The sequence below is a fragment of the Triticum urartu genome, chromosome 3, assembly GCF_003073215.2.
Source record: "Triticum urartu cultivar G1812 chromosome 3, Tu2.1, whole genome shotgun sequence".
Classification (NCBI taxonomy): Eukaryota; Viridiplantae; Streptophyta; class Magnoliopsida; order Poales; family Poaceae; genus Triticum; species Triticum urartu.
In genome coordinates this window covers 128,904,243-128,975,885 of record NC_053024.1, presented here as the reverse complement: position 1 = coordinate 128,975,885, position 71,643 = coordinate 128,904,243, and the positions used below count along the sequence as shown (strand labels likewise).

The 71,643-nt window shown below is 45.1% G+C and overlaps 3 protein-coding genes across 5 annotated transcripts; 2 read left to right on the top strand and 1 right to left on the bottom strand.

Moving 5' to 3' along the window:
• The first annotated feature begins 20,171 nt into the window (after positions 1-20,171).
• On the top strand, positions 20,172-28,533 carry LOC125543270 (histone-lysine N-methyltransferase ATX4-like). 3 transcript variants are annotated; one of them, XM_048706568.1, is made up of 22 exons: positions 20,172-21,190; positions 21,324-21,593; positions 21,694-21,807; positions 21,916-21,984; positions 22,073-22,138; positions 22,308-22,402; positions 22,503-22,583; positions 23,130-23,265; positions 23,672-23,747; positions 23,836-23,938; positions 24,073-24,197; positions 24,823-24,968; positions 25,088-25,192; positions 25,665-25,729; positions 26,028-26,223; positions 26,546-26,632; positions 26,718-26,777; positions 26,853-26,942; positions 27,424-27,510; positions 27,701-27,775; positions 27,858-27,958; positions 28,097-28,533. In XM_048706568.1, exons 1-22 carry the CDS (start codon positions 20,450-20,452, stop codon positions 28,185-28,187), a joined length of 2,979 nt encoding a protein of 992 aa, XP_048562525.1. In that variant the 5' UTR covers positions 20,172-20,449; the 3' UTR covers positions 28,188-28,533. The 3 variants fall into 3 exon arrangements, with proteins under 3 accessions (XP_048562525.1, XP_048562523.1, XP_048562524.1); XM_048706566.1 differs by having other exon boundaries at positions 20,173-21,190; positions 22,494-22,583; XM_048706567.1 differs by having other exon boundaries at positions 20,174-21,190; positions 22,494-22,583; positions 26,721-26,777.
• A 147-nt stretch (positions 28,534-28,680) lies between these two features.
• Positions 28,681-36,461, top strand: LOC125543272 (ABC transporter D family member 2, chloroplastic). Its single transcript, XM_048706569.1, has 10 exons — positions 28,681-29,156; positions 29,884-30,070; positions 30,524-30,591; positions 31,181-31,507; positions 31,619-31,783; positions 33,165-33,393; positions 33,477-33,721; positions 33,814-34,135; positions 35,469-35,740; positions 35,896-36,461. Exons 1-10 carry the CDS (start codon positions 28,899-28,901, stop codon positions 36,088-36,090), a joined length of 2,268 nt encoding a protein of 755 aa, XP_048562526.1. The 5' UTR covers positions 28,681-28,898; the 3' UTR covers positions 36,091-36,461.
• Positions 36,462-38,973: 2,512 nt separating this feature from the next.
• On the bottom strand, positions 38,974-43,033 carry LOC125543269 (protein HEADING DATE 3A-like). Its single transcript, XM_048706565.1, has 4 exons — positions 42,354-43,033; positions 42,195-42,256; positions 39,677-39,717; positions 38,974-39,568 (listed from the first exon to the last, which is right to left on the bottom strand). The coding sequence occupies exons 1-4, from the start codon at positions 42,561-42,563 to the stop codon at positions 39,345-39,347; spliced, it is 537 nt and encodes a 178-aa protein (XP_048562522.1). The 5' UTR covers positions 42,564-43,033; the 3' UTR covers positions 38,974-39,344.
• Positions 43,034-71,643: the final 28,610 nt, after the last annotated feature.

The window sequence follows — 71,643 nt, the reverse complement described above, 5'->3', positions numbered from 1 at the left end:
AGCTCGGGACCTCATTTCTAACCGATCCCCTAAAAGGCCATAAGGGAGTAAAATTTCTGTTTTACTCCCTTACGGTGCACCTAGCTGATCCCTTAAAAAACTCAATGGAGTAAAAAAATTACTCCACCTCCCTATTCTCCCTAAAATGTCCCTAAATTTACTCCATCTGTCGTGGCCAATTAAAAGTGGCACCTCTCCCTCTCGTCCCTCCCGCGCCGCACTATCTCCCGCTGACGCAGCCGCCAGGCCCCGTCACCGCCACCGATGACTGCCGGGCCGCCCGGAATGGATAGCCCGGCCCCTTCCCTCACCCCACGGGCCATCGACGCCGGCTTTTCACCACCAAAAACCACCCACGCACCGTTGCCGCCGAAGAAAAGTTTGGGTATGAAGAAGACCCACCCACGCGTCCAAGATCCTCCTCCAATCGCTCCAATGGTCTCCGGGGTGGCCACCACCTCTCCAGCAGCGGCATGTCGCCCTCCTGCCGCACCTACCGAAGGCGAACGGGCTTGAAAGTCGACGGCGGCGGCGGTGGCGCTCGCAGAGGCGACCACAAAGGAGAAGATGAAGAAGGCCAGAGCGGTGCCTCATCCTAGGCAGATGCCTCATCCTACAACTCCGGAGCCCTACGACGACTGCTCCGGCGCGAACGGCGGCCGCAGCCGACAACAAGAATCGCTACCACCAAGTGCTCGATGAAATGCCAATAAGGTAAAAATAGAAACCTCGCGTTTGTTTCGGTATCCGATAGTGATTGTTGGTGATCGGTAATGATTGTTGATAGTGTTACTTTGATAATGCAGTGTGGAGATGAACATGGCCGAATTCCTCGCATCGTTGGATCCCTCGGCTGCCGTTGGCCTTGATGAGCTCAACTACGACTCGTTTTGCGATTCGGCCACCCAAGACGTGGAGGAGGAGGTCGAGGAGGAGGTGGCCAAGGAGAAGGCTGGGGAGGAGGAGGTTGTGGAGGTGACCGAAGCAAGCACCAAAGTCCCAAGGTGCCGCACCCAAAACTACACCCAAAAGGAGGACATTGCGCTTTGCGATGCTTGGTGCGCCATCTCCATGGATTCAACGATTGGAACGGATCAAACCAAGACCATGTTTTAGGAGAGGAATACTGACCACTACAACAACTCTGTGGACGTATCAAGCCGTACCCAAGGTTTTCTTGTGCGTTGTTGGAGCACCATTCATGACCAATGCAACCGATGGTCTGGTTGCATCGACCAAGTGAATCATGCTCCATCGAGTGGCGTGCAAGTGGCGGAGTATGTCCCCTACATCCAAAATCTATTCAAGCATGTGAACACCAAGTTCGGCCACAAGCCCTTCACTTTGCATCATTGCTACAAAGAGTTATGCAAGAACGAGAAGTGGATCCAAAGAATTGCGGAGACCACTCCAAAGAGGTCAATGTTGAGCATATCCGCTGAGGAGGATGACGAGGTTGATGAAGATGCCAACAATAGATTGGAGGATACAAGATTACAAAAGAAAGAAAGAAGAGAAATGCATTTGATGGCACTTACAAGGAAGAACTGTGGCAATGATCGAGACCAAGAAGACGTTGGTATCCAAATGCAAAGAGGAGAAGACAGCAAGGTGTAATGAGCTCAAGGCATTGGAGGATGAGAAATGGAAGACCAGGTCCATGGCCGAAGAGAGAAAGTTGAAGGTAGAGGAGCGTAGGCTTGCACTTGAGGAGGACATGATTTGTGATGCCAAGAAGGCGGAAGAACGTGCTATCATGTTCATGAATCCAAACACAAAGGATAAAAACGCAAGAAAGTATTGGGAGGTCACTCGTGGAGAGATCTTGGAAGCTGATGGCTCGAGAATTTGTGATGTTTTAGTAGTGATTTTTAATTGGTTTTATTGGAGTTCTTATTACTCTTCGGATATTGCTAACGCTAATCCCTCGAAAGAGAAGAAAATCCACTTTATCAATGTTTGGCAGGAAATATCAGCTATGGAAGGAAACTAAGGAGGGTTGCTGCAAATCAAGCCAAATGGAGCAACTTTCCTGAAGAAACTGAAGTCAATAGACAAACCAGACTAAAAGACGGTGTTCCATATGACCGCAAGCGCTCGTATGAGCGGTCATATGGACTGCCATCAGCTCTACCATGTTTTGTGAAGGGTCCGAGGGGAGAATAGAACCCTAGCCGCCGCCACACCTCCCAGAATAGGAGAAGGGGGGTCTGAAGAACTTTCGAAGATCTTCTTAGCCTTTGGTTCTTTCATCTACATCATCATCATTACCCCTTTCATTATTGTAAGAGGAATTTCAATTGGGAGAACAATTGTAACTTTACTCAATCTCATCTAGAGATCAAGACTATTTGAATTATCCATTCCATCTTATTGTGGATCTTCACGGTACTATCGATATGGTTTTCATGGGTTTTATCTTCATTTTGATTGATTCCTCTCTTATGACGTGTGAGTAATTCCCCTAGGTGTGGGAGATATAGGTAAGTGGCAAGATTAAATTGTGCCTATTCTATATGTCGTCATTCGCATTCATAGTAGTATGATCTATCTAGTATGTTGTTATGTCGTGGTGAACTCTATGCGTGCTATCCAATTTAAGGGCTCAGGCAACATGATCTCAAGATCTACACAGGTAACACATATTGTTTAGGAAATCGACAGCCTCTGACGTGATAGGTGGAGATATCTATGAGGACCGAAGACAATATGAGATAACGGTGATCCATTGATCTTAATGCTTTGTTCCGGTCTAAGGACCTTAATTGTTGGAACACCCACTTTGTGGCAACGAAGAAACAAGACCAGAGAATGAAATATAATCCCTACTGGAGGAGTTTCATAAGCCCAGGGAGAACCGCCTACAGAATACCTATATCAAATGCTATGAGTGTAATACAAGGTAACTGGTACTACCGTAGCAATGGCACACTTCTTACCATGAGCTGAAATCTCTCCGCACATAATCTCTTCATTGCAGGAAACCCAACCATAGTTTTATTCATGTTATTTACTTTTATTAGTTCTTTTAGTTGTTACTACTATTCCCTTTATATTTGTCAAACTGGTTTATTTGTGACTCATGACAGTAACGATATTTGTAGAAGCACAAGCAGTTACTTCGCATAAGAACTGTGACACCTTGTGTGTGACAGAGACGCTACCTATAAATAGTCTCCTTCGTCCTTCGTTGGGATGATTACTCATTGGGATACTTCTTTGAAAGTGCTACACTACCTTGTTTGGCTTGCATGCATCAGAAGCCTCTCTACGTAATGTTGGTGGTGGCCGAGGGGGCGGTGTTGATTTTGGTGGCCGAGGAGGTGGTGGCCAAGGGGGCGGTGTTGATTTTGGTGGTCGAGGAGGTGGTGTTGGTGGTGGTGGCCGAGGGGGTGGTGGAGGCGATGATGTTGGTGGTGGTGGCGCTGAGAGGATGGCGGTGTTGATGTTGGTGTTGGTGGCCAGAGGATAGCGGTGTTGATGGTGGTGGCCAAGGGGCGGTGGAGGCGATGATGTTGGTGGTGGTGGCAGCCGAGAGGATGGCGGTGTTGATGTTGGTGGTGGTGGCCGAGAGGATGGCGGTGTTGATGGTGGCCGAGAGGATGGTGAAGTTGATTTCTTCGCCAACGGCATCGTTTGAGTGGTGGTGGCCAAGGAGGTGGTGGTGCATGCAAAACGTTGGCTCGATCAACAACATATACATGTTATGTTTTTGGTGATTTTGATTCAAATATCGTGTTTGTGTAATGTAGGGTTAATTTCACATGTTTTACTTTGAAAGACGTGATGATGAAACATTATGTTATGATGGTTATGTTATCCATGTTTTAATTTGAATGTTTTTAAGATATGTATTGTGTAGTGTTTGAAGTTGGTGCGGCTAGAACACAAAATCTAGACAATTTTATTTTTACTCTACTAACTTTTAGGGGACCGGTTAGGTGCGGCCACCGTTAATTGAGTAAATTTTCACTCCACCATTTACTTCCTTAAGTTTAAGGAATCGGTTAAAATGCTCTCATACTCGAGAACTGCTGAATTTGACTGCATCATGGGGACATCGTTGTGTAAAATGAGTGCACAAGATGGGTCGGCTGGCTTCGCCACACGTACGTTAGCCTAGTCATGCAAATTTGGAGCCTTTTAAGGTTCCCTCCGATCCTAATTAGTTCAACCAAATGAACTCAAAGTCCAAAATTGAGGGTACCCTCAAGGAGGTTCTATATTTGCATCCTGCGTCAAATTGATTTTGTACCTCGCCTCAGGCACCAGTACTTTTTTTTCGAGAGTACGTCAATAGTGTACCATATTTTTATAGAAGACAGAGAGTATAATTACAAGAAGCCAACCACCAACTCGAACATTTTAGGTCGGCACCCACGCAACACCAGTAACCACTAGACCACTCTCTCACGAAAGGATCTAATCCTCCAGCTCCAATGCCAGCAAGCTTCCATTCTTTGATCTCGGCCAACACCATCTGAACTAACTCTGGTGGGGTTCTTTGTTGGTGGATTCTGTTGAAAACCCTCGCGTTTCTTTGTTTCCACAATGCCCATGCAGTAGCTATGATGAAGGAATCAAATCCACGAAGAACTTTTCTCGAAAATCTTCCTCTTTGCTGCAGCCACCACTCAGTGAACTTCTCTTCCGTGTTCGGCACCTGCACATTAACCTGTAGAGCATCGAAGCATCGGTGCCACACCTCTCTGGCATAGGCACAATGGGCAAGAATGTGGTCCACACAGTCAATCTCCTGAAGACAGGTGAAGTAGACGGAAGGCTCATCTTGGAGTCCATGACACGCACGCCTATCACTTGTCCACAGCCTATACTACACCATGAGCCAGGAAAAAATCTTGCAACGTAAGGGGGCCCAACTTTTCCAAATGCATCTTGCGGTGGAGGAAGCTAGGAGCCCTAGGCACAACCGGTTGTAAACAGATTTGGCAGTATAGCAACCGGAGACGTCCGCCGGCCAAATGAACTGGTCCGGTGCAGCCGCATTGTTCGGGACTGTGGCCAAAGCTTGGCAGAGGTTAGCCACCTGCATATGGGCCATGAAGGAGAGGTCGCCCTGAACGTCATGGATCCATGCATTATCCACAATAGCCTGTTGCAATGTCCTCACGTTCTTCTCTCAGGTCCGAACCATGGCGCTGATCAACGGAGCAATCTCGCTTATCGTAAATCCATGTATCCATCTATCCTTCCAGAAGTAGACATTTTCACCATTGCCCACAACTATTTTGATCATGTTGTTGAATACTAGACTGGCCTCATTGTCTTTTGTCATCCCAATACCTTGCCAGGGTCTCTCGCGATCGACGCGCCTCAGCCATTCCCATCTCACTCTCAAAGCTAGCGCTTGTTTCCTGATGTTCTTGATCCCGATGCCCCCAAAGTTCGTGGGGCGGCAAACCGTGTCCCAGGCAACTAAGCACTGACCACCATTTGATTTTTCTTTTCTGGCCCAGAAGAACGATCTCAAGCACTTATCAATTTCCTCGAAAACCCAATCTGGTGCATTAAGTACCATTAGTTGATGGATCGGACGCGCCGCGAGCACGGACTTCACCAAGACAAGCCGCCCGGGTTTCTGCATGAGGCCACGTTGCCAAGTTGGTAGCAGCTTTTTGGTTTGGTCGAGCAGCGGTTGCCAATCGGCCCTAGTCAATTTCCGGATCGCCAATTGGATGCCCAGGTACTTGCACGGGAAGTGTCCCGTCTCGCAGTTTAACAGATCCGTCACACGTTGTCTATCTTCATCTGTTCCTCTGATAAGCACAACCGTGGTCTTATTATAGTTAATGCGTAGCCCAGCGGCTTCCCCAAATAGCTCGAGTGCAGTCCGCACAAAATTCAAATCTTGCACCCAAAGGCTTAATGAATAAGACCACGTCATCCGCGTAAAGAGAAAGCCTCTGAGTAGGTGATATGACACGCAAGTTGCTGATCGCTCCCAGCTCAGAAGCTTTAGCAAAAAATCTCGAGAGTGCATCCATGGCCACCACAAATAGCAATGGGGAGATTGGGTCTCCTTGTCTCAGCCCCTGTGCATGGTAGATGGTGCGTCCAGGTACGCCGTTAACTATGACCTTGGTGCTAGCAGTGGCAAGAATTGTGGCTACCCACTGTAGCCAGCGAGGCCCAAAACCTTTTGCTCTCATGACTTCGAAGAGGAAAGGCCAAGAGAGGGAGTCAAACGCGCGAGAGATGTCAAGTTTGAGAAACAATCCATGCTCCTTGCTTTTGAAAACTTTGCGTGCCACCTGCCGCACTAACAGGTAGTTATCATGAATGCATCTACCTTTGATAAACGTCGACTGGTTAACGCTGACAATCTCAGGCATCCTTGCTCGTGCTCTAGTAGCAAGCACTTTGGTGAATAGCTTGGAGAAGCTATGAGGTAGACTGATGGGGCGAAAATCTCCAACCATTTTGGCATCATCCTTTTTGGGAATGAGCATTATGTGTGCCTTGTTGAGCTTGCCAAATCCCCTGCTATCACCAACATACAGTTTGAGCATCGCCGCCATGATATCCGGCTTGATCACCGCCCATGCCTTCTGATAAAATGCTCCAATAAAGCCATCAGGCCCTGGTGCACGATCCGGGGGGATTTCCTTAATGACCTTCCAAACTTCCTCCTCAGTGAAAATCTCCTCTAGTTGTGTAAGATCAGCAGCTTCCATATCTAGGGCTTCCATATCTAAGGAATGCTCCCTGTGATGCGCCACGCCAAGCAAGTTTTGGAAGGTACCAAAGAAGATCTGTTCCTTCCTCTGCTGGTCCATTTCAATCACAGACTCATGCTTGATGCACGGAATGAAGTTCTTGGAGCGCCTACCGTTTGCTGCCAGCTGAAAAAGTTTGGTGTTGGCATCTCTTTCCCTCAGCCACCTGATTCTAGATCGTTGCCTCTCGATGGTCCTTTCCAACGAGGCTAAACCCAGCAATGCTAGCTTGAGCGTTCTGCGCAGCCAGAGCTCGGCCAAGGATAACCTCCTGAATTCCTGCACCTGATCTAGTCTGAAGATTATCCAGTTTGCAACAGACATCAGTACCTTGATGTTCCCAGTACGGCGCTGGCCCCAGGCTTGTAGGTAAATGGCCGCATTACGAAACAGAGCATCCAGCCTCTTGAACGGGTCAATGGTCGTCTCATCACACACCCAAGCATCTTTGATTGCTTCATCAAAGCCCTCTAACTTCGTCCAATAAAGCTCGAATCTGAATCTCTTCTTAGGGCAAAAATGCATGCTAGTAGTTAGGTGCAAAGGCGCGTGATCGGAGACACTCGAAGAAAGCGCTTGAAGCAACTTGTCCGGGTGACCCAAATCCCAATCAACCGACACAAGAATTCTATCTATCTTAGTCATAGTCGGTGTATCTCTCTCATTCGACCAAGTGTACATGCGGCCATGCATGTAGAGCTCCTTTAATTCATGATCATCGACAAAGCTCCTAAACTTGGACATCATCGCCCTGTTGATGTTAGCATTATTCTTATCACATGCGCGCAGTATCATGTTAAAATCACCCATAATGAGCCACGGGCCAGGGCAAAGTGATCGTCGATTGGCCAGCTCCTGCAAGAACTGAGTTTTAGGCCCATCACCTTGAGGGGCATACACCGTAGTGATCCACCATGTAGAACCGTCCTTAGCACGCACGAGTGCCATCAGAAAGTTAGTGTCATACTGCACACTGTCCACCGAAAGGATGGTGGTATCCCACGCCAAAAGAATCCCTCCACGGGTTTCCACCGCCAGCAAATACACGAAGCCGTCAAATGACCGGCCTAGGCATTCAATTAACATAAAGTGATCGATTACATCTAATTTAGTCTCCTGAAAGCACACTAGGTTAACTTTCACCGTGGCAACAAAGTCCTTCACCGCCTTTCTCTTGGCCGGGTTGTTTAGGCCGCGCATGTTCCAACTGAGGATTTCGGGGTTGTATTCCATCGAAAGTGTGTCCACCACCAACACCGGACATCTACTGCTTAGACCACAGCGATTGCTCTGCCCTCTCTTCCTTCCAACTCTGCAGCCGATGGCAAGGTCTTGCCAAACAGCGCAGCAATCACCTGAACGTGTTGCTCTCTGAGCGGGGAGTCGAACAACATCCTGAGCTCTTGAACTGCCTGCTCATCTGGCACCATATCCTCGGGGACCAGACCCAACGTCTTTAGGAGCACATTTTCTGCAGGTTTTGGCTTGGCCGGACCGCTGCTAGCTGTGCCGATGCGCTTTGCTACGCGAGTCATGCGCTTTGGGGTGAATGGTTCAGCCTTCGGGCAGAGCGTCGATGCCCGAACCTCTTTCAGCAGTGGCGGCGCGAGCTTCTTCACTATGTTGTCACAAAAAAGTCTCCAGTCTGTCAAATGCCATTACATCTTGGCCAGTTAAGCCCTCCGTTGTGCCAGCTCTCTCACTGCTTAACTCGGTAGCCACCATCGCAACCTGCCTGTCTGGCACCACCGCTTGTTGCACGAACGTGGAAAACTGCTCCTCAGCAACAGTAGCCCCGAGGGGGGATGTGCGCTGTCCTTTGTCGCGATCTGCATGGTACCCATCAACCAGTCCCGTCGGTGCATGCGTGCATCCATGCAGTCCCCTCTCATTGGTGCAGTCTATCCTGCCAGGCCCCACGACATTCGGTGGCAGCATCTGTCCCATCGAGTCGCCTTGAGCCGCCTCTGTGTAGGTAACGACACGTGGCAGGATGCCCACGCACCCACTACCCACCTCGTTGCGTGCCAAATCAGTAGTGTGGGCAATCATTGGCCCCTCGATCCCCCAGCCTCGAGATTTTTGTCTGTAGTAGGTGTCTCGTCTCCCGTAGCCTCCACCTATGCCTTGTCACTAGTTGGTGACTTGAACTCCTGTTCCCTCTCACTAGTAGGCGGCACAATCACCAAAGCCATCTCGGTCGCCGCGTTTGTCCTCTCCACTACAGTCATTGAAACCGTCCCCACCTGTGTTGCAGCGGCTCCAATTGTAACTGGGACAGATGGGTCCTCCCTTGTTGCGCTTGTCGCCTCTCGCGCACTTTCAGGCACGACAATCATTGCCAGGTCTTCCTGCCTTGTGATTGGAGATCGCAAAACCACGGCCTCCGGGACCGAATGCACAGCCAAGTTGCCGCCCGAAGGATTTGAAACCTGCCTCGGGATGGCCCGAGATGCTTCCGTGGGCCCCGCCAAAGTGGTCAGACGGTCAAAAGCCGACGGTCTTCTGGTGATCCTATCCCTGATCGTCACGCGCGAGGCCCCATGCGTGACAGGATCAGCAGGGCCCATCGGTGGCAACCTCCAATCAGTGCCCACCACCCGCGCGCCCTGACCGTTAGGAGCGCCGCCACCGGCGGCGAAGCCAGAAACACCGACACGATTGTCACGCACACCAAATCTCCATGGTAGTCGGGTGGTGCTGTGATCCGGACCACCAAAGTCATCATCGTCAGGGATACCGCTTTGCCCGCTGCCCGACGAGCCGCCAAGAAACCATGGCTCCCCCACTTCACGAAAATCCTTAACTGCATCGAGGTGAATCATCGTCTTGTATTGTAGCAGCGCCGGTGCTGCCTCCTCTCTAGGCTCCGGCACGGCGAGCCACCGCAGCATGGGGATGCCTTGGGGTGAGCTGTCCACGCCACAGCTTGAACGAGGACAAATCCGCGCGAGAGCTGGTTTCCGGCGCGAGCGTATCCACTTTGCAAGACGAACCCAATAGCTCCTCGACAACCGATCTGTCCCAAGCATGGGGAGGAATGCCCTCAATCTCAAGCCATACCTTGAACCCGAACATGTCGTGCATAGCTTGTGACTGGCGGTTCCACGGCCAGAAAAACAGCATGTCTCCTTCGAACTCCACAATCGGACATGTAGAAACCCTGTTCCTCAACTCCGTAGAAGCAAAAACTACCAAGAAGTCTTCCGGTCGATGGCGATGGACGGACACCAGGTCGGGCGGGATGTCCAGCTTGCGGGCGAGCACCTCAAGAACACGCGTCACAGGGATCCCCCGCCTCGCCCCTCCGACGTACGCCACCATGGCGAACTGGAGGCGGCGCTCAAGGTCCTCCACCGTCTGTGAACGGCGCATGACACAGATCTCCGTGGGGTCTTCCTTGATGTCGATGTGTGTCTGCAACCGCGATGGTGCCAGCGGGGGCCAAACCAGGCGCGCATCCTGGCTCGTGCGCTGCTGGGAGGGGGGAGGGGGCGGCGGTGCATCCGACGGCGCACCGCGCGACGCCGTGGGGGGCACGGGGCTGACACGACGAGCCATCTTGGCCACCGCGTCGCGCCTCAGCTCATCCACCGAAGACGGGCTATGGGGCCTCTTGTAGTCCTTGGAGTCGTGGCCAAGAAGCCCGCATCGGAAGAAGACGATCTCGTTGGTGCAATCGACCCGGAAGTGGCCCTTCTCCAAGCAGCGGAAGCACTTGTCCCTCATCTCCGGCGACACTGCCGGCCTGCCCGATGATGTCTACTACACAACCTTCTTCTTGTAGACGTTGTTGGGCCTCCAAGTGCAGAGGTTTGTAGGACAATAGCAAATTTCCCTCAAGTGGATGACCTAAGGTTTATCAATCCGTAGGAGGCGTAGGATGAAGATGGTCTCTCTAAAGCAACCCTGCAACCAAATAACAAAGAGTCTCTTGTGTCCCCAACACACCCAATACAATGGTAAATTATATAGGTGCACTAGTTCGGCGAAGAGATGGTGAAACAAGTGGTATATGGATAGTAGATAAAGGTATTTGTAATCTGAAATTATAAAAGCAGCAAGGTAACGAATGATAAAAGTGAGCGTAAACGGTATTGCAATGTGTGGAAACAAGGCCTAGGGTTCATACTTTCACTAGTGTAAGTTCCCTCAACAATATTAACATAATTGGATCATAAAACTATCCCTCAACATGCAACAAAGAGTCACTCCAAAGTCACTAATAGCGGAGAACGAACGAAGAGATTATGGTAGGGTACGAAACCACCTCAAAGTTATTCTTTCTAATCAATCCGTTGGGCTACTCCTATAAGTGTCACAAACAGCCCTAGAGTTCGTACTAGAATAACACCTTAAGACACAAATCAACCAAAACCCTAATGTCACCTAGATACTCCAATGTCACCTCAAGTATCCGTGGGTATGATTATACGATATGCATCACACAATCTCAGATTCATCTATTCAACCAACACAAAGGACCTCAAAGAGTGCCCCAAAGTTCTACTGGAGAATCACGATGAAAACGTGTGCCAACCCCTATGCATAGGTTCATGGGCGGAACCCGCAAGTTGATCACCAAAACATACATCAAGTGAATCACGTGATATCCCATTGTCACCACAGATATCCATGGCAAGACATACATCAAGTGTTCTCAAATCTTTAAAGACTCAATCTGATAAGATAACTCCAAAGGGGAAACTCAATTCATTACAAGAGAGTAGAGGGGGAGGAGAAACATAAGATCCAACTATAATAGCAAAGCTCGCGATACATCAAGATCGTGCCAAATCAAGAACACAAGAGAGAGAGAGAGAGATCAAACACATAGCTACTGATACATACCCTCAGCCCCGAGGGAGAACTACTCCCTCCTCGTCATGGAGAGCACCGGGATGATGAAGATGGCCACCGGGGAAGGATTGCCCCCTCCGGCAGGGTGCCGGAACGGGTCTAGATTGGCTTTCGGTGGCTATGGAGGCTTCTGGAGGCGGAACTCCCGATCTAATCTCCTCACAGATGTTTTTAGGGTATATGGAGATATATAGGCGGAAGAAGTACGTCAAGGGGGCCACGAGGGGCTCACGAGGGTGGAGGGTGCGCCCAGGGGGTGGGTGCGCCGCCTGCCTCGTGACCTCCTCGCAGATCCCCCGACGTGCACTCCAAGTCTTCTGGGCTTCTTTCCTTCCAAAAATGAGTTCCGTGAAGTTTCAGGTCAATTGGACTCCGTTTGATTTTCCTTTTCTTCGAAACCCTAAAACAAGGTAAAAACAGAAACTGGCACTGGGCTCTGGGTTAATAGGTTAGTCCCAAAAATGATATAAAAGTGTATAATAAAGCCCATAAACATTCAAAACAGTAGATAATATAGCATGGAGCAATCAAAAATTATAGATACGTTGGAGACGTATCAGCATCCCCAAGCTTAATTCCTGCTCGTCCTCGAGTAGGTAAATGATAAAAGAAAGAATTTTTGATGCGGAGTGATACTTGGCATAATTTAAATGTGATTCTTCTTAATTGTGGTATGAATATTCAGATCCATAAGATTCAAGACAAAAGCTCATATTGACATAAAAATGATAATACTTCAAGCATACCAATTAAGCAATTATGTCTTCTCAAAATAACATGGCCAAAGAAAGTTATCCCTACAAAATCATATAGTCTGGCTATGCTCCATCTTCACCACACAAAATATTTAAATCATGCACAACCCCGATGACAAGCCAAGCAACTGTTTCATACTTTTCATGTTCTCAATCTTTTTCAATCTTCACGCAATACATGAGCGTGAGCCATGGACATAGCACTATAGGTGGAATAAAATGGTGGCTGTGGAGAAGACAAAAAAAGGAGAAGATAGTCTCACATCAACTAGGCGTATCAACGGGCTATGGAAATGCCCATCAATAGATATCAATGTGAGTGAGTAGGGATTGCCATGCAACGGATGCACTAGAGCTACAAGTGTATGAAAAGCTCAAAAAGAAACTAAGTGGGCGTGCATCCAACTTGCTTGCTCACGAAGACCTAGGGCATTTTGAGGAAGCCCATCATTGGAATATACAAGCCAAGTTCTAAAATGAAAAATTCCCACTAGTATATGAAAGTGACAACATAGGAGACTCTCTATCATGAAGATCATGGTGCTACTTTGAAGCACAAGTGTGGTAAAAGGATAGTAACATTGCCCCTTCTCTCTTTTTCTCTCATTTTTTTATTTTTTATTTGGGCCTTCTCTTTTTTTATGGCCTCTTTTTTTGGGCTTCTTTGGCCTCTTTTATTTATTTATTTTCGTCCAGAGTCTCATCCCGACTTATGGGGGAATCATAGTCTCCATCATCCTTTCCTCACTGGGACAATGCTCTAATACATCACACTTTTATTTACTTACAGCTCAATAATTACAACTCGATACTTAGAACAAGATATGACTCTATATGAATGCCTCCGGCGGTGTACTGGGATGTGCAATGATGCATGAGTGACATGTATGAAAGAATTATGAACGGTGGCTTTGCCACAAATACAATGTCAACTACATGATCATGCTAAGCAATATGACAATGATGAAGCGTGTCATAATAAACGGAACGGTGGAAAGTTGCATGGCAATATATCTCGGAATGGCTATGGAAATGCCATAATAGGTAGGTATGGTGGCTGTTTTGAGGAAGGTATATGGTGGATTTATGGTACCGGCGAAAGTTGCGCGGTACTAGAGAGGCTAGCAATGGTGGAAGGGTGAGAGTGCGTATAATCCATGGACTCAACATTAGTCATAAAGAACTCACATACTTATTGCACAAATCTATTAGTTATCGAAACAAAGTACTACGCGCATGCTACTAGGGGGATAGATTGGTAGGAAAAGATCATCGCTCGTCTCCGACCGCCACTCATAAGGAAGACAATCAATAAATAAATCATGCTCCGACTTCATCACATAACGGTTCACCATACGTGCATGCTACGGGAATCACAAACTTCAGCACAAGTATTTCTCAAATTCATAACCACTGAACTAGCATGACTCTAATATCACCATCTCCATATCTCAAAACAATTATCAAGTATCAAACTTCTCATAGTATTCCACACACTCATAAGAGATTTTTATTATTCTTGAATACCTAGCATATTAGGATTTTAAGCAAATTACCATGCTATCAAGACTCTCAAAATAATATAAGTGAAGCATGAGAGATCAATAGTTTCTATAAAACAAATCCACCACCGTGCTCTAAAAGATATAAGTGAAGCACTAGAGCAAATGACAAACTACTCCGAAAGATATAAGTGAAGATCAATGAGTAGTCGAATAATTATGCAACTCTGTGAAGACTCTAACATTTAATAATTTCAGACCTTGGTATTTTATTCAAACAGCAAACAAAGCAAAATAAAATGACATTCTAAGAATGGCAAACATCATGTGAAAAAGCAAAAACTTAGGATCAACCTAAACTAACCGATAGTTGTTGAAGAAGAAAGGTGGGATGCCAACTGGGGCATCCCCAAGCTTAGATGCTTGAGACTTCTCGAAATATTATCTTGGGGTGCCTTGGGCATCCCCAAGATTGAGCTTCTGTGTATCCTTAATTCCTCTTATATCACGGTCTCCCTAAATCTCAAAATCTTCATCCACACAAAACTCAACAAGAACTCGTGAGATAAGTTAGTATAAACCATTGCCAAAACCTTATCATACTCTACTGTAGAAAATCACTAAAATTATTAGTCAACATTGCATACTAAATGCCTCTGCATATTTAATAGTCCTATCCTCAAATAAAATCATTAAAGAAGCAAACATACGCAAACAATGCAAATATAACAGCAATCTGCCTAAACAGGATAGTCTGTAAAGAATGCTGCAACATCCATACTTCCCTAGCTCCAAAAATTATGAAAGAAAATTCCCACGGTAGTAAATTTATCAGAGCTTAATATGCAAAAGGTTTCAACATTTTATCACATTCTGACTTTTCTAGGGAATTATTGCAACAGCGGTAAACTTTCTGTTTTCAAACAACAACATGTATACTTGTAACATAGGCATAGTAAAGACTATTAATGCCACTTTTATTGAAATAAAATATGCAAAACATTGTTCTAAATAACAGCAAGCAAATTTTGAGAAAATAAATTGATGCTCCAAGCAAAACACATATCATGTGGTGAATAAAAATATATCTTCAAGTAAAGTTACCGATGAACGAAGACGAAAGAGGGGATGCCTTCCGGGGCATTCCCAAGCTTTGGCTTTTAGGTGTCCTTAGATTATCTTGGGGGTGCCATGGGCATCCCCAAGATTAGGTTCTTGCCACTCCTTGTTCCATAATCCATCAAATCCTTACCCAAAACTTGAAAACTTCACAACACAAAACTTAATAGAAAACTCGTAAGCTCCGTTAGTATAAGAAAATAAATCACCACTTCAAGGTACTGTAATGAACTCATTCTTTATTTATATTGGTGTTAAACATACTGTATTACAACTTCTCTATGGTTTATAAACTATTTTACTAGCCATAGATTCATCAAAATAAGTAAACAACATATGAAAAACAGAATCTTTCAAAAACAAAACAGTCTGTAGTAATTTGGATCAAACGTATACTTCTGGAACTCATAAAATTCTCAAATAAATTTCTGGACCTGAGGAATTTATCTATTAATCATCTGCAAAAAGAATTAACTAAATAGCACTCTTCGAATAAAAATGGCAGCAATTCTCGTGAGTGCTAAAGTTTCTGTTTTTTACAGCATGATCAACAAGACTCTCCCCAAGTCTTCCCAAAGGTTCTACTTGGCACAAACACTAATTAAAAGCATAAAACCACATATAAACAGAGGCTAGATGAATTATTTATTACTAAACAGGAACAAAAAGCAAGGGATAAAAATAAAATTGGGTTGCCTCCCAACAAGCGCTATCGTTTAACGCCCCTAACTAGGCATGATGATTTCAATGATGCTCACATAAAAGATAAGAATTGAAACATAAAGAGAGCATCATGAAGAATATGACTAGCACATTTAAATCTAACATACTTCCTATGCATAGGGATTTTGTGAGCAAACAACTTATGAGAGCAATAATCAACTAGCATAGGAAGGCAAAACAAGTATAACTTCAAAACTTTAAGCACATAGAGAGGAAACTTGATATTATTGCAATTCCTACAAGCATATATTCCTCCCTCATAATAATTTTCAGTAGCATCATGAATGAATTTAACAATATAACCAGTACCTAAAGCATTCTTTTCATGATCTACAAGCATAGAAAATTTATTGCTCTCCACATAAGCAAAATTCTTCTTATTCGGAATAGTGGGAGTATCATAGGAAACTTGAATACTATAAATTGTTTCCACATTAAAAGAGTAATGTTCAGAGAAGGGGCAATCATAACCATGAAAAGTTTTATAAATATCATCACAACTTTTTATAGCTTAAGTATCATCACAATAATCATCATAAGTAGGAGGCATGCTATCATTATAAACTTGCATATCAAAACTTGGGAGACTAAAAATATCCTCTTCATTAATCATAGCTTACCCAAACTTGGGACAAACATTAATTGCAGCAAATATATTCTTAAATATGTCATCCTCATCAAACATAGCTTCCCCAAACTTGGGCTTTTTCATATCATAAGCATAATCACTCTCATCATTAATAGTATAGATATCACCGATAGTATAGCAATTATTATATTCTTCCAAGCAAGTACCAAAAAGATTTTCAAGATCATAAAAAGTATCATTATCTTCCCAATCATAATCATCACAACAAGCAATAGGCATAACGAGATCATCATCAAGTGTATCATCTTCATTTTCATGAGGCACAACAATAATAGGAGCAACTTTATTTGCGAGAGATACCTTTTTACCTCTCTTCCTTTTTCTTTTCTTCTTCTTCACCACATCATGTGTGGGTTCAATCCTCTTTTTGGAGCTCCTTATTAATGAGATTGGTTGGATAGAAAGCTCCTTCTCGTTACCTAATTCATCATAAGGAATAATAGGAGGATATTGGGAAGTCGCCTCCTTTTCATTAGTATTCTCTGCATCTTCTATTTGTTTTCTTTTCTTTATGTAATTGGCAATATAAGGATTTTCAATACAATTCACCGCGCAATATATATAAATTTCCTCTAGATCAAAATGAAGGATTTTATCAAGGGCAAATTTTGGAATATCCTTAGTTCTACGTTTAATTTCTTCATAACCCAAGAGCAAACTAAGTTCATTATGATGTGCAAGGGAAATCAAGTCATCACAATTTTTGGACACGATACGCTCATGAAACAATTTGCATTGGGTACTAAAATGATCACGTTCATTGCAAAGTTCACAAGTAGGGCTAAGAAAAGATAAATTTTCAGCACATTCATCTAGCTCTTCTTGCAACAATTTGGTTTCTAAGTACTTATGCCTCTTACAATATCTATCTTCCCTATTTGGTGTGTACTTGCAAACCCAATCTACTCCACAAAAGTGACATGTTTATAGGAGGCATTTTCATCATAACTAGTACAATCATCATTAGCATCATGGATATTCAGAGAATTCGTACTAACAACATTGCAATCATGCTCATCATTCAAAGATTTAGTGCCAAACATTTTGTAGATTTCTTCTTCTAGCACTTGAGCACAATTATCCTTTCCATCATACTCACGAAGATATTAAAAAGATGAAGCGTATGAGACAAACTCAATTCCATTTTTTTTGTTTTCTTTTATAAACTAAACTAGTGATAAAATAAGAAACTAAAAGACTCGATTGCAAGATCTAAAGATATACCTTCAAGCGCTAACCTCCCCGGCAACGGCGCCAGAAAAGAGCTTGATGTCTACTACACAACCTTCTTCTTGTAGACGTTGTTGGGCCTCCAAGTGCAGAGGTGTGTAGGACAGTAGCAAATTTCCCTCAAGTGGATGACCTAAGATTTATCAATCCGTATGAGGCGTAGGATGAAGATGGTCTCTCTCAAGCAACCCTGCAACCAAATAACAAAGAGTCTCTTGTGTCCCCAACACACCCAATACAATGGTAAATTATATAGGTGCACTAGTTCGGCGAAGAGATGGTGAAACAAGTGGTATATGGATAGTAGATAAAGGTATTTGTAATCTGAAATTATAAAAGCAGCAAGGTAACGAATGATAAAAGTGAGCGTAAACGGTATTGCAATGTGTGGAAACAAGGCCTAGGGTTCATACTTTTACTAGTGTAAGTTCCCTCAACAATACTAACATAATTGGATCATAAAACTATCCCTCAACATGCAACAAAGAGTCACTCCAAAGTCACTAATAGCGGAGAACGAACGAAAAGATTATGGTAGGGTACGAAACCACCTCAAAGTTATTCTTTCCAATCAATCCGTTGGGCTATTCCTATAAGTGTCATAAACAGCCCTAGAGTTCGTACTAGAATAACACCTTAAGACACAAATCAACCAAAACCCTAATGTCACCTAGATACTTCAATGTCACCTCAAGTATCCGTGGGTATAATTATACGATATGCATCACACAATCTCAGATTCATCTATTCAACCAACACAAAGAACCTCAAAGAGTGCCCCAAAGTTATACCGGAGAATCACGACAAAAACGTGTGCCAACCCCTATGCATAGGTTCATGGGCGGAACCCGCAAGTTGATCACCAAAACATACATCAAGTGAATCACGCGATATCCCATTGTCACCACAGATATCCACGGCAAGACATACATCAAGTGTTCTCAAATCTTTAAAGACTCAATCCGATAAGATAACTCCAAAGGGGAAACTCAATTCATTACAAGAGAGTAGAGGGGGAGGAGAAACATAAGATCCAACTATAATAGCAAAGCTCGCGATACATCAAGATCGTGCCAAATTAAGAACACGAGAGAGAGTGAGAGATCAAACACATAGCTACTGATACATACCCTCAGCCCCGAGGAAGAACTACTCCCTCCTCGTCATGGAGAGCACCGGGATGATGAAGATGGCCACCGGGGAATGATTGCCCCCTCCGGCATGGTGCCGGAACGGGTCTAGATTGGCTTTCGGTGGCTACGGAGACTTCTGGCGGCGGAACTCCTGATCTAATCTCCTCACGGATGTTTTTAGGGTATATGGAGATATATAGGCGGAAGAAGTACGTCAGGGGGGCCACGAGGGGCTCACGAGCATGGAGGGCACGCCCAGGGGGGTGGGCGCGCCCCCTGCCTCGTGACCTCCTCGCAGATCCCCCGACGTGCACTCCAAGTCTTCTGGGCTTCTTTCCTTCCAAAAATGAGTTTTGTGAAGTTTCAGGTCAATTGGACTCCGTTTGATTTTCCTTTTCTTCGAAACCCTAAAATAGGGTAAAAACAGAATCTGGCACTGGGCTCTGGATTAATAGGTTAGTCCCAAAAATGATATAAAAGTGTATAATAAAGCCCATAAACATTCAAAACAGTAGATAATATAGCATGGAGCAATCAAAAATTATTGATACGTTGGAGACGTATCACCCGACGCATGTCCCGGATCTCTGCTCTGCTCACCCATGGCATGGCGTTTCCTCCAAAGCTCCTTCTTTGAGGGGGGCGGCTGCACCCATGGCGCCGAAGGCGGCACGGGAACAGGCTGCGTCTCCGCCTCCGCCCGCGGTCCGCGGACCTCCGAGCCCTCCGACTCCGAGGAGATCCCCAACCCCGAGACCACCGGTCGCTCACCAGGTGGCCTGAAGGTGGAGGTCACAGATCTCGGGCTCGAGGCCATGGCGCGGGAGCGGCGTGAGCGCGAGACACAGATGGAGGAGAGGAGAGGTGGCCGCCGCGGTCGGAGTGACCCACGGCGTGAGCGCTGGGCGTGGTGGACGCCGGCGCCGGAGTGGCGCTCGGCGGGGGCGGGGAGGGGGGAGGGGCGAGGGCTTGGCACTAGTACTGAAATCGATCATTTCGACAACGGCGCACCAAGGACAGGACGTCGGCGAGCAGCCTGTCTGGGAGACCCATGGCCACGTCATCTACGGTCCGATCACCGGCTTCGGAGTATGGCCACGGCGTCAGGTCGGAGCGAAGCAAAGGCGGCGGCGATCGGGAGTTACCTTCCGGGTCCGGCACAGAGAAGGACAGCCCCCACCCCCACGATCCGAGCAACAGAAGGGCCCCAGCCAGAATCCAATGGCCGAGGAACCGATTCTCACGTCAGCGCCCGCCACACGGCACCAGCCAGCGGCCCAGGACCCATCCAGATCCGCGCGAAAACTCTGTTCGCCCCCGCCCGACCATCTCGCGGCGTTGGGTCGTCTTCCCCACCTCTCACTCCCCTTCGCCTCGCCTCTTCCTACTGGAGCACTGGTTCCGACCCCGACAGACAACTTGTTCCAAAAACTTCAAAACGCAACCCGCACGTCCCACCCCACCCCACCCCAATCCCTCGGGCGCCCGGACGGAGGGAACCCGAAATTTTCGGCTCCGCGTCGGCGCGCATCGTCCCTATCCGCCTCCGCCTCCGCCTCCGCCTCGAATCCCATCCCCATCTCGGAGCCGACCGAACAACCCCCCTCCCCCGACCGACCTTAAATCCCCACTCCTCGGTGCCGCCGGAACCCTAAGGACCCAAATCCGCCGCCCCGATTCGAGGTTCCAGGGCGTCGCGCGTCCCCACCCCCATGCCCTAGCCGCCGCCGGCGCCAGTGCCATGCTCGCCTCCCGCATCCCGCCCAAGCGCTGCACCGCCGCCGTCCCGTACGAGCTGGAGCCCCCCGCCGCCGCCGCCGAGGGCATGCCGCCCGCCAAGCGCCGCCGGGAGCGCGTCCTGCCCTCGCGGTTCAGGGACTCGGCCGTCGTCCTGCCGCCGCCCGCCAAGAAGGCCTGCAAGGCCCCCGCGCCGCCCAAGGTCGAGGACAGGGACGGCCAGGTGTACGAGGTGGAGGTGCGCGCCGTCGGCCCGAAAGGCTCCGCCTTTGGGGCCGTGCAGACCGAGGTGTGGACCGGCGAGCCCGCGCAGACGGAGGAGGAGCTGTACCGGGCATGCCGGAACATCAGCAGGAGCGGCAGTTCGGGCTGTTTCAGTGGAAGCGTTGTCACTTCCGTGAGCAATGCTGGTGAGAAATGCGCGCCGGAGAAGACGCCCGTGGTGGGCGCTGTGGTCCCGTCCACGAGCAATGCTGGTACTGGAAATGTCGGGCTGGAGGGGAGGTCCCCGGTGGTGGAGTGCAAGCCAAAGCAGGAGGCCGAGGTCAGGAGAGAGGATTTCTACTGGCCAGAGGATTTTGTGCTCGGGGACGTGGTGTGGGCAAGGTCGGGGAAGAAGAGCCCCGCGTGGCCGGCGTTAGTGATCAACCCGCTGCAGCACGCCCCGGAGGTTGTGCTCAACTCTTGCGTCCCCGGCGCGCTCTGCGTCATGTTCTTCGGTTACTCTGCCGGCGGCCAAAACAGGGTAATTTATTTATTACAGTTTCCTGGATAAGCGCTGCAGTTCTCTTTTCCTGGTTGAATTGGTTGGTTTATGAACCAAACGGTTCCTTTCTGTTTCTCTTTCCGTGGGCTCTCATTACCGTCTTCATTTGTAGGATTATGGATGGGTCAAGCAAGGGATGATCTTTCCCTTTGTGGAGTACCTAGATAGGTTCCAGGGACAATCTCTCCATAAGCTTAAGCTCAAGCCAAGCAAATTCCGTGCAGCAATTGAGGAGGCTTTCCTTGCCGAGCGCGGCTTTTTTGAGCTCCAAATGGACGGGGTCTGCTCTCTGGACAAGTCTGTGAATGAGCAGTCTGTCACCGATGGCGCACGTGAAGTGACTGGTTCTAATAACGAGCAGGAGTGTCAATCTCATTCTCAGGTAATTGGACGTGTGGAGTTGTAATAGCTGAGCTTGTAGCTGCCTCATTTATTACAGTTCCTCGGCTAGGCTGCTATCTAATTTATTTACTGTGTTGCAGGTTGTCGTTAAATTAGCAGCATGTTGCGATAGCTGCGGTAATCGTCTTCCATCCAAGATTTCAAAGAAAAAGAAGCAAGAAACAGAGCAGTTACTTTGTAGGCACTGTGAAAAGGTATGTATGTCTCTGGCATGTGACTGAACGAAGGTGCTTCATATGTTCTAGTAACTCGATTCATTTCTATTTAGTGCCTTACATGGGTAAATACTATTATGTCTGCAGCTATTGCAGTCAAAGCAATACTGTGGCATATGCAAGAAAATTTGGCATCACACAGATGGCGGAAACTGGGTAAGCCTTGAAACCGCTTTGGTGATGGTATATAGATTATCTTCTCTTGATTTTTGTAGGCATTGACCTGCAATCCGTTTCTTGGCAGGTATGCTGTGATGAGTGCCAGATTTGGGTTCATGTAGAATGCGACCGGACATGCAGTGACCTGGAGGTTGTTTGTTCACCTTTGTTTGGTGTTGAGATTTTAATGTCATGATGTTTGTTATATATATGTAATATGTTGTTTGGTGTTGAGATTTTAATGTCATGATGTTTGTTATATATATGTAATATGCAATGCTTCCAGGGATAGGCTTCACTGACTACACATTATTTTGCAGGATTTAGAAAATACCGAGTATTTCTGTCCTGATTGTAAGTCTAAACGCAAGAGAGTAATGAAAGTTGAACAAACGAGCACCTCCAATAGTTCAGAGTGAGTTATTCATTTCTTTCTCAAACCTATGGATGTCTGTTGGCTGTTATAATAAATAAAAAATGCCAGTTTCTAACATGTCCCAGCATAGATTTGCCAGCACTTCAAAGGAAAAGTTGCCTGAATCCATACCTGTGTGCTGCTCTGGGATGGAAGCATTGTACTTGCCAGAAAAGCACATGTAAGCATTTGACATATCTTCTACTGAATCTTCAGATTACATGTTTCTTTAAATTTGCATCAATACTCTATCTGAATCTAATGTTTTATTATTTTAAGTAGGAGTACTATATTTTTTTGTATTAAGTCAACTGTTCAGAAAGAAATACTAAAATTATTAAACATGCCATCTTTTCTTTTCGTGGAGCAGCAACTTTCCTCTTTTGGTTCATTTTCTGGGCTAGAAAAATTGATCTGAGAGCTAAAGTACAAGTGCACAAACATATGTTACCGAATCGAAGTGGCTACTGTATACTTGCAATTGGTCCTTTAACCTTCACTTGGTGCATAAGCAAGTGACTTTTAGGTCGCTTTAGTTCTTACCGTAGTCACCCCTAGGATTGGTCACTTTTGTGATGGGAATTCATATGATGTTTAGGGGCCAGAAGCAATAAAAACCATCACACAGTTGCTAGCGGTCTTCATGTTGCATTGATTTCCTTATGTGTGCTTGCATCATTGCACGGTTGCACCAGTATTAGTATTTGAGTATTGTTTTTGCTGGCAGGATATTATGTGAATGCAGGTCTTGCAAGAAAAAGATGATGACTCTGAATGAGTGGGAGAGGCATACTGGCTCAAGGAAGAAAAATTGGAAGATGAGTATTAAACTCAAGGGCACTGGGGAGCCACTAATTGACTTGGTAAGCTCTCAGGATCTTCATCAACTTGGACGTCTGTGGTTCAACATAATATGTGAATGCTATATATACCTAGTTAGTTGATCCCCACTAACTCCAATTCTCTCAACATGCAACTATGCCAACTGACCATGCCACTGTGCATGGGAAAAGATCTACCTTAACATGCCACACGCATGCTACTCATATTCAATATTTTTTCTACAACTATACAATAATCAAATATAATAAATATATTAGTTTCAATTCTCAGATTATTAATCCAAATATTAATACTTAATACAATCAAATCTCATCGAAATAATTGCAACCAAGTCCCGCAGCAATGCACGGTGTATCCTCTCTAGTTGACACTAATGCACATATGCATGCAAAACTGACAAGATTCCTTTTTTGTCATTATCTGCAGCTTCATGATATTCCGGGTGGAAATTTCAAGTCTTCTACCCCAGGCATTAAGAAAGAAGAGTTGCTTTCATTACAAGGTATGCCACTCTTGATTTTTTTTCATGGGCTTTGTGGTTGGTGATTTTAATATGACTTCACGCTGTTGAATTTTTCCAATATCTGCAGCAAACTCTTACAGTCCAGTCTATGCTAAATGGACAACTGAACGTTGTGCTGTCTGTCGGTGGGTTGAGGATTGGGACTACAACAAAATTATCATTTGTAACAGGTAGTTCCTGCCGTCATTTGAATTTTTATCCATCACCTGCACTTGAATTCCTTTGCTGTTTGAAGACTAAAAATATTATGTAAGTTTTCATGATTAGTGGTTAATAAAAGCTTCTCGAAAATTTATGTATTCAGATGTCAAATAGCTGTCCATCAAGAGTGCTATGGAGCTCGTGTCGTACAGGATTTAACTAATTGGGTTTGTCGAGCTTGTGAACTGCCCCAACAAAAAAAGGAGTGCTGCCTATGCCCTGTAAAAGGTATTTTGTCTCGATGAATATCCTATACTACATTGGTTGGAATGCTTGTTCTTTTCCTAATGTCTATATGAAACAATTCCTGTGAAATTCTTGTATCCCAAATAGGGCCTCATTGTTTCCGCATCCCAAACAGGGATCCAATTGATGTGCTCCATAGTTTCATGATTCATCATATGGAATTGTTTGGACAGTTCAGTAATTTCCTCAAGTGTTGACGTTTTTTTCCTGAGAAAACGTAATAAGATTTTGCGTCTCATTTTTCATTGAAAAGTGGCGGTGGTGGGCGTGGGGGTGGGGTGTGTGTGTGGGGGGGGGGGGGGGGGGGGGGGGTAGTTCAGTACAGCAGCCTCAAAGGAGGGTAAAGTTACAAGGTGGGTGTTTAATGGACGTCCCAGGCTGTCGGCAAGATCAATCTAAGGCTGAGTGCCCCTGCTCTAGACCAGAGGGCAGCTTCTGTTGACATTTTTAGTGTGTTCCCGACTCATGCTTAGTTTTATTCCTTGGTTGTGATAAGTTTGATTGGTCCACAGTGGTATCTAATATTCTAATGTTTTCTTGTCTTATTTACCATGTTGTTTATGGATCACTCATGCTGTTAACTTGTACTTCTTGTTGGACCTCCTAGGTGGTGCTCTCAAGCCAACTGATATTGACCAACTGTGGGTTCATGTCATGTGTGCCTGGTATCAGCCTAAAGTCTCCTTTCCTGTTGACGAGACAATGGAGCCAGCTGTGGGCATATTGAGCATCCCTTCTGAGTACTTTAAGAAGGTTAGGATTTTTATCTAGTACTCTTTGCAAGGTTGCCTAATGGGTAATTATTGTATGTGCTTCTGTGTTCAATCATCTTACTCTTTGTTTAACTCTTGTGTTTTTGTTGTTAACTCCAGACATGTATCATATGCAAGCAGATGCATGGGGCCTGCACCCAGTGCTACAAGTGTTCTACTTATTATCATGCAACATGTGCATCAAGAGCTGGATATCGCATGGAGGTAGACTGCTTTTGCCACCTCTTTGTAGAGGAAATTGTCATCATAATATGTTTGCATATCCATTTTCTTTAATTTAACCTTCACTCTCTTTTCTTATATGAAAACAGAATGCATATTAATGGCTATATAATGATTGTCTGAAAGATTATGTTTGAGCATATGCCACTTACCAGCCTGATATTGTTTGCTTCTGTGTAGTATTGCTGTGGATTAGCAAGTTTTTTCCACCAACTTTTACATTTAAGCTATGTTGTGGCAAAAATTCCCTTGTGCCAATTTTTTTTGTGTCGTTGCTCAAATACTTCCATTTGAGCTAATCCTAAAGTTTTTAAGCATGCTGTCTTTAAAGCATAACTTGATACAACTGTTTAAACTGTGCATCATTTGACGCAAACGTTTTCTGGCGTTTGTTCCTTTATTAACCGATTTTAAACATAAAGATTAAAATTGTACTTTTCCTGTACTCTTGCAGTTGCAATACTCTGAGAGAAATGATAGGAAGGTGACTAAAATGGTCTCCTACTGTGCGTTTCACAGGTAATAATTCTATCACTTGATTTTTCCTTTTTGGTTAAGTTAAACTCATGAATGGTTATCTAGAAGAACAATTTTAAGCTGGCTTAACAATCATTATATATACTTCCTTTTGTGTAATCTTTTGGGGTTGATTTTAGTACCAATCAAACCTATTTTAAGAAAACAATGGCAAATATGGTCCATGGAACTGGCATGATTTTGGAACAATGTCATTTGCAGAAGTGAAAATGTAACCTGAGGCATAAATTATCACCAGTAAATGTTACTAATACATGTTATTCTTTCTTGTCCACTTCAGTACTCCTGACCCAGATAATGTGTTGATAGTGAAGACACCAGATGGAGTGTTCTCCACCAAATTTTTGCTCCAAAACAATGAGAAACAATCTCCTGCAAGACTAGCTAAGAGTGAAAATCACCAGGAGGTTTTTCCTGCTGAAGTTTCTGATTGCCCAGCTGCAAGGTGCCTACCTTATGAAATCTTGAAAAACAAGGTATTTTCTAATTATCTTGGTTTTCTGCATCCACCCTGGACATTACCTTGTGATAATTTTCGTTTCTAGTTCATTTATACAATTATACTCAATATATACATTGACCTTTTTTTCATCCTTCCTGTATAATTTTTTTGCCTGTTGTGTGCGCGTGTTCGTGTGTGTTGATTCTGAAAATTGCAGCAGCACTGTTTTGTGTGACATACTGTTATGCCCAACTTAGGTTAATGTTAAATGCAAGTGATGTTAACAGACCTGTGTAGTTTTAATTTCTGTTGTTTTGTCAGCAAGTCCTTGGTACTAAATTATCTGTGTTTTCCAGAAACAACAAGGAGAGGCAGTTGCCCATCGAATAATGGGACCCCGACACCACTCTCAAGATTTGATTGAGGCTTTGAACACATACATGGTAAGTGCCTGGTCCTGACCATCACCATCTTTTTTAAGCAACATTTGAATGCTAGAAACATTTAGGCATCTTATTCCCTTGTCAGCAGGACCAGAAGGACGACCGACCTTTTGCTACGTTCAAAGAAAGGCTTCAATATTTACAGGTTTACTTTCTGAATGATCCTGGTTCTTAAAAGGCTATATGAGCAAACCAATAAACATATGTTTGACTATTTCAGAGAACTGAAAATAAGAGGGTCTCTTGTGGTCGATCTGGAGTACATGGATGGGGGCTCTTTGCTGTTAGGAAAATTCAAGAGGGGCAAATGGTAATCACTGCAGACTATATTTTTTTCTTCAACAGTGCTCATACTAACTACATTATCAAGCACATGCACTGACATACCATATTAATCTGGTCACAAAGCATAATTTAACAGCCCAATGTAGCATTTATGGCAGCAATTTGATTAAATGTGCACTGTCTAATACAGCAGATAACTTTTGTTACTTGCTTGATCTCCAATTAGTGAATATACTTGGTTGCATTGACTGATCTCCAGTTAATGAATATAATTGGTTGCAATGCTTGATCTCCAATTTGTAGATGTAATTGGTTTGTTGTGCATAATTTATAGGCACATACATGTTAAATCAGCAGCATGAACATTTTTAGTACATTTTCTGTCTCACACTAGAGTTCAAAATTTTACCATGAAAATGCTTATGCCTATGTTATCGAAGCACTTAAATACATCCCATTTGTGAGGAATCTGTTCTTAATTTGTCAGCTAACCAAACTTGTGCCAGGTGATCGAATATCGTGGGGACCAAGTCAGACGTAGTGTTGCTGATTTGAGGGAAGCACGATATCACAAGGAAAATAAAGACTGCTACGTGAGTTATCCTTTTTGTACTGTTTTAATTGGTTCCCTACTTTCAACTTGAACGGTTTAACTGGTGTAACTAATCGCCGTCATGCAATCTTTTCTTGATGACAATTCGATTAAGTGTAGAACCACATAAAAACTGTAGCTTTGTTGTTCTGATGTGCTGAATTGTTTTTTTGCGTCTTGTGCTGCTGCAGCTGTTCAAAATAAGTGAAGATGTTGTGATTGATGCTACGGAGAGAGGAAACATCGCCCGCATAATTAACCACTCGGTAAACCTTGATCATGCTCTCTGACACCTGCATCTTCTTGAATCCATGAAATGGTTAACTAATATAGTCATTGCGTTTGCAGTGCATGCCTAACTGCTACGCGAGGATCGTGAGCGTCGGCGACAACAAGAGCCAGATAATTCTGATTGCCAGAAGAGATGTCTCAGCCGGAGAAGAATTGACGTACTGCTTCATAACCCTGTCCTCTTCTGTCCGGTTTACACACGGAAAAAAAGACAATTCAATCGCGTTGAGAGTGTATACAACAATCTGCAATCATTTGATGTTCTGATCCTCTCTATTTTCCCCTGTCATCCACAGGTATGACTACAAATTTGACCCGGACGAGTCGGAGGATCGCAAGGTTCCCTGCCTGTGTAAAGCCCCTAACTGCCGTGGATACATGAACTGAAATTTCTGACAAGGACTAACCAACCCCAATTACAGTGGCGAAGCGCCACCACATTCATCCAGATTCTTTCATCGTCTTGTGCATGGCCGTCAGCATGCAACCAGCTTAGCTTGTGTTTTTTTAGTCACAGGATTTTGCTAGCTAGCGAGGTAGGGCTTTACCAGGCTAGGCAAGAAAAAGAAGCATAAACTAGCGTCCACAGCCAGGCATTGTAAATTCTTCATTGCTGTAATAAATTGATGATTTCTCTTGTGAACAAAAGAAAAGAAAAGAAAAGAAAAGGAATCCAAAAGGAAAGAAGATGTCCAATTGTGTTGATGCAATATATATTTCGTGTGACGTCTCAGATGCTGAGGAGAGCTTAATTATGTTGTGTTACTGCTGCTGTTCCTTGGTGTACGCGCTGTTTCTGGTTTCAGAAGATAGGATGCGTGTGGTGCTGCTTCCGCCCCCGCGGCATGCCTTCGTCCCGGAGATGGGGTGGCTGCAGCTGGGCCACTATCCTTCGGTGGCCAGAATGTCAGCGACCCGTCCGCCTCCCCCGCGGGTCGACTCGAAGCAGCGTGAACCGTAGCGTCTCTGCTCCGCCAGTACCGCCTCCCACGCCCGCCGCCGCGCCGTGGTCCACGGCGCTCGCCATTGCTCGCTTGCCACGACGAGGCAGTCGGTCGGTGGTCGAGGAGAGAGGATTTTAAAAAGTGGGCGAGGAAGATGCACTTACTCGTCGTGCCCACATGCTGCTGCTTCCCCACCACTTCGTCCGCGCCGCAACCACCATCGCTCCCGCGGCAGCTGTCTCGCAGCCTCGGCCACTCCGCGTCGCCGCGCTTCGGCCTCCCCTTCCGCCGGGCCGCGGTGCCCCCCGCCATGCGCCGCCGCGGGCGACGGAGGGCGGCGGCCCCTCCTCCGGCCGCCGCCGCATCAGAGGCCTCCAGCGACTCCCCTGGCCCTCCAGGAGGCGAGGACAAGGTGATTATGGTCTTTTGTGCCGCGCCGTGGCCTTTTGGGCGTGGTCTTCTCTGCTCTGCTCCGCTTTGAGCTTAGTACACTTAGTATGGTTTTACAGTTCCTACTTTTCCGTTCTGGCTTCTGAGCTTTAGGTCTGTGTTGCAACTGGCTTCTACTAGCTTAATAATAGCTTTAGCGTCCTGCCGCATTGCTAGATTTTGCTAGATCATGCAGGGGTTCGCAGTTCAGCGGGCGGATTCAGAGCGACAGGGCCGTACTGCAATTCACAAACCAATCATAAGATCACAGTCTGCATTGTTTAGTCGTGCACAAGCAAAGTGCCAGTTTGTCTGCTTTGCTATCGTGATGTCGCTGCAATGCGCTTCAGTGAGGTTGATTTTGCATGGCCAAACAGCATAAGATTATAGGATCGTTATTCTAAAAATGCAGTTCCAGTTTTTGCACAGGGTCCGCATTGCGCTATTAGCCGCAGTTCCTTTTAGGGAAAGGAGTTCAGTCTTAACTTCTGTTTATTATTATTTTTGTTTCGCCTAATGCTGTGCTGCGGTTACTAGCCGTAGATCTGCTTTGACCCGACATCCATTGTTCAACTACATGCCATGTCGTTGCAGCGAATGGCATTTTGGGCGCTGTGCGTGTCACTCTGCAAATGCTGGTGCCTCTTGTGCTGGTTTGTTGTTTGCTGCGTTGCTAATGGATGCATATTTCCTTCATCTCATGCTGATAGAGAGCTGGTACAGACCTCAAAACGCTAGCTAGAAGATTTTGGAAAGTCGCCGCCCCTTACTGGTGGTCAGAGGACAAGGTCCAAGCAAGGCTTCAGCTTGCTGGTGTATTTGCTCTCACGTTGGCGACTACAGGGATTAGTGTTGGATTCAACTTTCTGGGTCGTGATTTCTACAACGCCCTTGCCGGTATGTTTCATCTTTTGTTAAAACTGTTAAGAACTGGTAGCTTGAATGTTAGTGTTCTGAATAAACATACACACACATAATTGCCACTTTGCCAGTGCACGTGATTAAGATTAGAGGGTAGGAGAGGGAGCGATTAACAGTTTTCTGTTCCACATAAAAATTGAGTGATACTAAAGATGACATACCTCGGTTGAATCTTTTGCAATATAAAAAGTAGATAAGAAATTATGTTTCAGCCTTCTGTATGGGCGTAACTTCTTTTTTTCCGATAAAGGGCGTTTTTATTATCTCAAATGTAGCATCAAGCGATAGGGCGTAACTGAAGGTCTCACTTCATATAATTCAAAGTGAATGTACTCATAACTGAAGGTGTCACTTCATATAATTCAAAGTGAATGTACTTCATCTTATCTTTTTACTTGCTAACACATATTTAGTGGTGTCTCTTTCAAGACAAGGACCAGGAACAATTTACCAAGCAACTGCTGTACTACTTGGGAGGTTTCGCTGTAGGAGTTCCGGTGAGCATATTGCTGCCCTTTTGTAGGTATTGCTCTTCAAGCTGCTATTTGTAGCAACTAGACATGAAAACTGATAGTATCAGATGATGCTATCTTATGAGTAATCTTTTCTCCATTAGTGCACTGTCCTGTTTAACAATCAATGACTAGTATTTACAGAGGGAACATAACTGTGGTTTCCTGTGTTAAGTATCAGTGGTTTGTATATCATGATAGGTATCCTTTCCAGGGTTGTCTAGATCCACGATGTTCATATTTTCTAGTTGTTTCAGAGGCTGTAGCTAAATTTATTGTTGATGTTTTACCTAAAATCTACCTGGTTATCTCTTCCATTTAGCAAAAGGTCCCCAACTCCCGGAAAAAGTAATACACAATTGAACATTTGATCTTTGCACTAGAGGACTAAAGCTGCAAGGATCTTACTCTTGCTCCTGGTTCCCAGAAGTGTCTGGAATTGCTATGCTCCTATTAGCATTCATCATTAGGAGCTGTATTCGTTACGTTGCTTCTCATGTTGCAGATTCAGCAATTAGTGTACCTCTTAATCTTATGTTCTGATTTGCAACCTCCTGCTTGCACTGCTATACAGTTCTTTGTCTTGAGGGACTATGCAAGAGAAACCCTCTCTTTAAGATGGCGATCTTGGATGACGAGTTATTACATGAAGCGCTACTTTAAGAACAGAACATTCTACAAGATTCAGTCTCAATCACTAATAGACAATCCAGACCAGCGGATCAATGATGACCTAAGTGCATTCACTGGAACTGCGCTTGCGTTTTCCCTGACACTTCTCAATGCTGTCGTGGATTTGGTATCATTCAGCAATATCCTTTATGGGATCTATCCACCATTATTCATTGTTCTTATTGTTTATTCTCTTGGAGGGACCGCTATTAGTGTCTTCCTTGGTAAGGTAAGGCTTTTACCAGCATTATTTATCTATAACTTGAATCAAAATAGATATAATTGTTCACATTCTTTCGTTATTCATGTAACTAATAGTTTGCCATGCTTGTGTTGACAGAGTTTGGTCAACTTGAACTTCATGCAAGAAAAGAAAGAAGCGGATTTCCGTTACGGGCTTGTCCGTGTTAGAGAAAACGCTGAATCAATTGCTTTTTACGGTGGTGAGGAAAATGAACTGCAACTTCTGTTGGATCGGTTCAGGAGGGCTTACGAAAACCTAAGTGTAAGCATTGCTTGTATAGCCTGTTTTATCACCTTATATTCCCATTTGTTTTGCTCCACTTTCCTTGTTAGTTCTGAGTTCTGACATTATGAAAGCTGCCATTGGGTCATTTATCAGTAGGTAAGCCTGCTAAGCAGTGGGTGGAGTAGAGCTGCAAGCTTGCAATAAACCAGAAGCACCCACAAGTTTTTCTTCTAGCACTCATTTATATTTTGCAAAAGAATATTAGGATATTTGGATGAGTTTCTCAAATAATCCTCAATCGCTTATTTATAACACATTTCACCAGAAAGCAAAACACCCATGGTTTCTAGACCAAACTTTGCCTGTCCTTGATAATCCTGTAAATTGCTACTCATATTAGTGAGTCATGTTATGTAGTTTGAAAACATTGAGATACCAGATATGCTAATATTATGATATCCTAAAAGATTGTCAACTATGATGATAACTGTGGCAGGTGAAATAATTATTACTTTTCTAGAACACATCGCAAAGAGTATATTTTTGCATTGGAAGAAACGCCGAGAAGGCGCAAAAGATACAACACCACAGGTGATAATGACCCAAAACACGACCAAGAGCCTAACAACCAACTATGAAAACTGCAGCCTGAAGCTGCCACAAAACTACACAAAAGAGCCTGAGCCAATATTCTGACAAGGAATGCGGTAGGTGGTTGCGCGTGCCATTGGCTTCTTAGTGCCAACTAACTTCCAGATCTTTGTTGTAGTCGGGCTGTGCATTGTCAAGGACACATGATTTGCGGTGTTGCCACAATCTCCTCAGCATCAGCAAGATCGGCGAGCGAAATAAAATGTCATGATAGCTAGAAAAGCATGTTGAATGTCTAAAAATTTATTTCTCTCTGGATGTGGTATTACATAGGTTGCATTTCACATTAATATGCTTCTTTATATGTTTAAAGTAAATTATTAATACTGCTTTTCTTATCATGCTGTAATAAACTGTTGGTATTACATTGCAGTCATAAGCTTCTCCTGCCACTAGACTAAATATATTTCACCCAGTAACCAGGTCTATTTTTGTGGTTGTCTTTGTTCGGGGGTTGTTTGTGCAGAAGTACGGGGCCAGGTGTCCTTCCAGTGCTTTCTTAGGTGTGTCTACATGATTTGATGTAAATGGAACACGTATACTTCTAAAAAAGGTTTCCAAATTTAGATGATTTCCGGGTCCCAAAACAAACTCATGCTTATGCATTTATACTGTCGTGAGGGAATGCACCATGCCACCACCACTCTTGAAAACAGGCACTCTGTGTCAGCTTCGCTCTCTCTATACTTTTATGTTCAACTAGAAACTCATGATGCAATTTATATTTGCGAATAATCCGATGTTTGATTTTTTGTTATCCTTGTAGGAATTACTGATAGCATCCCGGAATCTGGAGTTCTTCACCAATGGTTACCGATATTTAATTCAAATCCTGCCAGCTGCAGTTGTTGCTCCAATGTTCTTTGCAGGAAAAATCGAGTTTGGAGTAATAAACCAATCGGTGTCTGCTTTCAATCACATCCTCAGTGATTTTTCTCTCATTGTTTTCCAGTTTCAGTCAATTAGTGCATTCTCAGCTGTCATTGATCGTTTAGGTAACACCTCCCTCCCCCCCTCCCTCTCTGCTACAGTACTTGCTAAGGTGCCTAGGTTAACCTAATTGAACTTTAAACCACAGGTGAATTTGATGATCTATTGGGTGAAAATGAGTCTTCTCTATCACCCCAACGTGATAGCATTGATGGGATCAACATCTCTTTCAAGAGCGGCAGTCCTTCTGTTCTTAGTTCTAATGGATCACAAATGCAATCTGAGCCAGGCATAGTTCTAGAGATTTGTGATTTGACATTGTTAACACCTAGGGGTGGAAATATTCTTATCACTGACTTCAGTATGGAATTAAAAGACAAGGACCACCTACTGGTATTTCATGTCTTATATCTGGTTGTACAATCAGTAACATAAATAATACTGGTGACATCAGACTGATGTGGTGTTCTCATTATTACTTTTAGGTGATGGGACCCAGCGGCTGCGGGAAGACCTCATTGCTCCGTGCTTTGGCTGGCCTTTGGACTAGTGGCACTGGGAATATCATATACCATGCCAGAGATTCTAGGCAGCTTCAGACAGCAAATTTAGGTTCTAATGAGCCATCCAACATAAAGCCGGAGGGTGAAGAACTATTGCAAAGTTCCAAGCAGAGAAGAGATAATGGCATATTTTTTGTCCCACAAAGACCATATATGGTTTTGGGTACTCTTCGTCAGCAATTGCTCTATCCTACATGGACTGCAGATACGCATCAGTCACCAACTAATGACGCTCAGACAAAAGGTAATTTGTTTCACGGGGAGGTATTAATTGCAAATTACCATGTATAGGTGCAGACTACATCAGTTTGGACGTTGAGTCAAATGGAAATTGTGCACGAACTGTATAATGGTAATCCAAAAAGTAACTAATACATGAAAGATCAAGGAAAAGGTGAAAACATAATTGCTCATATGATCACACCAATCTTTGTTTTGTTTCTCCCAACATGAATTTGTTTTGAACAAGAGTACCTATGGACATACCTAATATACGGTAATTATAGCATAGAGTTTTTATTTTTGTTGAATGGTCAAATATTTATTCATTTGTTTCGAGTCTTTGGCAGTGATAACGTACCGTTTATTTTACTTTAGCGAAGTCAGGAGGGGAGCCCCCCGGCTAAAGTTTCAGTAAAATCAGAAACCAGAAAAGTACATAGTGAGTTACAGAATACCAAAACTAAAATCCCAGCTAGAGAGAGATGAAAACAAAACATGAATACATCAAGGAAACTTTCTTCTAGTCCGGTCAGTCGTCAGTCCAGCCGAACGCAATGTTTCTTGCTTACAGAAGTTGCATCAGAGCAGATAATTCATCAGTGTCCCATTAGCCATTCCTGATCTTAAGCAGCAACATGAAGGTTTGGTCTGAGAGCATGAGAAAAGAGGGCAGGGAAATGCAAGTATCGTGGGCCATTATTAGTCCATGTACCTGTAACACCTTGGTACAGTTTGCCTCATGTGTGTTGTAGGAGTTCGATATATCCAACATGCAGAGTTTAGACGATTTCAAAGTCTTTAGACAGCACAGAAACACAACAGCACCATGCCTAGTAACTCCAGGTTAACCATTTTGAGTCGAGCGGGGATGGAAGTCCAAGTGAGTTACAGTATGCATCTGTGATCCATTGCATGTGGCGTTGGTTTTAGCAAATTTGGAGGTGTTACAATTTATGCCTAAATGAGAAGTATTATGGTGTTTAAACTAACATACTTCACAAAATATCTAGGCATTTGGAAAAAGTTCAAGGAGTAATACCACGGGATAGTTCTGAAATTTAGCATGTTCATTTCAGTGTTAAGACAATGTAGATTAATACCATCTAACAGAAGTAAAGGGCAGCCCGGTGCATGTAGCTCCCACTTGCGCAGGGTCCGGGGAAGGGTCCAACCATCTAACAGAAGTAAAATGCAAAAATCGTAGTGGTTATTTGTAATTTCCTTCTGATCTTGTAGGAGTACTACAGTTGTTTGAATTTTGTTGTTAGATGCGGAACAAACGTATGATTATTTTCTGATTCTGAAACATTCATGTGCGACTGACCTAAAGTTGTGCTATTTTTTATGAATACCAGCTCCTCTTTCCTTTCTGTCTGAAGTCTCCATGTCAGATGGGTTGGGTGCCAAGCCTGAGATGCCCTCAACTGATGAACTGATCAGAGTACTTGAGGTTGTTAGGCTGGGCTACATATTGCCACGTTTCAATGGCATTGATTCTGTCCATGATTGGGCCAGTGTTCTTTCGCTAGGGGAGCAGCAGCGTCTTGCATTCGCTCGGTTGTTACTCGCAAAACCAACTCTGGTCCTACTGGACGAGTCCACAAGTGCACTAGATGACATAAACGAGGTAACAATCTATATAAGCTGTTGTCACTCTTACGAGCTGCTTTGTACCATGAATTGTCAAAAAAGGCCAATTCTGGAATTATCACCTATAGATCTACTGAATTGCACAAATAGGTATACCTTGAGGCCGTTTTAACTATTTCTCCCCTGGCACAGGTTCATCTATACAGTCAGATTGAAGCTGCAGGGATCACATATATAAGTGTCGGTCACCGGAGAACACTTCACAGGTTCCACAACAAGGTTTTGTACATTTCAAAGTCTGATTCGACAACTGGCAGCCCTCGTAACTGGGAGCTAAAGCCCACAGATCAGAAATCAATTGAAGAATCATCCCCATTCGCATCATAAGAACTTCAGCATGCGAACCAGTTTAGGCCCCTTTCTCAATTTTCTTATCCCACATTTAACCCGCTATGGTAAATATTGATTCCCTACCAAGGATCCCATGGCCACAAGTTCGTCGTTACAACTTACAAACTGAAGCTGGAATGTTGACGAGGTTAATCTTACAGCTGGACTGGCAAAATTGTGGCAGTGCTACTAACCAACCTGTTAGCAGGATACACTTTAGGACCTGGAAAAATCTCACCTTTTTGTTTATGTTTATGCTTTGATAGTTTAGAATGAACTATAGCATATGTTTATGTATGGTTGATATTGCACTGCTGTTACCAAAACATTTTCATTTTTATCTGAGTTTTCTCTGCTGATTTATTTCACGCTTGACAGTTGTAATTTTTGTTTCATTGTTGGTTTATCTTGTTGTTCTGCTATCTATGTTCTAGCAACTGTAAGGAATCTCAGCTCTATAGAGTGGTTTAGATCACGAGGAACAGTTTTGAGTATTGATGTTCAGCAACTGTCGCGTGACAAAATCTTCTGGTGAAGACTGATACCATTTTCTCTTTCTTGTATTCTCCTAGGAAGGGAAATTCACCAATAGCCAATAGCAACTGGTCTGTGTGTTTTCTCAGTGCAGATCCTGGTCCGGCCTAAAGTGCGAGTTCTGAGTTTCGTATGGATCATAAGTTTTTCCTTTTTTCTTTTGAGCGTGTATGGATCATAAGCTATGTTGAAACCAATGCCACCGTCCTGTACAATATGTAGACCATTTATTGCTACCTGAGACGTACGCACAACCGGCTAGTATAATCTTGATATTATAGTTCCACATACATATCACCCATGTGTTTGTGCATGTAAGTATTCTAGAAATCCCATAGATGTATACTTGCCATAATATGTAAAAAATCGTAACAACTATCTTAACAAGTTTAGTGTGCATAATAAGACATAAAATTTCTTTAATCACAAAAGATGTATACATACTTTTCCTAATTCTTTTCATGCACATATGGCCATACATTTGTTTTTGTTTTTGTGAGCACACATATTTGAATTTTTTTACATCTTTTTCTTGAGATTTTTTTACAAATATCTTAACATGTTTTAATTTTTTCCTTAATCACAAAAATTGATGAATACGCCATACCGCTTAAAGAGCAGCACTGAAAATGCTAAAATGAATCCAAGAAAATGTGACCACCTATGCCAAGTCTAAGACTTGACCCATGTGGGCAGGTTTCACCACACGGAACCTAGTCATCTGAGTTATGATATTCTACGTTTTGTAGATAGTTTCTGAAAATGCAAACTATATAAGCAGTAGGTGTACATAACTTTTGAAATATGTGCACACAATTTAAAGTATGCATTACAATTGAAGGAATTTAACATAAGAAATTCACACGTTTTAAACAAGGATTTAAAGTTGCAGAAGTGCAAAGCGAAGTAAGATTGGTGGTAGCAAAGGTAATGTACTCGAGCAGGCCCCTTATGCGTTATGAACAGTAGCTTACACATAATTTTACTAATATGTGCTCTCAGCTGCTTCCAACAACACAAATGATAAATAGGTTTTTTTTGCAAGGTTGAATGATATTGAATGTATTTCTTTATGAAAGGTATATGTGAGTTGTTTCTACAATAACCTTTTACATAATGTTTAGAGCACTTTTTTTTGCGAAAAGGCCAAAATCCATTTATTAAAGCAGACCAATCCTTACAAGGTCATCCTTACATAAACTAAAAATTACACACAGGTCCTTGGGAAAATTGATACCCGTCTTCCTCTTGCACTCGCCAAAGGCGTGCTGTGAACGAAGCTCGATGCCGTCTCTGGACCTTCGTTGTTGACACCGCGTTGAGACCAATCAAAGCCGGAAGGCGTGGATGACATCGATTTGAAAAACAGATCGCCATCCCAGATAATAAGGCGGCGAAAAGGGCTAGATGATCCTCCTAGATTCGGCTAGACAGATGCAGAGAGACCTAATATCAGATGCTCCCTAACGAATGTCGAAGTTGGCCAAACATCGTCGGTTGGAGGAGCCATAGGACCAAGACACGAAGCGCCACAATGCACTCACTCTGCTAAAAGCATAACATGAAGACATAACCAGATCCACCACTCCAAAAGAGTAGTAACATACAATTTGCCGCCCTCCTTTACTTCGTTGTCGAGACCCCCGCTGACGAGGCGGACCAGGAGTCAAGAAAACCTTTTATTCTTAATCTGCATGGTGCCACCATCACCACCGCAGTGCCTACATCGGAGCAGCCGGTGGAGGAGGAGTGGATCTATGGCCTTGCTGGCAGGGAGCGGTGATGGCTATCTAGGGCCTTGGGAGAGGGAGAACAGGAAAGTAACGTTTAGACTACACAAAGCTTTGATCTACAAGAAGAAACATGAAAAAAATAGATATTTGTATTCTAGGTTCTTGAGTAGCCCTCTTCCTCGGCCGCAATCGTGCCTCATGAACAATGTTTGTTATCTGCTTCCAACAATATAAATGATAGATACATGTGTTTTCACAACCATTGAATCATATTTGAATGTCTTTCCTTGTTAAAGGAACACGCGAGATGCAAGTTGTTGCTACAAGAACGTTTTACAAAGATAAGAAAACAAATGCAAAATGATGTCTTTATTCGCGGTTCTAGAGTATTGAGATCGTGTCTTGGATTCAACAAATAGTACTTGTTTATTCTTATTCTTCATTATGTTGGCTTATTTCAGAACAAATGATTACACAAAACTACTTGTGCTAAACACAAAATAGAAAGCCGTAGAAATAACCTGTTACATTTCTTAAGACGCGAAAACAATATTGGGACCAGAAGAGATAGCCGGCTTGTAAGAAAATTACTTCCGGTAGAGAGGAGGTGGGGTGGAACCACAAGCACCCAATAATACATTTCTACAAAGTATAAAGACAGTTCACACATATACATTACAAATACAGCGACGCTACCCGCACGACAATTTCCATCTGATTTCCGTACGATCTCCCGGCTGGCCCGTTGGATCCCAACATCTTTTCAATGTGTGGTTCAGAAGTACGTAGCATGCACGAGCATCGGACCAAAAATGTCGCACGCATAGTTATTATCTCGAACATTACAAATGCTTTCTCCATTTCGCCCTGTATAATCAAACCACCCATACGATCGACTTCATCCTCACCACCATCATCATCATCGTCATATCCTGTGGTCACATATACTACTAGTATCGTACTACAAGGAGCTGGTGATCATGATCACATCCTCCTCCCGCCGGTTCCGGTCTCCCTCTGGCAGTTGAAGTAGACGGCGGCGACGGGCAGGCCGAGGTTGTAGAGCTCGGCAAAGTCGCGGGTGCTGAAGTTCTGCCGCCACCCCGGCGCGTACACCGTCTGGCGGCCCAGCTGCTGGAAGAGCAGGAACACCAGCCGGTGGATCCCGAGCACCGGCCGCGGGCCCTCGTAGCACACCACCTCGGTCCCTGGACATGCATCCGTACGAAAAGTTCCATTAGATTTAGAGCCCAGAGCGACGCTGAGTTCTGTATAATAAAGTGGTGAGACGTGAGATCAGTTTTCTTCTCCTGTACCGAAAGATACTCCTGTCGTCCCCGGGATGTCGGTGACCAGCCTGCATCGGTAGATCACATTAATATTGGTTCAGCACTTAATTACAAAAAAGCACTCCCTCCGTAAAGAAATATAATAAAATAATGATCTAAACGTTTTTATATTTCTTTACAGATGGAGCAGATGAGTAGTCTTCAGTGAAATTGATGATTAAGTTTGTGCAGGAGATTCTGGTCTCAGGAAACCTCTGCAGTTTGGACCTTTGGGGTGACCCTTTTAGGCTATGAGTAGGCCATCCAGGTATTTGCGAATTGGTTGTCAAGCAGCCCCAGCATGGGCATGTAAAGAGGGATACAAATTTGGCGCCCCCTGCCTCAATATAAGTGCAAAGCAAACATTGCCTTCCATGCCGGTGTTCTAGATTTTTATATCGCGTCACAGGAATTAAGTAATTGATGGTGTTAAAATAAATATTTCTCGCCGAAGCCAATTTTTGTGCTGCACAAGTTTTATTTGAAAAATAAAAACTGAATAAAGCATGAGATATGCATTTATTGGCATGTTGCACTATATATTAGTTTTTTTAGATGATGACTCTTTTTTTTTATTTTCTTCCACTTATGCATTTTTCCTGATCACACCACGAAAATACTATTGCATAAGAGATAACATTAATGTCCTCAACCGATTCTTTATTTTGTTTGGCTTAATGTTGTAAGACCTTGTGAGAATTTTTCTTCTCTTCTAAAACTTGCAAAAGCGAAGGAATTATTTTGTAGCCTTGTACGGTATATATAGTTCAAACTCAAAACAATGAATAAGGAGCCCCCCCTCCCCTCCCCTTAAATCTTTAGCTAAATATATGTAGGATACATCTTATCAAAGGATATAGTTTTTTTTATTAAAAATATACATTTCATTACAAGTCTAGTTAATAATGTGCGAACTAGAGCATATAATTTAATGCAAACTCGTAAAATGTCATTCTTGTTCTATTAGTAACGGACTGACGAGACATATCATCTTCCCATAGAACAAAAAACAATTTGCTACCTCTAGCAATCCTAACCTTTCATTTTCCTTAAATTTATGCTTTTTGCTTGCTTTACTTCACTAGAAGTTCTAGTTAACTTAGCATTGATTTTTTAATCCCATTTATGGTGTAATTACCTTTGTTCTAGTTTAATTGTTGCATATGCCTATTTTATGTTTAACATAAGCTAATATAAACCCATAATGTGATAACCCTAATTAGCAAAGATATAATTGTCCCGGTTATTCCGGTTTGATTCTAATTGTACAATGCAAACAAGTTTCCTATTTCATACGCCCTCCATCCATATTACTCCCTCCATTCCTTGATGTAAGGTGTATAGATTTTTGAGAAAAAGTCCGAAAATATAAGGTGTATTGCATTGCACCACTCGTTTGGATATATTTTTTAGGGATTTGATTACAGTTCCTTATATCGGGCAAGCTCCTCTATTTCCTCATGTCAATTAGTCAGGTGTAATCTTGCCCAAAACTTATGAAATTTTCCCTCCACGCGCGTTCTTTAATTTTCGTGCCAAAAACTATACACCCTATATCTAGGAATGGAGGGAGTAGTACTTTTAGCTTTATACTAAACCAGTGACAACTAATATGGAACAGAGGGAGCAGTAATTTGGTATATCTTGAATTTTCGTACTTTTAGCTTTAGTTTAATACCTTTGTGCATTAGAATAGCTGTGTGTGTGTGTGTGTGTGTGTGTGCGCGCTGCAAATGTTGGTGTTTCTTTCTTTATAATTTTTCCTTCTCCTAAGTACATGCGCCCCCCATGCATGGGCCGAGATAACATGCTTTCTTTTCCATATATAGGACTATATAAGATAATTTCGAAGTTACTAACTGGTGAGATGATTTAAAAACATAGTGGAACTCTTTTATAGGCACATTAGTTGCTTAATTGTATTATTGTGCGTCTAAATGCGTATTCCCCTAAACTATGTATGCCAATCTATTATCATATACACATAACTCAATAAGAATCTAATCTTATTTAGCCACTCCGCGCATAAAATCAAGAAGAAGCCATTCCTTCTCGTTTATTTACTTTTATCTTTGGTTTTGGAATCCGCTAGGGCCCTAGCATGTACTTGGAGGTCGGGTGCACAAGAAGTCAAGAATTTGATTGAACTCAGTTCAGGTGGCGAGTGGGCCAAGCACCCATGCCTCCACCACACCACGTGAGAGAGTGAGCTATCGTTTTATCCCTCATTAATCCCATCGAATGATCGGAGGCCTTTTTGGCGGAAAGATCCTATTTGGCCCCGTCAACTGTATACAAATATCTGCCTGAGGCAATAAATCTGAATTTAGATTGGATATATGGTAGTATAGGTTAGGGGCACGGCACGGCATGGGGGGGGGGGGGGGGGGGGGGGGGGGGGGGGGGGGGGGGGGGGGGATGTTTCCAAGCAAGCAAGCTAGCTAGGGATTAGGGAAGTAGGGAGGGAGGCCGCTAGGAGTTTTGCCGGCGCGTGTTCTGCTCTCACCAGTGCAAGTACTCCCTAAGGCTGGGATCGCTGGGGCTTGGAGCATCCGGATCCACCATCACCTGCGCGCAGCCAGCAGCCACTTGAGTAAGCAGTCTAGGAGCATGAGCTAGAGCGACGTACGGCGGGAAGCGGAGCCGGATCGGTCGGCGGACTCACCAGCGTGTAGAAGGTGCGCATGTCCGGGCCGCCGACCTCGACGCGCGGCGGGTCGGCGATGGCGGACGGCCTCAGCTCGCAGCCGTTGGCCACGTCCCTGGACGCGTAGCCCACCCGCAGCGCCACCCGCCGCACGAACGGGTCCACCACGTCGCCGATCACGCGCCCCACCACCAGCGGGTCCCCGCGCTGCATGCCGCTCCCCACCATCTTCTTCTTCTTCTCCTCCTTCTTGTCACCACCGATCCTTCTCCGCCGCCGGCGAGCAGGAGTGGCGGTGTGTGTGTGAAGGCGGCCAGCTCTCTCAGCTCGCCCGTGCTAGCAGCTCTAGCTGCGTGTGTGTGGTTTCGGTGAGGCCGTCGTCGTTGCTGTTGCACCACGACCGCCTGACGTACTTATAGGCGAGGAGAGGAGAGAGAGATCTCTGGACTAGCTCGCTCGCTCGCTCGCTCCTCCAGCGCGACGGCCCTGGCTAGGCTAGCTACCTGCTGGAGCACGAGCAGCTGCCGAGGCGTACCGCGTGCGTCAGGCACTCAGGCTTTCCTAGTCCTAGATGGTTGCTGTCGATCGACGGCCTGGGTGGGGAGAATCTATCGATCGGCCGGCCACCAAGTCCATTGCTCTGTCCGGAGTCCGGACTCCTGTGGCGATGGGGAAGAGTCGTGTTTGGGAAAAGGGGGGAGTGGGTGGGTCAAATGGCCTATTGCCCGTCTAGGAAAGGAGAGGCGCCCGTGCTGCTGCTGCTGGCGGTACGTGCGGTGCGGCGCATGAGAGAGGCGGAGAGCGAATATACAACAGCCCCATGTTTTCTATGCGTCCCCTCGAAACTTAATTCATTAGCCAGCCCACGGTTAGGCTCTTAACCGCTACCTGTTTTACTGGGAAACTAATGGGCTTGTGTCCGGGGTGGACCAAGAGGAAAATTTAGGTGGGAGGAAAGGATTTGTGTGGAGTCGCTTCTTTGTAAATTCAGGTGATATAAGCCTCCGATCCATATTAGTTGTCGCTGAAACAGATATATCTGGACATATTTGAGTGATATCTATTTGAGCGATAATAAATATGGATTAGAGAGTGCATTTTTTTACAACACAAACAATCAATCTTTTATCACAATTTAAATTTTGAGTGGGGTAAAACCCCACCCCTCTCGGCTCTTCAGCTTGTCACTGCACCCCCCCCCCCCCCCCCCCCCCCCCCCCCGACGTGGCTACTTCGGCGTCGATGTCGCAAACCTCGGTGGTCCTCATTGATGATGTTGTGTGTTTGGAACCTCTGAGAACAGATGAATGATGCCGTCTTCAATGCGGCGACCCCCTCGACTATTCAACTTAGGAAGCAGTGCAAAGATGATGCCGTCCTATGATGGGCCAGATTCCCGCGTGATCAGTGCCAGGAGGCTGATGCTTGAGTCACTTGCTTCTCGGTTAGGAGGCAATGATTGACCCCCCCTCTCTCTCTGTATCCACTTGGTGTATATATCTCTCTCTATATTCCCCCTTGGCGTGTAAAAACTCTTTGGGACTTTGGGCCTTCTTTAATGGAAATTCAGGTGAGGAACCTCTTCCCCCCGTGATTAAAAAAATGTTTAACATGCGATACCTAGTAAGAGATGAGGTATAGCTGATTATTTTACGGAAGATGGGTCATGTGCAAAATTTAGAAATATCAAGAATCTGTTTGGCGTTGAGATAAATTATGATGATCCAGCTTTCCATCCAATTTTCCCTATTTGTTTTTCATTTGGTTAATCCCCCCCCCCCCCCCCCCTACTTTCATGGCTATGTTTCAACATCGAATTGTAAAATTGTTCAACCGCGGCTAACTGAGCGTAACTATGTTTAAAAGGGCATGTCTAGCATTTCTTGTCGAAACCCTATGCGGTGTTTACAACATCAACTGCATACTAAATCACTGCCAATCCAGTCTGAAAGGCAGGGCCAACATGTCGTAAACTAGTTTGAACATTAATATGTTCTTGTGAGTGGCGGGTGTGGTTGCTAATTCTCGAGATTGACGTTGTAATGACCGAAAGGCGTTGTACTCGTCTTCTTTGCCGCTTCTTCCTTAATGCAATGATACACAGCGGGCCTAGTTAGCTAGCGTAGCTCACCGGAACTTCACACTGTTTTTTAATATGAAAATTTACACTGTTTTTTTCTCAATAATGTTGTAGAATTTACACTGTTTCATCATGCTCAGATCGCAAAGGGAAGGCATAAACATGGAACTCCTGTTCCTGCACTAAAGCCGTGACCGTGACCAACCATACGCAGCGGGCCTAGCTAGCTACGTACTAGCCAGATAGCTCACCGGGAACATTTGCACGGAAGCTCCAATCTTCGCATGCCGTCATGTACTCCTGCGTACGTGCGCGATGGAACCGGAGAAGCGGAAAAGAAAGGCGGGCGAGTTTTCCAGCTGTCTTTTTATCCGGTGCGACGACGACGAGACAGTCAAATGGACGGATCGGTGGTGCATGGCCGCGGCAGAGTGCGGCATGTCCCTGTGAACTCAAGCCCCATCGCTGGCCAGCCTAGCTGGGCGCGTCCTTTTTGTCACCCGCCCGCACGTAGCTCTCACTCCCGGTCCCCGTCACCGGGGCTAGTCTGTCGAGTTCCCATTGGCTCGCCCCGGGACTTTTGGTCGCCCCGGGATTAATTACCCCCACCCGAGCCAGGATTTGGGCCGCGGGACGTCGGGGACGTCGACACCTCGGCAGTCGCTACTCGTTTACCCGCGGTGAAAGATCCGTCGACGTGTCGAGTCCCCTGCGGCCGGCGGCTCGCATTGTCTGCCGTCTTGTCGTTCCAGCCGTAGCGTGGCGGTGTTCATCAAAACAATGTGTACGGTGCTGCCAGTGGTGTTTCATCTTTCTTTTTCGTAATAAAATCTTTAAGCTCTTGTTGCGACGATAGCTTGCACTGTAATGTTCAGCCATGGTCCAAAGTCATATTCTGCTCGCGGCCTCCTCTGAGCACGCGCTGAACGGTAAAATCGCAAAAAATGAAAAGAAATTCAAAAAATGATGATTTTTTTTCTTGTGGTGAACTTCGAAAAAATGTTTCAGTGCTTGCAAAATTTCATTGTGAAATGACATCCGTAGAAGTCGTGGCAAAAAAAAGAGGCAAAATCAGCACTCCAAAATGCTTTTGAGAATAACACTTTTGAAGCATCGATTTTGGGTTTTTGCCATGACTTTCGCAAGTGACATTTCACAATGAAATTTTGTGAGCACTCAAATTTGTCAATGTTTGCACCAAATTGATTTTTTTCTTGAATTTTACTGTTCACCCGAGTTCAAGCTCATTTGAGCTCGAGAACAGAAACACCACCTCCAGACATGGTTAGCTGCAGCTATACAGCCAGCCCGGTCAGTGCGTAGTCCATATTGATAACTTGCAATATAATGTTCTGACATGATAGCAAAGCAGTTTGCGGATGAAATAGAGGGAGACTAGCATAGGGTCTGCCTTTTAGGCGAGATTGTACTATCAGCCCCCAAATTTCATATTTAAACAATCCAAAAAGTTCTAAAAAGAATTTACAACATACCTTCGGGGTATGTGAAAGCGCAGGTTTACTCCGGAGGGGGGGGGGTGTAAATGAGAGATTTTTAGAAATTCTTCAAATTCTGATGAATTTGACAAAGATCAGAGTGAAGAAATAGAAACGAGAGACATCTAATTCATCACAGTAATGGAGAGCATGCATACAGTATACATATAGGTGAATAACATGAAAAAACATGCAATTATACAAGCATACAAGCATGACAAAGATGAATTGAAGAAATGAAAAATAGTATGATGAAAATCTTCAGTTCAAATTCTTCAGAACATAGATCACAAAATCTTCAGCAGCGGAATAACATAAAGGTAAGGTGAGGAATTTGAGACCAGGTAGTCTCGGTGAAGACACAACGATTTGGTAGACCAATTTCAGTTGCTGTATCAATTGTACGTCTGGTTGAGGCGGCTGAGATTAACTCAGAGGACACTTAGTCCTCACCGTAATCCTCTTGAGCCAAGGTCACTTAGACCTCGCCGAATCACTCATGGTAAGTTTTCAAGGCAGACTTCCAAAATCTTCACAGACTTGTTCACAGGAACACCACAATGATTCTTGGGTGCTCAAAACATAACGCCTAACCGTCTGGAAGAATGACAGTCTTCAAAGGTAACAGGCGTCGGATCACACAGATCAATCTCTTTAGTGATGCTCAAGCACTTTGGCTCTGGTTGGGTTTTTCCTTACTTAGAGTTCTCTCAAAGTCGTCAGTGGGTGGGTTGCTCTCAAATGAAAAGTGTCAAGTTCTCTCTAGAGCAGCCAACCAACAAGTGGTTGTGGGGGCGGCTATTTATAGCCAGGGGGCAACCCGACATGAAATGTCATAAATGCCCTTTGTCGGTGTCAAAACCGGCGGATCTCGGGTAGGGGGTCCCGAACTGTGCGTCTAAGGCGGATGGTAACAGGAGGCAGGGGACACGGTGTTTTACCCAGGTTCAGGCCCTCTTGATGGAGGTAAAACCCTACATCCTGCTTGATTTATTCTTGATGATGTGGGTATTACAAGAGTTGATCTACCACGAGATCGGAGAGGCTAAAACCTAGAAGCTAGCCTATGATATGATTGTATGTTGTCCTACGGACTAAAACCCTCCGGTTTATATAGACACCGGAGGGGGCTAGGGTTACACAAGGTCGGTTACAAAGGAGGAGATATACATATCCGTATTGCCTAGCTTGCCTTCCACGCCAAGTAGAGTCCCATCCGGACACGAGACGAAGTCTTCAATCTTGTATCTTCATAGTCCAACAGTCCAACCAAAGGATAGAGCCCAGCTGTCCGGAGACCCCCTAATCCCGGACTCCCTCAGTAGCCCCTGAACCAGGCTTCAATGACGATGAGTCTGACGCGCAGTGTTGTCTTCGGCATTGCAAGGCGGGTTCCTCCCCCGGATACACCACAGAAGAGTTTAAATAAAGGATAGTGTCCGACCCTGCAAAATAAGTTCCACATACCATCATAGAGAGAATAATATTTCCACAAATCTAATCTGCTGACACGTTTAGGCAACATGACATCATGCCATGACGATTATTCGAACCGTTTTTCTCTACCTAGCCCCGCACATAACACAAGGCAGTTTCTTGACATGTCTTGTCAAAGCAGAGATCGTGTTCCCCTTATTACGGGATTCTCATCAATACGGGCGTGGGTAACCCAACCACGCCTAGGACTCCTAGATTCTAGGTAAGTCCCAAACGGCCACGAGGAGGACGCTTGATATTCACCCTCTTTATAAAGGGTCAAGGCTTTTACTTTTTTCCTCCCGTGCTCAATCGAATCCCTCCCCCGCCTCGAGTTCCAACACTAAAGCCTAGGTCAGGTGCTTCGGATCTTCAATCATGTCCGGATCCAGCCTCCAGGGCCGGTGGATGCCCTCCTCCGTCACAGAAGAGGATATCAAGAAGTTGAGGGAGGCAAAATATCTGACCGCCGAAGTCTCACATCGGCTGCCCGCCCGAGGGCAGATCGTCCCTACTCCTGAACCCAACAAAGACGTCATGTTCATCTCCCACTTCCTCCGAGGACTAGGCCTCACTCTGGATCCCTTCGTAAGGGGTTTGATGTTCTATTACGGGCTTGATTTCCACGATCTAGCCCCAGATTCCTTTCTCCACATCTCGGCATTTATTGTCGTATGTGAGGCCTTCCTCCGCATTACCCCTCACTTTGGCCTGTGGCACAAGACCTTTGATGTGAAGTCAAAGACGGTCAAGGGGCAGTACGCAGCGTGCGGAGGCGCATTAATAAGCAAGATTGCAGGAGCTTCGTGGCCAAAAGGTTCCTTTCCAGAGGTGTCCGGATTATGGCAACGGGAGTGGTTCTACATCACCGCTCCCAGAAGTGCCAAGTGGGTAGCTTCCCCCGCCTTTCGCTCGGGCCCTCCACCACAACTGATGTCATGGATCAGCAGGGGGCTGAGCTGGGGTCCAGCCAAGGATGTGCCCATATTGCAGAGCCGCATCCGGGATCTCTTCGAGGGAGATTTTAGTTTGGTTATGGTAATGCAAGTCATGCTGGTTCGTCGAGTCCAGTCTTGCAAACGCCGGCCCCTCCGCTTGTGGGAATTCAACCCAGAAGGACTGCGCGCTATTCAGAATTTCCTCAGCCTGACACGCGAGGAGATGTATAAATCATTCTTCGGACCTCAAATAGAGTGTCCGGATACTACCGAGGACGTGGGCCTGAGCAGCAACCGCACTGCCGACCAAGTAAGTAATCCTCTAGCCGAACACACCGTCTTTCATTTATCATGACGTCATTCTGAGAAATCGCTCTTCGACTAGGACTGGCTAACAAAGGTGAAGATGATTCGGTGTTCGGCCCCCCTCCCTGAGGGTTTGGACAATCCGGTACTGGAAAAGATGCTCGAGCTAGCACCTTGCCCGGAGCCCTCAAAGGAAGATAAAGGGGGGAATAATGAGGGCGAAAGCAGGCCCCCATCGCTACCAATTCCAACCGAGGGAATGAGCGCCTCCATGAGGGAGGATAACCAAGGGGAAGATTCTGACCTTCCCTCGCTCCGGGGAAGGAAGAGGACTGCCTCTGAAGATCTGGAAACTAAGGCTTCCAAACGGGAGAAGAAGTCTCCAACAGAGGGTCCTGCCTTGGGGGGTGCTCTTGCCGCACAAAGTCCGCGCGGGGATCAGCCCTCTAACGAGCCGTAAGTGATCAAAAAATACTTAATAGTAAAGATATTCTACCTTACTTCCGAGGAAAATAACCGAAGCATTTGTCTTGTAGTTCGGATCTTAGCCCTTCTCAACAGAGCTCGTCTTCAGGGGACCTTCTTCTGGAGATGATGGAGAGCGAAACGCCTCCCCCGGACTCCCCCGCTCAAGAAGCGGGCGACCTTGAAGTGTCGTCACGGAGGGCCTCTCCGAATCCGGTGAGGCCAGAAGATAATCCTATAGTCACCCAAAGTCCCCAGCATCCGCCTCTTGAAGAGAGCAAACAAAGGAGTCCGGCACCGTTTGGTATGCGGTCGGACGCGCTGAGGGATCTGCTAAAGCGAGCGACCATCTCGGAAGAACACCGTACGTTGATGGGTACGGTGATGGAAAGGATTTCGTCCGCCGAAAGCGGGTTGTATGACGCCTTTATGAGTCTACTAACGGGCTTTGAGGTTCATAAAATGATATACATTTGTGATAGTACCACACATTTTTAGGTGTGCCCTGTGTAGATAGTAGCCCCTGAGACTCTGGTTGTTGCCGAGAGCGGCGGCAAACAGAGGATCGTAGTCTGATGTAATAACCATACTGCTTTTATGTGCAGGTGGTGGAAGCTCCGGTGGCTAGCCGGACTAATGAGTTTGTCGAACTAAAGCGACAACTGGATGCGGCAGATGCCGACATCGAGCTTGTTAACAAGCGGCTTGACGAGGCACAGGGTAAGTGATGTTTTCTGGTGAATGTCACATAGCAAGAGCAGCGTGATGGCAGTATCTTTAATATGTTTTGACTGCAGATGGAGCCGCCACCGTGGAGACCCTTCGGGCGGAACTTTCCTGAGCCAAAGAACAAGCAAGAAGTAGTAATGCGGCTGCTTTGAAGGCGGCCGAAGAGTTAAGAGCCGAGAAGGTCGCGCATTGCGAGATCAAAGAGAAGATGGCCAAGATGGTCGTAAAGTTAAAAGACACCGCCGACCGTTGCCAGTTCCTTGAAAAAGAAAACCGAGCGAAGGCAACGGACCTTGAAAAGGCCACGATGGCGACCAAAGACACCCGCTCTGCCATGAGAGCGAAGAAGGAGGAGCTGCGTGAAGCCGGTGATATTGTGGCTGGGAAGCTCTTTTTGCTGCGGAGGAAGTTCGGAGATCCGCGGTATGCCCCTCTGGATCGGCTGTGGAGTTCGGCAGACGCATATCTGGATTTGACGGCGAGTGCTGTCGATGCGGCCGAATACTTCCGAGATCAAACAGATCGTGAAGTGGACAAGCTGTTCTGGTCACAGTTTAACGTTCCAGAGCGTCCGCTTCCACTAACTGATTGTAACGCCCTCGATGCGGCTATATCTCCTACGTGTTGAAGCACGACTTAGAGGCATAACCGCATTGAAAGCAATGTCGCAAATTAGGCAATCTTCACAACATCCCATGTAATATAAATAATAAAAGGGGAAGGAACATAGCTGGCTTACACTCGCCACGTCAAACAACGTACATAAATAGCATTAAATCATCCAATCACTCATGGCCCGACTACGGTGCCAAAATAAAAGATCAACCCAACATGCGACACGGTCCCGATCGCCCCAACTGGGCACCACTACTGATGATCAGGGAAAGACACGTAGTATCGGCGTGAGTCCTCGTCGAACTCCCACTTGAGCTCAAGAGCGTCATCTAGAACGGAGTCATCAGGCCCTACATCTGGTTTGGAAGTAATCTGTGAGCCACAGGGACTCAGCAATCTCACACCCTCGCGATCAAGACTACTTAAGCTTATAGGTAAGGTAAGGTAATATGTGGAGCTGCAGCAAGCGACTAGCATATATGGTGGCTAACCTTTTCGCAAAAGAGAGCGAGAAGAGAAGGCAAAGCGCGAACGAATAACTAGAGAACAACCTGCGCAAGCATTACTCCAACACCGTGTTCACTTCCCGAACTCTGTCGAGAAGAGACCATCACGGTAACTCACACAGTTGATTCATTTTAAATAAGTTAAGGTTCAAGTTATCTACAACCGGACATTAACAAATTCCCATCTGCCCATAATCGCAGGCACGGCTTTCGAAAGTTCAAATCCCTGCAGGGGAGTCCGAACTTAGCCCATGACAAGCTCTCACGGCCAACGAAGGATAAACCTTCTCCCGAGACATTCCGATCAGACTCGGTATCCCGGTTCTACAAGACACTTTGACAAGTTAAAACAAATCCAGCAACACCGCCCGAATGTGCCGACAAATCCCGATAGGAGCTACACATATCTCGTTCTCAGGGCACACTCAGATGAGACTAGCTACGAGTAAAACCAAACCTTAAGTTGCCCCGAGGTGGCCCCGCAGGCAGCTCAGTCGGACCAACACTCAGAGGAGCACTGGCCCAGGGGGGGTTTAAATAAGATGACCCTCGGGCTCCGGTAACCCAAGGGAAAAAGAGGCTAGGTGGCAAATGGTAAAACAAAGGTTGGGCATTGCTGGAGAAGCTTGCATGCCTGCAGGTCGACTCTAGAGGATCCCCGGGTACCGAGCTCGAATTCGCCCTATAGTGAGTCGTATTACAATTCACTGGCCGTCGTTTTACAACGTCGTGACTGGGAAAACCCTGGCGTTAAGAGTGGAACAAAACACTAGGCGAGAGGCCGAGCCTTCCACCCTTTACCAAGTATATAGATGCATTAAGATAACAAGATAATATAATGACATCCCAACAGTAAATAATGTTCCAACAAGGAACGGTCTCCAATCTTCACCTGCAACTAGCAACGCTATAAGAGGGGCTGAGCAAAGCGGTAACATAGCCAATCAATGGTTTGCTAGGACATGGTGGGTTAGAGGTTTGACATGGAAAATTGGGAGGCATGATAAGCAAGTGGTAGGCATCGTAGCATAGGTATAGCAAAAGAGCGAGCATCTAGCAAAGCAAAGATAGAAGTGATTTCGAGGGTATGATCATCTTGCCTGCAAAGTTGTCAGAGTTGACTGGATCCTCGAAAGCAAACTCAACGGGCTCCTCGTTAGCGAACTCGTATCCCGGCTCTACCCAAAAAATACAAACAAGCAAAAAGGACACAATCAACCACGTGCAAAGCTCAAACACATGATGCAAACATGGTATGCTATGCGGGATGCGATATGTGATGCATATGCAAGATTTGACAAGGAATGAATGAACCTGGCCTCAACTTGGAAATCCAAGTGTGCCACTGGAAAGGTGAGGTGATTTCGGTTGAAATCGATATAAAGAACACCGGAATCGGAGACACGGTTTGGAAATGGCAAGCAATTCAAATATGGCACCGGTCTGTGATATACAGCAAGTAGCCATCTAAATGCAACAAGCTAAACATGCTACAACACCCAAACATGGCAACAAAATACATGGTAGGGATCCATTCATGAAGCTTAACAAAAGATGAACACTGAGCTACGGCCAATTCATCCATTAACAGGTTCAAACAAGCATGGCAAAAGTGTAATTGGTAAACAGATCTCAAACTTAGTGAAATTAACACTTGTCTGGAATTTCAGATCAGGTAGCACACTTTGGAGCATGAAAACTAGATGCTACAGGAACTGAACATGGCAAAGTAAAGCATGGCATGGAGCTACCCAAAGATCTTAACAAAAGTCCCTTACTGACCTTGAGCCAAAAGGGATCAGAAAATACAATTGCAAGCATGTGAACATGGCAAAAACTTAAACAGATCACAGACTTAGAGAAAAACTGGAGCATGCAAATCAGATATCAAGTAGGCATGTTTACGAGCTCGATGCACTCACTACAGAGCAAGGCATGACAATCTAAGCATACACCCATCAAAAATACACATTATACAAGCTAGACATGGCAAGAACAACAACATAGCATGCACGGATCAACTACAACATCTTTGGCAAAATCGCTAACAAGTAGACAATCTGCCCAGATTCACGAAATAGCAAAAGTAGAGCTCGATTGACTCAAGCTAGGGTGCTCCATAAATGCAAACAAATACATGGATGGATATAGCACTACAAGATTAACAAATCATCCTTACTGATCATCCTCAAAAGAGGCACGGATCACTAGGAAACAACATGAACATATGGCATATTGATAAAACAGATCAAGGACTTAGTGAAATTGCTAAGTCCCTGAAATCAGCATTAACGAATGCACCACTTTGCAAGCTTGTGCTAGTCACCACACACATCACAAAAATACATGGATAGCACCTCTGGAAAGATGACAAAACACATAACAAAACACATGTAGAGCTCAGGGGCATATCATGCACACAATAATCATGGCAAAAATGACAAATAGCTATTTGGAGCAGCAGATCTGACAATTATCTCAAATAGCACTCTACCAACAGCATTTCGAGCATCAAGATGAACTCAAATGAAAATGATGTAATGAGATGAAATGATGTGCTCTCTGAGACGAACATTTTGATATACTATATGCCCAAAACGGATCTACGGATGCAAAGGTATAACATGATGAATATTGCAAAATAAATCTGGGACTTAGGAAAAATATGAGGTCAACCCTTCTCAGATCTAGGGTTCTATGCCGGCGCGTGAACCGAGGCAGACTCCGGCGATGTGGCGGCTACTCCGGCGAGGGAAGGCGAGGGGGAGGCCGGGGAAGGGCGGATCCGGCCCCTCCTCGACCAGATCCGGCGAGGGGCGGCGTCTCCGGCCACCGGGCGGTGAGGGCAGCGCGGGGCGGCGGTGTAGCGGCTCCGGCGAGCTCCCGTGGCAGCGGGCGAGGTCCGGTGGCGGCGGCCGGTGATGAGGCGGCGCGCGGGCGGTGGCGGCCGGCCCGGAGGAAGGAGGCGGCGGGGCGCTCAGGCCCGATCCGGCCCGGGGCGGGCTCCCCGTGGGCCACGGCGGCGGCAGGTGGCGACGGACGCGTGTCGGCCTGTGAGTGGCTCGGGGTGGCGGCGCGTTTTGTCCGGCCGGACCGGACGTGTCCAGCGGCGGGAGGAGGAAGAGACTAGGGTTTCGGGAGAGTGGAACCGCGAATTTCGGAGGAGGGTGTATTTATAGGCATAGAGGGAGCTAGGAGAGTCCAAATAAGGTGCGGTTTTCGGCCACACGATCGTGATCGAACGCTCTAGATGATGGAGAGGGTTTTGGGCCAAAATGGAGGGGTGTTGGTCTGCAACACACACGAGGCCTTCTCGGTCCCTCGGTTAACCGTTGGAGCATCAAACGAAGTCCAAATGGTACGAAACTTGACAGGCGGTCTACCGGTAGTAAACCAAGGCCGCTTGGCAAGTCTCGGTCCAATCTGGAAATGTTTAACCCCCACACATGAAAGAAAGGTAGAAATGACCATCGGAGGAGAACGGAACGCCGGAATGCAAAACGGACAACGGGGAAAATGCTCGGATGCATGAGACGAACACGTATGCAAATGCAATGCACATGATGACATGATATGAGATGCATGACAACGACAACAACACACGGAGACCAAAACCCGAACCCGAGGAAAATAATAACTTAGCGCCAGAAACAGCAAGAGTTGGATTACATATTAGGTAAATCATATCCGGGGTGTTACACTGATCAGCTTGCCGAATGGGCCGAACTCAATAGATTGTCCGGACTTGCCATGAGGTCCGTCGTAGATCATCTGTGGCCGGAAAAGCCGAAGCCGAACAGCTATTTCAGCTTAGTGCATCAGTTCCTTGGTGTGGTGCCACACATCAATGCGATGAAGAGGTCGGCGTGTATAGATGGCTCGCGGATGGCCCTTGCCCGTGTCAAAGCATACTGGGCGGAGATGGATGCTACCACTGTTGCGGCGCAGGGTTCGGCTATAGGCCGAGTGGCTGCCGAGCACTATTTTGAAGAAGTTCTTGAGGGTGCTCGTTTGATAGAGGCCCAGTGCTCGAAGAATATTATGTTTGAGTGACATGTATTCCCATTGTGATGCCTTCCGTGTGGCCGTTTATATATACATGTATATAACCTGAAAGATTGCAGTCGTCGGCTTCAGCCCCCACACATAGAATGCGGGGGTGTTCGCAGAAGACACGTATTCACACTTAATCCAACGTCTTGGTCCTAATAAGGAGGTGATAGCGCAACGAACTAGGCAACCAGACTATAATGCTTTAACACTTTCACTTAGCCATAGGAGTTTGACAGTGGGGCTACTATATAGCCCCTGGTGGCTCCGCACTCACCCGAGTTCGGGGTGCGTACATGCCTGCCGGGAAACGACCCTTCGTTAAGGCGGAGGAATTCTAAGATTCCGATAGGTCATCGAGTGGTTGACCAGTCTCGCGCTATATCATGACAGTCAATTTTCGGCTTTCTCTACTGAGGTGCTCGTCCGGATGAACCAGGGCACAATCGTAGTAGTTCTCCTGGTGCCGCCTTAGCCGATAGAGCGGAACATAAGGCAGCAAAACACAGGAGCCAGGCAAACCCAACATTTGACCAAAGACATGATTCGGAGCTGATGCATATAAGGCCAAACTCGCGACGCCGAACACTCCCTAATGTATTCGGTCTTTTATGGTGTGAACCGGGCCTAAACAGTGCCCTTTGTAAGAAGCCCCTAGTGTCCAGGCCGAGAGCTTCTGAATCCGGAGTTTACCGCCGTGCTCTTCAGGCTGTCTTCTTTATTCCGGCGCATATTATTTTTGCTGCATCGTGATTTCCCGTTTCCGTCTCTAACTTCGGATGTACTTGGGTCGCTGGTGTTGCATCAGGCTAGCCAGCTGTCCTTGCCCGCGCAAAAGCGGGTCATGAGGCTTGTTAATGCTGCCATTGTTCTCGGCCTTTCTTGGCTGAGGTGTCTGGCAAGCCATTCGTCTCGGACGCTGTGCTTAAAGGCTGCCAAGGCTTCGGCGTCCGGACAGTCGACTATTTGGTTCTTTTTAGTAAGAAAGCTGTTCCAAAGCTTTCGGGCTGACTTCCGGGCTGTTGAGTTATGACTCAAATCGTCCGCATCCGGAGGTAGGACATAAGTCCCTTGAAAATTCGCCCGAAAAGCGTCTTCGAGCTCTTCCCAGCTTCCAATGGAGCTTTCGGGGAGGCTTTTAAGCCAGTGCCGAGCTGGCCCTTTGAGCTTGAGGGGTAAGTACTTGATGGCGTGGAGATCATCTCCTCGAGCCATATGGATATGGAGGATATAGTCCTCAATCCAGACCCCAGGGTCTGTTGTTCCATCGTATGCCTCTATGTTTACGGGTTTAAATCCCTCTGGAAATTCATGGTCCAGCACCTCGTCGGTGAAACATAGGGGGTGTGCGGCACCCCTGTATCTGGGTGTACCGTGGTGTTCGGATGTTTGTTGTGTTGCATCGTATGCTGGAGCGCGCTTGCTGGTCCATAAATGGATCTGGTTGTGCCGTCCTTTTGATGCGAGCCCTCGCGTGGGTCGCGTATTGGATTATGTGCGGCGTTATTTGACGCTCTATGTTGGCCGTGAGGTCGTCTATCCGGTCGAATGGCCATTTTAATTTTTGGTTGCGGGGGATCTAAGGCCTCCTCATCGAATTCAGGTAGCAACTTCCGCTTCGGGTAGCTCTTGGTGTGGCGATTACCGCCGTACTTCGCCGCTGTGTTGAGTACTTTACTCCATCTGATTCTGAGTGTGTCTTGCGCAGCCTTGAGCCTTTGCTTCTGCTTTTTTAGACTCCTTGCGGTGGCAACAAGCCTTTGATGGGCATTCTATTGCTCCGGGTGTCTGTCCGTTGTGATGTCGTCCGGATTATTATCTTTGACAGAGTCGGGTTGTTCCGTTTGATTCTCCGTGTTGCCGTGGTCCGGTGATTGTTCACCCTGCTCTAACGCTGGGTCTATATGATCGTTGTTTCTGCCGAGGCGGGATTTGGGGCGGCGCTTACGCCGCCGCTTTGACTGCTTCTTGAGGGGACAATCCTTCATTGCGTCCTTCCGTTCCTCGTCGTTGTTTTCTTTTGGTGTGTCCACCATATATACATCATGTGATGAAGTGGGCGTCTGGTGCCCTGTGGGGCAGTGGTTCCTGTTCGTCTCCTGCATCGTCGTCCATACCGTCGATGTCTTCGGAGTCGAAGTCGAAGTCGAAGTCGAGCATGTCGGTTAAATCATCGACAGTGGCTACTAAGTGGGTGGTGGGTGGGCGGAGAATTTCTTCGTGATCCGCATCCCAATCCTGCTGGACATAGTTCGGCCAGGATCCTCCTGACAAGGAGAGAGACCTCAATGAGTTCAGTACGTCGCCGTAGGGTGAGCGCTGAAAAATATCCGCGGAGGTAAACTCCATGATCGGCGCCCAATTGGATTCGATAGGAACGGGCGCAGGCGGTTCAGAGTCCGTGGCCGGAGAAGGATCCGGCAGTTTGACAACACGACTCTCGTGAAGGGTAAGGTCGATATTCGGCTCGATCGCCGTTGAGGATACGACCACCATGACGGGGTCTATCCACCCGTCCGTGGATGGCGCAACTGGCTCCGAATTGAGGCTCGGAGCGGCTGCCAGTGCGATCTCCTGAATGCGGTCCGATGGCAGAGCTAAATCATACCCCTCGTGACCGCGTGGAGCACCAGGCCGGGGCTCAAATCCGTCGAAGATCAAGTCTCTGCGGGCATCGTCCGTGTAGTTTAAGCTTCCAAACCTGACCTGGTGGCCAGGGGCGTAACTTTCGATCTGCTCCAGATGGCCAAGCGAGTTGGCCCGCAGTGCGAAGCCGCCGAACACAAAGTCTCACCCTAGACTGCATCACTATCGATGATCGTAGGAGCCATCAAGCCTAACGGCGATGACACAGAGGAACTCTCAATGAAAGCACCAATGTCGGTGTCAAAACCGGCGGATCTTGGGTAGGGGGTCCCGAACTGTGCGTCTAAGGCGGATGGTAACAGGAGGCAGGGGACACGATGTTTTACCCAGGTTCGGGCCCTCTTGATGGAGGTAAAACCCTACGTCCTGCTTGATTTATTCTTGATGATATGGGTATTACAAGAGTTGATCTACCACGAGATCGGAGAGGCTAAACCCTAGAAGCTAGCCTATGGTATGATTGTATGTTGTCCTACGGACTAAAACCCTCCGGTTTATATAGACACCGGAGGGGGCTAGGGTTACACAAGGTCGGTTACAAAGGAGGAGATATACATATCCGTATTGCCTAGCTTGCCTTCCACGCCAAGTAGAGTCCCAGCCGGACACGAGACGAAGTCTTCAATCTTGTATCTTCATAGTCCAATAGTCCGACCAAAGGATAGAGTCCGGCTGTCCAGAGACCCCCTAATCCCGGACTCCCTCACCCTTCTTAGACATGACCGTTGTCAAGATAAGGATCCACTCGACACCTAGCATGTGGCGCAACAATAGTTGGAAATTTAACTCTCAATTTCCTTGGGGCACTCAATTTCTTCATGATAGGCAGATTGCACTGGTGAAATCTGAAGTCCTCAGCCTGACAAAATTCGTTAGTGACCAGATGAACTTTGCACTGTCGATAGCAAATTCGTCAGCTGTTCCGGAGATTTCCAAAGGCTTCACTTTGCAAATATGAACTATGATTCACCTATGACTCGAAAAATAAGAAGAAAGAAACTGCGAAAACAAAAGTCATCAAGCTTCAAAGTCTTCACATCAATTTTTTCAAAGGTCGCACCAATTTCTTCACTTGAAGAAATAGATTTTAGGGTTCGTCTTCCATGTGTTCAACTAAATCTCCAGGGACTATAATTCCTGTGTACACTCACAAACACATTAGTCTCTCAACCCATTTGTCTTCAATACTCCAAAACCATTAAGGGGGTACTTGATGCACTTACAATCTCCCCCTTTTTGGTGATTGATGACAAATTGGTTAAGTTTTCAAAGCGAGTAAATAATGGAAGTGTAAGTACTGATTATGAAGAAATTGGTTACAAGATATTGAGGACCCCCCCAAAGATGTGCATATGAAGAATTTGCTTTGGATTGCATATGCATGATCATAGGATATTGAAGAGTTTGAATGCATGATGAAAATTGGTGTCTCACGAAATACAACATGCATGAGCATATATCATTGAAGATCAGAGCATGCAGATAGAGTGTAGCAAAAGAGTCAGACCACCAACATTTATTTAAGTTACAACTGATCGAAGAGCGAATCAAATGAAAACCAAGAGTTGTAACTTAGCAAAAATAGCCCATATAAAGACCCGCTTGAAGACTAACTCAAATTTCTCCCCCTTTGTCATCAGATGACCAAAAGGAGATGAAACTGAGAACTAACGCCCCTGGAGAAAATCATCTTGAAGAATTCGGAGGAGCGCCAGTGTTGGTGTCAGGCTCGCATGAAGCAGAAGGGCCAACAGCAGTGTCTTCAACATCTTCATTTTCATCAGTAGAGCGTGAAGGAGACACCGAGCTTGGGATGGGAGGAGGAACTTGTACTTTCTTAAACTTATTCTTGGGCGGCATCGACCAATCGAAGTCACGTTGGAATTCCATCTTGACAAGTTCTTCATCAGTCTTCAGATGTGAAAGAATGGCCCATGTCCTATCAAATATTTCATAGGCGTAGTAGTGGTTCTTGCAGACTGAGTTATGCGTCACTGTCATGTTGGCATGAATAGCATCTAGTTAACGCTTTGTCCAGTCATGATTTCTATCAACATTTTGATGCAAGCTGGTGAGAAGTTCAAGGTCAATGATGACCCATGGTGCTTCTTGCTGAGGAATTGGCCTTGATGCCTTTGCTCTTATATCCTAGCCTGCAGTTTCATCACCCGTAGATTGGGAGGCAGGCTAATGAAATTGTCCATCAAGGGGACGAATTCCTTCATCTATGGCTGCCTTGCCTTAGCTAGAAGGAAATTGTGCTTTGAAGAATTTCCACCTCTGGCACAAAACTGAGATGATTTTGACAATCTTCCCTACAGTTGACTGAAGATCTAGATCTAATGAATCTCATGATCCATGGAGCATAATGCTTCAACTCGAAGGGTGATTGAGCCACTGTGACCAAAGTCCTCATGAAGAAATCATGGATATTTACAGGAACCTCATGAATGATGTAAAAGAGCAGATTCTTCATGACGCCAACAACTTCTTCAGTGTCAGAATTGTGGCCTTTGATGGGATTGAGGGTCTTGGCAAGAATGCAGTAGACAGTGCGAGGCACATAAAGAAATTCTTTCACCAAGAAAGTGGTCCTTGGAGCTTTTCCGTCAGCCAATGGCTTCATCAGTACTTGCATCATATGATTTGGCAGTTCTGGATCTTCATAGTTCTTCTTTGCTTCTTCAAGGGGTGGATCTACTGGAATAGCATGTAGTAATTCATCAACATGTGCTTTGTAGTGAGTGTCTTCACTCATCTAGTCTAGAGCCCATGTTGAAATGTCATCAGCATTGCCTGAGAATTGCAATGTGGCATAAAACTGAAGAATGAGTTCTTCATTCCAGCCGCAGACATCTGAACAGAAGCTGAGCAACCCAGCATCATGACGAACGGCCAGCACATGCCTAAAGCATGGAATAGACTCCATGTCCATGTGAGGAATGTGACGATGCGGGAAGAACTTGTTCTTCTCAAACAGTAGAAATGCATAGTAATTCATTCGCGTCTTGGTACAGAAGTGCGTACGCCTGATCTTGGGTGAGTCATATGGGGACTCACCTATGAAGAAACTCTTCTCTTCGAAGAACTTGGCATTATTGAACTGAGGCCGCCTGAAGCTTCTGCCAATCTTGAGCATAACAGGAGCCGGCTGAAGATTTATCTTCTTTGGCCTCACATCAAAGACTGGTCTTGGAGAGCCAGTGGAGTCATTTGGATCAGTGATGGCCTGAGATTTGGCAATTTCTTCAGTAGTTGCAGTTGGAACCGTGTCAGTGTCTGTGCTACTTCTTGAGCTTGCGTTGGGTTTTCCCTGAAGAGGAAAGGGTGATGCAACAAAGTAGAGATAAGTATTTCCCTCAGTTAAGAACTAAGGTATCATCTAGTAGGAGGAACACACAAGTCCCCAATAGTTGCACCTACACAAACAAACAAATACTTGCACCCAACATGAAAAAGGGGTTGTGAATCCCTTCACGGTCACTTGCAAGGATGAGATCTGGTAGAGATTGATATAAATGATAAGTAAAAGTGCAAAATAAAGTAAATGTAAATAAATTGCAGAAAGGTGTTTTCGTGTTTTTGGTTTATATATATATGTATGAAAATAATATGATAAAAATAGACCTGGGGGCCATAGTTTTCACTAGAGGCTTCTCTCTTGAAAGAAAACATACAGTGGGTAAACAAATTACTACTGAGCAATTGATAGAAAGCGCATAGTTATGATGATATCCAAGGCAATGATCATGAATATAGACATCACGTCCATGACAAGTAGACCGACTCCTGCGTGCATCTACTACCATTACTCCACACATCGACCGCTATCCAGCATGCATCTAATGTATTAAGTTAACAAGAACGGAGTAACGCCTTAAGCAAGATGACATGATGTAGATAGATACAATCAATATGAATAAACCCCACCTTTTAATACTTAGTGGAAACAATATGAAGGAAATATGCCCTAGAGGCAATAATAAAGTTGTTATTTATATTTCCTTATATCATGATAAATGTTTATTATTCATGCTAGATGTATTAACAGGAAAACTTAGTACATATGTGAATACATAGACAAACAGAGTGTCCCTAGTATGCCTCTACTTGACTAGCTCGTTAATTAAAGATGGTTAAGTTTCCTAACCATAGACATGTGTTGTCATTTGATGAACGGGATCACATCATTAGAGAATGATGTGATGGACAAGACCCATCCGTTAGCTTAGCATAATGATCGTTTAGTTTTATTGCTATTGCTATCTTCGTGACTTATACATGTTCCTCTGACTATGAGATTGTGCAACTCCCGAATACCGGAGGAACACCTTGTGTGCTATCAAACGTTACAACGTAACTGGGTGATTATAAAGATGCTCTACAGGTGTCTCCGATGGTGTTTGTTGAGTTGGCGTAGATCGAGATTAGGATTTGTCACTCCGTGTATCAGAGTGGTATCTCTGGGCCCTCTCGGTAATGCACATCACTATAAGCATTGCAAGCAATGTGACCAATGAGTTAGTTACGGGATGATGCATTATGGAACGAGTAAAGAGACTTACCGGTAACGAGATTGAACTAGGTATGAGTATACCGACGATCGAATCTCGGGCAAGTAACATACAGATGACAAAGGGAACAACGTATGTTGTTATGCTGTTTGACCGATAAAGATCTTCGTAGAATATGTAGGAGCCAATATGAGCATCCAGGTTCCGCTATTGGTTATCGACCGGAGATGTGTCTCGGTTATGTCTACATAGTTCTCGAACCTGTAGGGTCCGTTGTATTAGGAGTTATGTGTTTTTGATGACCAAAGTTTATTCGGAGTCCCAGATGAGATCACGGACATGACGAGGAGTCCTGAAATGGTCGATACATAAAGAATGATATATTGGACGATGTTATTCGGACACCGGAAGAGTTCCGAGAGGTACCGGGTAAAAACGGAGTGCCGGAGGGGTTACCGGAACCCCCCGGGGAAGTAATGGGCCATCATGGGACTAGGGGAGGGGGCGCCCCCCCTTTACCTTTCCCTCTCCCCCTCCCTTCCTTCTTCCTCCTTCCACCAAGTGGAATCCTACTAGGACTTGGAGTCCTAGTAGGACTCCTCTCTCCTGGCACGCCCTGTAGGGGCCGGCCGGCCTCCCCCTCTCCTCCTTTATATACGGAGGCAGGGGGCACCCTAGAACACACAAGATCAATTGTCTTAGCCGTGTGCGGTGCCCCCTCCATAGTTTACCACCTCGGTCATATTGTCGTAGTGCTTAGGCAAAGCCCTGTGCGGATCACATCATCAACACCGTCACCACGCCGTCGTGCTGACGGAACTCTCCCTCGTCCTCAACTAGATCAAGAGCTCGAGGGATGTCATCATGCTGAACGTGTGCTGAACACAGAGGTGCCGTATGTTTGGTACTTGGATCGTTTGGATCATGAAGACGTTCGACTACATCAACCACGTTACTAAACGCTTCCTCTTTCGGTCTATGAGGGTACGTGGACACACTCTCCCCTATCGTTGCTATGCATCTCCTATATAGATCTTGCATGATCGTAAGATTTTTTTTGAAATACTACGTTCCGAACAGTGGCATCCGAGCCAGGTCTATGCGTAGATGTTATATGCACAAGTAGAACACAAAGAGTTGTGGGCAATAATAGTCATACTGCTTACCACAAACGTCTTACTTTGATTCAGCGATATTGTTGGATGAAGCGGCCTAGACCGACATTACATGACCGCGTTCATGAGACTGGTTCTACCAACGTGCTTTGCACATAGGTGGCTGGCAGGTGTCTGTTTCTCCAACTTTAGTTGAATCGAGTTTGACTACGACCGGTCCTTGTTGAAGGTTAAAACAACACACTTGACGAAAAATCGTTGTGGTTTTGATGCGTAGGTATGAACGGTTCTTGCTAGAAGCCTGTAGCAGCCATGTAAAACTTACAACAAAGTAGAGGACGTCTAACTTGTTTTTGCAGGGCATGTTGTGATGTGATATGGTCAAGACGTGATGAGATATGAGATGATCATGTTTTGTAGAAGTTATCGGCAACTGGCAGGAGCCTTATGGTTGTCGCTTTATTGTATGAAATGCAATCGCCATGTAATTGCTTTACTTTATCACTAAGCGGTAATGATAGTCGTAGAAGCAATAGTTGGTGAGATGACAATGATGCTACGATGCAGATCAAGGTGTCAAGCCGGTGACGATGGAGATCATGACGGTGCTTTGGAGATGGAGATCAAAGGCACAAGATGATGATGGCCATATCATGTCACATATTTTGATTGCATGTGATGTTTATCCTTTATGCATCTTATTTTGCTTAGTACGGTGGTAGCATTATAAGATGACCCCTCACTAAATTTCAAGGTACAAGTGTTCTCCCTGAGTATGCACCGTTGCTATAGTTCGTCGTGCTGAGACACCACGTGATGATCGGGTGTGATAAGCTCTACGTTCACATACAACGGGTGCAAGCCAGTTTTGCACGTGCAGAATACTCAGGTTAAACTTGACGAGCCTAGCATATGCAGCTATGGCCTCAGAACACTGAGACCGAAAGGTCGAACATGAATCATATAGTAGATATGATCAACATAGTGATGTTCACCATTGAAAACTACTCCATCTCACATGATGATCGTATATGGTTTAGTTGATATAGATCATGTGATCATTTATATGACTAGAGGGATGTCTATCTAAGTGGGAGTTCTTAAGTAATATGATTAATTGAACTTTAATTTATCATGAACTTAGTACCTGATAGTATTTGCATGTCTATGTTGTTGTAGATCAATGGCCCGTGCTATCGTTCCCTTGAATTTTAATGCGTTCCTAGATAAAGCTAAGTTGAAAGATGATGGTAGCAACTACACGAACTGGGTTTGTAACTTGAGGATTATCCTCATTGCTGCACAGAAGAATTATGTCCTGGAAGCACCGCTAGGTGCAAGAACCGCCGCAGGAGCAACTCCAGATGTTATGGATGTCTGGCAGAGCAAAGCTGATGACTACTCGATAGTTCAGTGTGCATGCTTTACGGCTTAGAATTGGGACTTCAAAGACGTTTTGAACGTCATGGAGCATATGAGATGTTCCAGGAGTTGAAGTTAATATTTCAAGCAAATGCCCGAGTTGAGAGATATGAAGTCTCCAACAAGTTCTATAGCTGCAAAATGGAGGAGAATAGTTCTGTCAGTGAACACATACTCAGAATGTCTGGGTACCACAACCACTTGACTCAGCTGGGAGTTAAGCTTCCTGATGATAGTGTCATCGACAGAGTTCTTCAATCACTTCCACCAAGCTATAAAGGCTTCGTGATGAACTATAATATGCAAGGGATTGAAAAGACAATTCCCGAGCTCTTCGCAATGCTAAAAGCTACGGAGGTAGAAATCAAGAAGGAGCATCAAGTGTTGATGGTTAACAAGACCACTAGTTTCAGGAAAAAGGGCAAAGGGAAGAAGGGGAACTTCAAGGAGAACGGCAAGCAAGTTGCTGCTCAAGTGAAGAAGCCCAAGTCTGGACCTAAGCCTGAGACTGAGTGCTTCTACAGCAAAGGGACTGGTCACTGGAAGCGGAACTGCCCCAAGTATTTAGCGGATAAGAAGGATGGCAAAGTGAAAGGTATATTTGATATACATGTTATTGATGTGTACCTTACTAATGCTCGTAGTAGCGCCTGGGTGTTTGATACTAGTTCTATTGCTCATATTTGCAACTCGAAATAGGGGCTACGGATTAAACGAAGATTGGCTAAGGACGAGGTGACGATGCGCATGGGAAATGGTTCCAAAGTCGATGTGATCGCCATCGGCACACTACCTCTACATCTACCATCGGGATTAGTTTTAGACCTAAATAATTGTTATTTGGTGCCAGCGTTGAGCATGAACATTATATCTGGATCTTGTTTTATGCGAGACGGTTATTCATTTAAATCAGAGAATAATGGTTGTTCTATTTATATGACTAATATCTTTTATGGTCATGCACCCTTGATGAGTGGTCTATGTTTATTGAATCTCGTTTGTAGTGATACACATATTCATAATATTGAAGCCAAAAGATGCAAGGTTAATAATGATAGTGCAACTTATTTGTGGCACTGCTGTTTAGGATATATTGGTGTAAAGCGCATGAAGAAACTCCATGCTGATGGACTTTTGGAACCACTTGATGCTTTCGAACCATGCCTCATGGGCAAGATGACTAAAACTCCGTTCTCCGGAACAATGGAGCGAGCAACTGACTTATTGGAAATAATACATACTGATGTATGCGGTCCGATGAGTGTTGAGGCTTGCAGCGGGGATCGTTATTTTCTGACCTTCACAGATGATTTGAGCAGATATGGGTATATCTACTTAATGAAACATAAGTCTGAAACATTTGAAAAGTTCAAAGAATTTCAGAGTGAAGTGGAAAATCATCGTACCAAGAAAATAAAGTTTCTACGATCTGATCGTGGAGGTGAATATTTGAGTTATGAGTTTGGTCTTCATTTGAAACAATGTAGAATAGTTTCGCAACTCACGCCACCTGGAACACCACAGCGTAATGGTGTGTCCGAATGTCGTAACCGTACTTTATTAGATATGGTGCGATCTATGTTGTCTCTTACTGATTTACCGCTATCGTTTTGGGGTTATGCTTTAGAGACGGCTGTATTCACGTTAAATAGGGCACCATCTAAATCCATAGAGACGGCACCATATGAACCGTGGTTTGGCAAGAAACCTAAGCTGTCATTTCTTAAAGTTTGGGGCTGCGATGCTTATATGTGAAAAAGCTTCAACCTGATAAGCTCGAACCCAAATCGGAGAAATGTGTCTTCATAGGATACCCAAAGGAAACTGTTGGGGTACACCTTCTATCATAGATCCGAAGGCAAGATATTCATTGCTAAGAATGGATCCTTTCTAGAGAATGAGTTTCTCTCGAAAGAAGTGCGTGGGAGGAAAGTAGAACTTGATGAGGTAATTGTACCTTCTCCCGAATTGGAAAGTAGTTCATCACAGAAACCAGTTCCAGTGATTCCTACACCAATTAGTGAGGAAGCTAATGATGATGATCATGAAACTTCAGATCAAGTTACTACTGAACCTCGCAGGCCAACCAGAGTACGATCCGCACCAGAGTGGTACGGTAATCCTGTTCTGGAGGTCATGTTACTTGACCATGACGAACCTACGAACTATGAGGAAGCGAGGATGAGCCCATATGCCACGAAATGGCTTGAGGCCATGAAATCTGAGATGGGATCCATGTATGAGAACAAAGGGTGGACTTTGGTTGACTTGCTTGGTGATCCACAAGCAATTGAGAATAAATGGATCTTCAAGAAGAAGATAGACACTGACGGTAATGTTACTGTCTACAAAGCTTGACTTGTTGCGAAAGGTTTTCGACAAATTCAAGGAGTTGACTATGATGATACCTTCTCACCCATAGCGATGCTTAAGTTTGTCCGAATCATGTTAGCAAATGCCGCATTTTATGATTATGAAATTTGGCAAATGGATGTCAAAACTGCATTCCTTCATGGATATCTTAAATAAGAGTTGTATATGACGCAACCAGAAGGTTTTGTCGATCCTAAAGGTGCTAACAAAGTGTGCAAGCTCCAGCGATCCATTTATGGACTGGTGCAAGCCTCTCGGAGTTGGAATATATGCTTTGATAGTGTGATCAAAGCATATGGTTTTATACAGACTTTTGGAGAAGCCTGTATTTACAAGAAAGTGAGTGGGAGCTCTGTAGCATATCTTGGATGACATATTGTTGATTGGAAATAATACAGAAATTCTGGATAGCATAAAAGGATACTTGAATAAGAATTTTTCGATGAAAGACCTCGGTGAAGCTGCTTATATATTGGGCATCAAGATCTATAGAGATAGATCAAGACGCTTAATTGGACTTTCACAAAGCACATACCTTGATAAAGTTTTGAAGATGTTCAAAATGGACCAGTCAAAGAAAGGGTTCTTGCCTGTGTTACAAGGTGTGAAGTTGAGTCAGACTCAATGTCCGACCACCGCAAAAGATAGAGAGAAAATGAAAGATGTTCCCTATGCTTCATCCATAGGCTCTATCATGTATGCAATGATGTGTACCAGACCTGATGTGTGCCTTGCTATAAGTCTAGCAGGGAGGTACCAAAGCAATCCAGGAGTGGATCACTGGACAGCGGTCAAGAACATCCTGAAATACCTGAAAAGGACTAAGGATATGTTTCTCATTTATGGAGGTGACAAAGAGCTCGTCGTAAATGGTTACGTTGATGTAAGCTTTGACACTGATCCGGATGACTCTAAGTCACAAAACGGATACATATTTATATTGAATGGTGGAGATGTCAGTTGGTGCAGTTCCAAACAGAGCGTCGTGGCGGGATCTACGTGTGAAGCGGAGTACATAGCTGCTTCGGAAGCAGCAAATGAAGGAGTTCATATCCGATCTAGGTGTAATACCTAGTGCATCGGGTCCAATGAAAATCTTTTGTGACAATACTGGAGCAATTGCCTTGGCGAAGGAATCCAGATTTCACAAGAGAACCAAACAGATCAAGAGACGCTTCAATTCCATCCGCGATCAAGTCAAGGAGGTAGACATAGAGATTTGCAAGATACATACGGATCTGAATGTTGCAGACCCGTTGACAAAGCCTCTCTCACGAGCAAAACATGATCAGCACCAAGACTCCATGGGTGTTAGAATCATTACTTTGTAATCTAGATTATTGACTCTAGTGCAAGTGGGAGACTGAAGGAAATATGCCCTAGAGGCAATAATAAAGTTGTTATTTATATTTCCTTATATCATGATAAATGTTTATTATTCATGCTAGAATTGTATTAACCGAAAAACTTAGTACATGTGTGAATACATAGACAGAGTGTCCCTAGTATGCCTCTACTTGACTAGGTCGTTAATCAAAGATGGTTAAGTTTCCTAACCATAGACATGTGTTGTCATTTGATGAACGGGATCACATCATTAGAGAATGATGTGATGGACAAGACCCATCCGTTAGCTTAGCATAATGATCATTTAGTTTTATTACTATTGCTTTCTTCATGACTTATACATGTTCCTCTGACTATGAGATTATGCAACTCCCGAATACCGGAGGAACACCTTGTGTGCTATCACATGTCATAACGTAATTGGGTGATTATAAAGATGCTCTAAAGGTGTCTCCGATGGTGTTTGTTGAGTTGGCATAGATCGACATTAGGATTTGTCACTCTGTGTATCGGAGAGGTATCTCTGGGCCCTCTCGGTAATGCACATCACTATAAGCCTTGTAAGCAATGTGACTAATGAGTTAGTTACGGGATGATGCATTACAGAACGAGTAAAGAGACTTTCCAGTAATGAGATTGAACCAGGTATGAGTATACCGACGATCGAATCTCGGGCAAGTAACATACCGATGACAAAGGGAACATCGTATGTTGTTATGTGGTTTGACTGATAAAGATCATTGTAGAATATGTAGGAGCCAATATGAGCATCCAGGTTCCGCTATTGGTTATTGACCGAAGATGTGTCTCGGTCATGTCTACATAGTTCTCGAACCTGTAGGGTCCACACGCTTAACGTTCGTTGATGATTTGTATTATGAGTTATGTGTTTTTGATGACCAAAGTTTGTTCGGAGTCTCAGATGAGATCACAGACATGACGAGGAGTATCGAAATGGTCAATATATAAATAATGATATATTGGACGATGTTATTCGGACACCGGAAGAGTTCCGAGAGGTACCGGGTAAAAATGGAGTGCCGAAGGGGTTACCGGAACCCCCGGGGAAGTAATGGGCCATCATGGGCCTTAGAGAAGAGAGAGGGTAGGCCACGAGGAGGTGGCAAGCCCCCCATGGGGAGTCCGAATAGGACTAGGGGAGGGGGTGCGGCCCCCCTTTCCCTCTCCCTTCCTTCTCCCCCTTCCACCAAGTTGAATCCTACTAGGACTTGGAGTCCTAGTAGGACTCCTCTCTCCTGGCGCGCCCTACAGGGGCCGGCCGGTCTCCCCTCTCCTCCTTTATATACAGAGGCAGTGGGTACCCTAGAACACACAAGATCAATTGTCTTAGCCGTGTGCGGTGCCCCCTCCACTATTTACCACCTCGGTCATATTGTCGTAGTGCTTAGGCGAAGCCTTGCGCAGATCATATCATCAACACCGTCACCACGTCGTCGTGCCAACGAAACTCTCCCTCGTCCTCAACTGGATCAAGAGCTCGAGGGACGTCATCGTGCTGAACGTGTGCTAAACACGGAGGTGCCGTACGTTCGGTACTTGGATCGTTTGTATCGTGAAGACGTTCGACTACATCAACCACGTTACTAAACACTTCCGCTTTCAATCTACGAGGGTACGTGGACACACTCTCCCCTCTTGTTGCTATGCATCTCCTAGATAGATCTTGCGTGATTGTAGAATTTTTTTTGAAATATTGCATTCCCCAACACAATACAAATACGTGCGTCGCTACCCTTTCTGTCACTGAGTTAGGACACCGCAAGATCGAACCCACTACAAAGCACCTCTCCCATTGCAAGAAAAATCAATCTAGTTGGACAAACCAAATCAATAGATAGGAGAGAAATACAAAGCTATCTTAATCATGCATAAAAGAGTTCAGAAAAGACTCAAATAATATTCATAGATAATCTGATCATAAATCCACAATTCATCGGATATCAACAAACGCACCGCAAAAGAAGATTACATCGAATAGATCTCCAAGAACATCGAGGAGAACATTGTATTGAAGATCAAAGAGGGAGAAGAAGACATCTAGCTACTAGCTATGGACCTGTAGGTCTGTGGTAAACTACTCACACATCATCGGAAGGGCAACAAGGTTGATGTAGAAGCCCTCCGTGATCGAATCACCCTCCGGCGGAGTGCTGGAAAAGGCCCCAAGATGGGATCTCACGAGAACAGAAGCTTGCGGCAGAGAAAAAGTATTTTTGGTGTGCCCCAAGATGGGATCTCACAAGGTATGACAATAGAAGAAATACCAATTATTACATATTTTCTAGGAAAATCTTTATCATGAGGTTCCCTATGAAACTTAGAGAAATTAAACCCATGAGATACATCACCAAATTTAACACTAATGGTTTCTTTATTGCAGTCTATCTTAGCATTAACAGTGTTCAACAAGGGTCTACCAAATATAATGGGACAAAAATCATCTTGTGGAGAACCAAGAGTTAGAAAATCAGCAGGGTATTTTATTTTGCCACACAAGACTTCAACATATCGAACAATCCCAAGTGGTGTAATGGTGACTCTATCTGCGAGTTTAATAGTAACATCAATATCTTCTATTTCAGCAGGTGCAATATCATTCATAATTTCTTGGTATAAAGTAAAAGGGTAGCACTCACACTAGTACCCAACACACATAAATCATGATAAAAATGATCTCCTATTTTAACTGAGACAACATGCATGCTAACAACACGCTTATTCTTATCTTTTATATCGGGTTTGGCAATTCTAGCAGCTTCATCACAGAAATAAATAACATGCCCATCTATATTATCAACCAGTAGATCTTTAACCATAGTAGTACTAGGTTCTACTTTAATTTGTTCAGAGGGTCTAGGTGCTCTAATATAACTTTCGTTAACCACAGTTGAAACCTTAGCATGTTCCTTCATCCTAACGGGGAAAGGTGGTTTTTCTATGTAAGTAGTAGGCACAATTGGATCAACATTGTAAATGATAGTTTCATCTTTAACTATAAGGGGCTCCTGAATATTTTCTTTAACAGGGGATGATATTTAAACCATTTCTCCTTAGGGAGATCAACATGTGTAGCTAATGATTCATAAAAAGAGGCTACTATCTCAGAGTCAAGTCCATATTTAGTGCTAAACTTGTGAAAAGCATCGGTACCATAAAAGATTTAACACAATCGAACTTAACTATTATACCTGACTCATTACCTTTGTCGA

Excerpts from the sequence above, each read along its gene's own strand:
- LOC125543269 (XM_048706565.1), bottom strand. The coding sequence starts at position 42,563 with ATGGTGGGGAGCGGCATGCAGCGCGGGGACCCGCTGGTGGTGGGGCGC. Across the intron at positions 42,257-42,353 it reads TGCGCACCTTCTACACGCTG|GTGATGGTGGATCCGGATGC; the intron begins GTGAGTCCGCCG and ends GGCTGCGCGCAG. Across the intron at positions 39,718-42,194 it reads CTTAGGGAGTACTTGCACTG|GCTGGTCACCGACATCCCGG; the intron begins GTGAGAGCAGAA and ends CTACCGATGCAG.
- LOC125543270 (XM_048706566.1), top strand. The coding sequence starts at position 20,450 with ATGCTCGCCTCCCGCATCCCGCCCAAGCGCTGCACCGCCGCCGTCCCG. Across the intron at positions 21,191-21,323 it reads CTGCCGGCGGCCAAAACAGG|GATTATGGATGGGTCAAGCA; the intron begins GTAATTTATTTA and ends CTTCATTTGTAG. Across the intron at positions 23,939-24,072 it reads AAAATTATCATTTGTAACAG|ATGTCAAATAGCTGTCCATC; the intron begins GTAGTTCCTGCC and ends TTATGTATTCAG.
- LOC125543272 (XM_048706569.1), top strand. The coding sequence starts at position 28,899 with ATGCACTTACTCGTCGTGCCCACATGCTGCTGCTTCCCCACCACTTCG. Across the intron at positions 33,394-33,476 it reads AGCTGTCATTGATCGTTTAG|GTGAATTTGATGATCTATTG; the intron begins GTAACACCTCCC and ends TTTAAACCACAG. Across the intron at positions 34,136-35,468 it reads TAATGACGCTCAGACAAAAG|CTCCTCTTTCCTTTCTGTCT; the intron begins GTAATTTGTTTC and ends TATGAATACCAG.